Source organism: Vigna angularis, chromosome 5, assembly GCF_016808095.1.
Source record: "Vigna angularis cultivar LongXiaoDou No.4 chromosome 5, ASM1680809v1, whole genome shotgun sequence".
In the NCBI taxonomy this organism is placed as follows: domain Eukaryota; kingdom Viridiplantae; phylum Streptophyta; class Magnoliopsida; order Fabales; family Fabaceae; genus Vigna; species Vigna angularis.
Window position 1 is genome coordinate 3,489,987 of NC_068974.1, and position 72,089 is coordinate 3,562,075.

The 72,089-nt window shown below is 35.1% G+C and overlaps 7 protein-coding genes across 7 annotated transcripts; 2 read left to right on the plus strand and 5 right to left on the minus strand.

Annotated features, from left to right (window-relative positions):
- The first annotated feature begins 12,090 nt into the window (after positions 1–12,090).
- Positions 12,091–12,492, plus strand: LOC108324837 (early nodulin-75). Its single transcript, XM_017557763.1, has one exon. It carries the CDS (start codon positions 12,091–12,093, stop codon positions 12,490–12,492), a length of 402 nt encoding a protein of 133 aa, XP_017413252.1.
- A 7,972-nt stretch (positions 12,493–20,464) lies between these two features.
- On the plus strand, positions 20,465–20,929 carry LOC108324838 (uncharacterized). The gene has a single exon (XM_017557764.1). It carries the CDS (start codon positions 20,465–20,467, stop codon positions 20,927–20,929), a length of 465 nt encoding a protein of 154 aa, XP_017413253.1.
- A 1,070-nt stretch (positions 20,930–21,999) lies between these two features.
- Positions 22,000–23,177, minus strand: LOC108325348 (protein RNA-directed DNA methylation 3-like). Its single transcript, XM_052877921.1, has 4 exons — positions 23,078–23,177; positions 22,707–22,865; positions 22,528–22,611; positions 22,000–22,137 (listed from the first exon to the last, which is right to left on the minus strand). Exons 1-4 carry the CDS (start codon positions 23,126–23,128, stop codon positions 22,090–22,092), a joined length of 342 nt encoding a protein of 113 aa, XP_052733881.1. The 5' UTR covers positions 23,129–23,177; the 3' UTR covers positions 22,000–22,089.
- A 352-nt stretch (positions 23,178–23,529) lies between these two features.
- On the minus strand, positions 23,530–24,308 carry LOC128196560 (C-terminal binding protein AN-like). Its single transcript, XM_052877922.1, has 2 exons — positions 23,758–24,308; positions 23,530–23,642 (listed from the first exon to the last, which is right to left on the minus strand). The coding sequence occupies exons 1-2, from the start codon at positions 24,180–24,182 to the stop codon at positions 23,576–23,578; spliced, it is 492 nt and encodes a 163-aa protein (XP_052733882.1). The 5' UTR covers positions 24,183–24,308; the 3' UTR covers positions 23,530–23,575.
- A 16,776-nt stretch (positions 24,309–41,084) lies between these two features.
- LOC108324840 (early nodulin-75) lies at positions 41,085–41,486 on the minus strand. The gene has a single exon (XM_017557765.1). It carries the CDS (start codon positions 41,484–41,486, stop codon positions 41,085–41,087), a length of 402 nt encoding a protein of 133 aa, XP_017413254.1.
- A 10,338-nt stretch (positions 41,487–51,824) lies between these two features.
- On the minus strand, positions 51,825–57,289 carry LOC108326665 (putative disease resistance RPP13-like protein 1). The gene is made up of 2 exons (XM_017560274.2): positions 53,525–57,289; positions 51,825–52,071 (listed from the first exon to the last, which is right to left on the minus strand). The coding sequence occupies exon 1, from the start codon at positions 57,038–57,040 to the stop codon at positions 53,537–53,539; it is 3,504 nt and encodes a 1,167-aa protein (XP_017415763.1). The 5' UTR covers positions 57,041–57,289; the 3' UTR covers positions 51,825–52,071; positions 53,525–53,536.
- A 6,643-nt stretch (positions 57,290–63,932) lies between these two features.
- Positions 63,933–64,597, minus strand: LOC128196597 (uncharacterized). The gene is made up of 2 exons (XM_052878073.1): positions 64,135–64,597; positions 63,933–64,000 (listed from the first exon to the last, which is right to left on the minus strand). Exons 1-2 carry the CDS (start codon positions 64,595–64,597, stop codon positions 63,933–63,935), a joined length of 531 nt encoding a protein of 176 aa, XP_052734033.1.
- Between the last annotated feature and the right edge of the window lie 7,492 nt (positions 64,598–72,089).

The following is a 72,089-nucleotide window of genomic DNA, read 5'->3' on the forward strand; positions in this document are numbered from 1 at the left end:
CTTTCTTCTCAAACCATCTGCTCTTACATGAAAAAATAGTTATTTTGTGACGTCAATAAGAAGTACAGTTTAAAATTGAGAAATATATAGTAGGAGTCCATACTAAGAGCTTAGAAATAGAACCAACCAAATATCTTGGTTAGACTATGAAAAACTGAAATGTTTGTGCCACAATGACAATCTCATTTGATGGCATATGAACAAACACATCTAGTACGACAATTTGACACTCTTTTATTTTTAGCAGCATTAATAAAATTTGATAGTCTTTCAAGTACTTGAGAGGTTTTCTAACCCTTTCATCACATCTAGGCACAAATTCAGTGAGATAATATATATCATGTTGATCTTTATTATCATCAAATTTTTTAGAATTAGTAAAATCAACAACAGTGGCATTATCATCATCAGAAACAACATCAATGTTACTAGGAAAAGGAAAATATATTTTTTTTGAATTTTGCTCTTTTGATAGGGAAAATTGTTTTCATAAAAAATTATAATATTTGAAACTTCAACACTATGACTAACAAGATTAAAGACCAGACAATCTTTAGTGTTGGCTTTCTTAAAAATATTCTAGGGTTAGTTCTCAGGTGAAATTTCTTTCTTTGAGCAATAATTATGCTTACGTTACAAAGACATCCAAACACTTTAATATTAGTGAAATCAATTAATTATTGTAAAGTTTCTCAAAAGGATATATATTATTTAGATATGGTTTAGGAATGCAATTTACAAAATAAGTGGTATGAACAACAACATAACACCAAAATAGATTAGTTAGATTGGCTTGATAAAGTAAGACTCTAAGGACATTAAGAATGTGTTGGTGTTTTCTTTCAACAATAACGTTTTGCTAAGGTGTTTCAATACATGTGGTTGGTACGTTGAACAATGCTCCTAGAAGTATAATAATTATCCATGTTAAACTTTATGACATCGTCCATTCTTCTGCACTTAACAATTTTTTGAATTGATTTTTATCAATAAAATTAATAAAGTGATTTCCTTCTTTAAATTTCAATTTCATAAGGAATAAGCATGTATAACGTGTATAATCATCAACAATAATAAAAAGCATCTAAAACTATTCATAGAAACATCAATGGACCCCAAATGTAAACATGTATGATATAAAAATTTTGTTCAATATGAGAATATGAGAATTATTATTTTGAAATGGAAGTCTCCCGAGTTTTGCTAAAAGACATAATTCACATATCAAGTTATTATTACTACAAATAAAAGAATATTGATGTTTCCTTATATCAAGTCTTTCAACTAAAGGATGGTCCAATCTAGTATGCCAAAGATCAAAATTTGATTTATCAATAATAGTGTTCATGCAATAAGTGTAATCATTTTTGCAAACAGATAATGTACAATCTACACTAGTAAAAAAACGGTTTTTTAACTCGTCATATATACCGCGGTTTCGTAAAAACCGAAGCATTTAAGACGCGGTGGCAGTTTTGAAATTAAGATAAAATTATATGCTTCGGGTGTACAAAAAACCGAGACATAAAAAATAAAAATTTGATACTGTTTCGGTTGATACATAACCGAGGCATAAGGACATGCACCTTTTCCAGTGCACGAGGCACCTTTTCCAGTGCACGAGGCACCTTTTAAGCTAGGGACTCGGTTAATAGCAGAACCGAGGCATAAGGGGCTGCCTCTGCTGCTACCACTAAACCGTTCCATTATTACTACTATTCTCCTGCTACCACCAAACCAAAACTCTTTCTCTTCTTCCTCCCTTCATTCTTTAAACAACCCTTCACCGTCCATGCTGCTGCTCCGCGTGCTACCGCTCCCCGTGCTGTCGCTCCCCGTGCTGCCGCTCCCCATGCTGTCGCTCCCCGTGCTGCCGCTCCCCGTGTTGTCGCTCCCCGTGCTACCGCTCCCCGTGCTGCCGCTCCTGCTGCTTTTCCCGTGTTGCCGCTCCCCGTCCTGGACCCTAGCAACGCGGCGCCAGCGGCGGCCGTGGTGCCTCTGCCAGTCGTGGATTCTCTCGCCCCCGTGGATCCCTTTCCCAACCACCGTCGCCTTCCGTGATCAAACCCAAATGGCCAGCTTTTCCAGAAATCGATGTCGCGCTTCGCAGCTTCGCACGACGGCGCCTGAAGTGGTTGTGGTGTTGGAGCTAGCGGCTTGAGGGAGCAGGTGGGGAGTGCGAATTGGTTGCGGGCAGAGGCGAGATCAGAGGGGTGTTTTGATTTTAGGGTTTCTTTTGTTCTCTGGTTTTCCTTGATTGGGATTAGGGTTCTGTTTGAGAAAGTTAGGGTTTTTAATTGGGAAAATTCTTTTAGGGAAATTGTTGTTCGTGTTCTGCTTCTGTTTTACTCTGGTGTATCTGATACTTGCTATGAAGAGGAATTGAGGTTGAGTGAGAATGAGCAAGAACGTGCTGTTGGGCTGCGGCCAAGCTGCTGTTGGACTTCACCGGAGGCTGAATAGAATAGAGGATGATGATAACTAAAAAACTGAGAATAGAACAGAGGACGATGATAGCTAAAAAAAATACCGAGAACAAAGAACGATGCTAAAAAAAACAAAAAAAAAACATGTTATTGCCTCGGTTATCTAAGAACCGAGGCATACTCTTGTTTCATTTTACCCCAGTTCTGAACCGAAGTATAAAGCCTACGGCTTTTTACCTCGTCCGTATATGCCTCGGTTGCAAAACCGATGCCTATAAATAAAAATAACCGATGCCATATCCCCTTATTGTACTAGTGCTAGCTTTAGCCTCAACTATACCAATTCTCTATTTGGTCTTTATATCCTGAATAATACAAAATTTTGTAGAAAAATAAATTCAAGATTGTTTCTAGAAACAAGTTTTGATATAGATATTAGATTGAAACTGAAATCTTTTAATAAAAAGCACATAATTTAAAAATAGATTATATTTTATTTTGACCCTTCCTATATGTGTGGTAGTGACATGTTTTCCATTAGATTGAATTTTGCCCATAAGATGTGGTAGCCGATCCAATTCGATAAATCTTTGCTAAGTCCCTTCCATTCTCCACTCTAGGGCGTTGAATCAGATTTGTCAATGATTGATAGTACTATTGTTGTGTGAATCTAAACTCATGAGTTTGATCTTTGTTTCGCTACACAAGATCAATAGCATTAGAAATATCAAAGATTTTATTGTCATAAGAAGGTTCAATGCTCATTTTAAAAAGTCACAATAGATTAGAAGGGTTTGTTGGAAACCTCTCATTGTAGGTATGGTGAAATGGTGAAATGCAATGTTGATGGTTCTGCAAAGGGCATGTAGGTATATTCAGGACAAGTGATGATGAATACTTGGGAAGAAATCTACAAACAAGTTAACTAATATTAGATTACATGTAAAATTTGATTTCTGGTGATATTTCTCTTTACTCTTTACAGGATTCTTCAAAAAACCATTTGGGATTACCTGAATTTATATTTAACTAATATCTTGTCTCTTTTATCAAATTATCTTTAGCTCTGGTTCTCTCATGATATTTTTTCTCTCCTCTTTATTTTATTTGTTTTTCTTAAGAAAACAAAATTGTTCTTTTGTCTTGTTAATTTGAATTCAAAGGAAAAACATTTTTGATAATACCTTAACAACTGTAATTATTCTTGGAACCCCTCTTAAATATTCTCTTGAATGTGTATACATATAAATATTATTAATTAAATAATAATTTTCTAGATTAAAATTGTAAATGAAGAAAAAACTCACGTTAAAAAACAATATAATCATGTATATACATAAAAAAAATCAAACAAATAAAAGTTTTTGTACCAGTTGGGACCGGACATCGAACGGACCGGACGTCCGCATAACCACAATGGTTCAACCACAATACCCTTCCGCTCGCCATCGGGAGGGCCGGACGTCCGTATGACGATTGTGCAACCTTGCCGCTTGCCATCCAGATAAACATAAACTCAGGTGAGGACGGCCGGTCATACCGCCAGGTAATTAGATTGCCTACCTGGACGACCTGTCATACCGCTAGGCGACCAGACTGCTTATATGGGTCGGTCGGTCAAAGTGCCAAACTTTGAGAGACCGACCGGCTACATCGCTAATTAACCAGGTTTAAGGTAAGTAGTGGTTAAAAGCTATTGGGCTGAATTTGGGTCGTGATTAACTTTTCACTAATCCCAAGTCCATAGCAAAAACTATAAATACAGATCCAGGGTGAGTGGTAGATAGGTTGTATTGACTGCACATTTATTACTGTTCTATCGAAAAAAGTCATTGCTCTCAAACTGACTTTGGCATCGGAGAATCTTTCGTAGGTCTCCCACCCGCACGCTGAGGAGGAAATCGAGAAGTAAGGAGCGAGAGTCGGACGTTCGAGAGACGAGAGAAGGAGAACGTGGAGGCATTGGACGACTCAGGCCCTACAACCGAAGCATTCGACGCCCACTGTAGGGTCGGGCTGACGACGAGCTGGCCCCCGAAACAGTTTCTTAAAATAAATATAAGCTTTATATATTTATTTTTCTTAAAATGAAAATAAGTGAACAAAAAATGATTTTTTTTGTCTTAAAAGGTATTTTATTTTTAAATAATGATTCGGCAACCCAAATAGTAGTTTTTCCCTTTCCCATCTTACATTTTTTAAATTTATCAAAACCCAGAAGAATCAACTCCGAAAAGATTAAACTGAATTCCTTAAACCATTTGCTCAATGATGATCCGAGTAGGTATGGATTGTTGGATGATATTATCAAGTTCAAAACTAATTGCAAAATTTGTAACTCATTATACAATAATTACACAATAAGTCAAATTGAATCCCTATGACAAGACAAGTATGTTGAGTAAACTCATTTTCTAACTCTATTTATAAGAAATCATTGCTCTCAAGCCATTTCAATTGCTGTATATGGCTATGAAGAATAAATGCAAGTTTCAATATTTATCTTGTTGAAATTAGTAATTACACAATTTGATAGTGTCACTAATGGGCCAAAAAAGTGAGTGAGTAAAAGACTTTGATTTCAGAAAAAAGAAAGACTGAATAGAGAGGTCAAGTTAAGGTGTAAGGAGTCCATTGTGTGAAAAAAAGAAAGAAAAAGATTGATGAACATCTTTTGGACGGACTTGAAGAAAGTTGCATAAGGAAAAGAGATAATGTGAGTGAAACAATAGATATGAAATGTCAATAAGAGATAAATTTAAAAAATGTTAGATGTGGAAAGGAGAAACTACTATTTGGGTAGTTACGAAATGAATACTTAAAATATGAAATGCATTTTAAAACAAAAGAAAGGAATTTTTTCTTCGTTCGGTTTCCGCCACCTCCCCAAAACAATAATTTAAAAAAAGAAAACATAAAAAAAAATATCTAAAAGATTTTTTTTAATTTCCTGTAATATCCGGTAAAATAGGGTTTTAAAAATAAAATAGTTTTGAGACTTTGAATTTTTGTTTGAAAATTAGTGTTCTTGAATGTATATTTTTGTTAGAACATAATTGTTATGTTATTTTTTTATTTTTATATTTTTGACTAGGGACAAAAGGGTCTTTTATCTTTATTTAACTAGTGTAGAAATTAATTAATGCGTTGTAGAAAGGAAAAACCTACAAATTAAATAATCTGGATATTTAAATAAATGATATTATGTAAATCTTTTAAAAGATTTAGTTGTTATTTTAAAAATTAGTTAAATGAATAAGAGATATAATCTTGGTGGGTTTAAAGATTAAAAAGATATTATTATTAGATAAAATCATTATTAGATATTGTTAGATATTTTAAAAGATTATGTGGATTTTAAAAAGATTTAGTGGTTGATGATATTTTAGAAAGTAGTTAAGAGAGAATAAGTGAAAAAATCTTAGTGGTTTCAGGGATAAACCGAGATATTTTATTAAAACTAAAAGGATAGAGAAAGAATAGAAGAAGATAAAAGGGAGAAGAGTAGACAGGGGTCTGCATTTTGTTACTCTAAAATATAAAAAAAAATGAAAATTAGAGAGACAAGGGAGATAAAAGACGTTTTCTAGAAGAAAAAAGGAAGAACTACAGAAATCCTTAGTGTGAGGGGGGGTTTGTGGTGTTTTTGAAGTTAATTAGATAAAACTTTAGTATTGACCAAGGTACGGGCAAGCTTACCATTGTTTGTTGTATGATATGCATTCTCGATTTACTTGCATGAAAATACTTGTTTGATATGTATTATATGATTATGATTGTGATTATTTTTATTGTTGGGCAAGGGTTTGTGTGTGCATGAGAATAGATTTTTGGTAATATTTGTAATGGGTTTTACCAATGAATGTATTATGCATGTTTTGTTGAGTTATCCTAGTAGAGGGTTTTATCCTAACAGAGAACAAATGTTTGATTCTTGAGGGTTTCCATGCAAATATATGTTGTAAGTGTTGGGTTATTGGACTCCCTTCCTATGTGAAGAATAGGCCAAATAATGTGGACCATTATGTCTCACTTTATTTTAGTGGACATGAGTCATATTAGTAGGGCACATTAAAGTCATTTGAAAAGAGGGAAAAGCCAAGTGAGAGAGAAGGAAGAGAAGAAGTCATTCCCGCATAACAGAAAACCTGCATTGGTGTTTTCGTCGTTTTGATGTCATTTATTGTTGGATCAGGCTGATATTTGGATAGTGGGCTCCAAACGTATGATGGTTCATTTTGACTGTTCGGATCGTCAATCGGATGTCTGGTTTGGGCGAAACCAGTCTCGCATGAGCAGTTCTATTTTGGAGAATTTTGGTCTTCTTTGTTCTTATTTGTAAACATTTATGCTTAGTTAGTTTAGCTGATTCAAAACCCCATTTGTTTTTTTATCGGAGACTCTTTTGCACCCTATTGTTGATCAAAGTGAATTTCTCTTTGGTCTAGATGACTCGTGGATTTTTACCCTTGCATTGAGGGGTTTTTCACGTTAAAAATTGTTGGTGTCTCTTTGTGTTTTGGATTATATTTTTGGTCTATTTGTTTGGTGCTCCTCATAGATTCTCACAAGAAGGGGGATTGAATTTCCGTTATGTTATTACTCTTTATTAAGTTGTTGTTACTTTTAGCCTTTTTTCCTAATCAGTAAGGGTTTGGTAATAATCATATGCAGTATAATTGGGGGTATAACATGTTAATGCTTGGATCTAGATGATTCAAGTGATGTATTATATATGTTTGAGTATGTTTACATGGGTATGTGATGCTTGAATGCATGGATGATGTGCCAAGTATGTTTCCACATGATCTAGGGTTGATGTATGTATTTTTGAATTCTTGAATCATGTCCAGGATGTTTTTCGGTTCGACAATAATCGATCATCATTAGTTATAATCGATTATCTACGCGTTGGTTCTGAGTGTGGTTTCGGGAATAATCGATTATCTAGGATGTTAATCGATTATCCCTTTCAACATGATGTTTCTAGGTAAATTTCGCTGAGATAATCGATTATCTTAAGTGATAATCGATTATCATAGTGCATTTTGGTGAAAAATGGTGAATTTGTTGAAGAATGGACATGGACCAAGCCTAAGGAGCTGTGGAATATGATGATAATTAGAGATTGAGGTTAGTGGTTATATTTAGGGTCAGTTTCACTTTTGGTTGAGAGTGGAGCATGAATGAGTGTTGGGTTGTATCTAAGTATGTGATTGATGAGCATGAGAGTAGAGGATAAGTCTACTTGTTGTACCTCATAATCCTGATTTTATCTGCGGATATGCACTTCCTTTTTTTCCTTATGTGCATTAGAAGGGTTTTTTGGGTGTTGAGCTTTCCTTGTGTGAGGGTAAAGTTGTGTTTCTTATCCTTGTGTGGCAGGACTACATGTTCCTTATGTAGGTAGTTAACATAGGTTCTAATGGGTAGATAGACTAAGGGTCTAAGTGTGAGATGTTGGAGATGACATCAATAGTTAAAAATCGAGGATCGAGTAATTCATTATGTTTGAAATGCTTATGTTAGAAGATTAGGATAATTATTATTATTACTTGCGTGTATGGATGTTTGATTATGGTTGATATAATCAAAAGGTATGTATCTTGTGTGTTTGATTATAGTTGATATAATTAGAACGTATGTATCTTGTTGTGTGTTTGATTATGGTTGATATAACAATATGTATGTATCTTGTTGTTATGATTGTTTTATCGGTAGCTTACCCTATACATGTTTGTGTTTGTGTGTTTGGGAATGAAATTATCGGTGATGATCGTATATTGTGTTATATGTAAGTAGATGATATTGTAGATGTCTTAGAGGCATGATAGATTTGTGAGATGACAGGGGAAAGATTTTTGTTTCTTTAAAAAGTTCTTTTGGTATAAACATTTAAAACAAAGTAATTGTAGTTGTTTTATTTCCTTAGTCATTTTAATTACTTTTGGAATAATGTAATTGGTCAAGACTTTTGAAACTATTATGGTTTGAATGAACTATGCATGTTGAAAGGTTAAGATTTTTGAAAAATACGTTTTCACGTTATGATAAAGTTTTGAAATTCACTGGCTTTTCTTAAACCGTGACATCCTATAAATCAGGGTGTATCATTTACCAAATAAGTTTATTCAAACAAACTAGCTTTTGAAATAACTTGTAATTTAAAGTTATTTTCTTATATTTAAATTTAAAATTAGTTTTAAAAATAAAATTCTCTTTTTAATTTCTATACTTAAGAGCATAATTTTTTTCAAAAATCCTTATAAGGCAGGCTCACTCAATTCAACAAGAATTTTGATTGGACAATTATGTCGTTATGTTTAACTCAATTCGAGTTGAACCTAAACTATTTGGACTTGATCTAATACTTATCAAGTTGAATTGATTTTGTCTCTTCCCAATTTACCTTAATATAAGTTTGTCTTGGTTTTGTTTAATATAGCTTATTAGGTTCGACCTAGATTCAAACTGACTTAGTTGTGAACTTGAGTCGACTTTATGTGACTTTAACCTAACCCAACTCACATTATGTGCATTGGGTTGACTCAATCTAAACTTGGACTTGAGTTGACTTCATCCACTTGACTTGGGATGTTTTCATTTCAAATTGACATGGACCTTTGTCTATTTTATCTTAAGTGGACTTAGGATGACTTAGCCCAACCTGAGTGTGAGCTTACTCCTGTTGACATGGACTTATGCTGACTAAAACCAATATGAATCTCTCTGAACACAACTTGAGCATACTTAAGCTGACTTAGGCTAATGTGAATTTGTTTAAACATAACCAAATTTGTCTACTTTGCTCAATTTAAGAGATACCTTACTCAAACTAGTATAGATTAGTCCAAATTCTAACTTGACTCACTTGGAACTGAGCTAAGTGTAGAAATTGATATCGCGCAACGGAACATTTAAAGAGCGTAAAAACGGACACAAACCAAGAGGGGAAGGGTGAATTGGTTCTTTTAAAATTTTGGTTTTCTTTTAGAACATTCTTCAAACAATCTCTAACAAGGTAATGTAGAGACAAAGAAAATCACACATATGACTTTTATACTAGTTCAAATCAAAAGATTATACATCTAGTTGTTAATCACTTTAGAAAGAGTGATTAAATTTTCACTATAAGTTAAATGATTACAAGAAGATTAACCATTACACAATAAAGAATACATTTTCCTTCGACATACGAGGGAATGAACAACAACTTAGTCAACTTCCAGAAAACCGCTTGCACCTTTAGACACACTAAAACCAAACTTCTCCTTCCTAAGACTTGATTAAGCTAAGACTTAAACTCAAGAACTTCCTTAGAACCAATAATGTGCTCTCAGTAGTTTAGGTAACCTTAGAAAGGTTTAGGAGACTTCTATTTATAGGCCAAGGGTCAGAAAATGAAAAGACAGCTCCCAACTGTCAAAGATAATCGATTATGAAAAGTGATAATCGTTTATTTTAGGCATTTATGGGTTTTGGAACACATTATAATCAATTATCCTTTACGATAATCGATTATTGTCAAACCTTGTATAATTTAAAACTTGTGGAGATAATCGATTATTCCCTATGATAATTGATTAATGTCGAGACGAAGCCTTTTTCTACTTTTGCTTATGATAATTGATTATCCCCTAAAATAATCGATTATTGTCGTAAGAAATCAATAAAAAAGAGTAAGTTATAAGACTTCTAAGTGCTTACAAATGAAAGATAACTTTAATACAAATAATTTCCACAAAGAATGCTTTTAACAATTAATGTATTTGTTTCTTCAAGTCTTCAAGTGCATCATCATCAAAATTATTTCAAAGTATCAATATTTCTCATTGATAACACTCAGTTGGTTTGAAATAACTTTGACTTTATAACCCGATTTAATTTGACTATGAACCAAACATAAGTCTAATCTAACTTTACTTGACTTTGGCATCATCGACCTACTTGACTAGTCTTAAGATTGGCCTGAACTTCCATAAATTGGACCCAATTTGATATAGTCCTAAGTTACTAAGTTTGAAACTTAAGACTTGATATTTTACTGATTTCCATTCAAAATTAAATGGGCTTAACTTAAAATTTGAAAAATATAAATATGAATTTGAGATAGTAAAATAAATTTAAAGTAGTATGAATTAAAATAATTATAAATTGAATTTGATGATTTGTTATTTTTGTCCACCCTTAATTACCATATAAAATATTAAAGAGCTAACGGTAGCAATGCTTCGCGGGAGTTCACGGGGAAACAGAAGTAAAATTGTGGTTTCTCCGTGGATAATTTAAAATATTATAGTAAATAAAGGCATAAGAATTCTAACGTGAAAGAAATAAAGTAAAGATATTATTAAAAATTAAAAAGTTGTTGAAGCCAATCGTACACGTAAAGAGGTAATCTAGGATTCAATTCCAAATGCTTTGTTAAAGAAGAAGACAAATTTTCTTTTATCTAGATTGATGTAATAATTTATAACTTTTTTCTCACTTTTTATATAAATTTCATTACACTCAATTTTTTCCTTTACATTCATAAAAATATTCTCATATTCATACTTTTCATTCATAGTCACCCTTATTTTTTTCATCTACATATAAACATTTTTTTCTCATGTTGTTCATCAATATTCTTCTCCTCATCTCTTTCCTTCATACTTATCTCCTTCACATTTATTTTCTTTATTTACACTTGTTTTCTTAGTTTATTATTATCATTTATTTAATTTAATTTTTTTATTTATATTATTTCAACATGGAAGAACAATATAATTTTCTTTTAAGTTACTATCATTAGGGTTGGTGAGGACGATGTAAATTAAACTAGTATTAAAATTATAAAAATAATTCAGTGTTAGGTAGTCATGCTAAATTGTTTTAATTAAAAAAATAATTTAAAAAATAGTGATGTGAATTACTATCCATCTAGTATCGACTTTCAAAAGTCTACACTAACAAACTATGCTATGAGATTATAGAGCTCCATGCAAGTGCGACACAAAATTAATGTTAATAACTATTTTGGATAGACTTTTGTATTGATGCTAAATATCCATTTTCTCATTCTAACTCTCTTTTCGAATTTTAATATTCCGAATTTAAATCTATTAGTATTGTTAAGCATGTAAACTATTCTGAAATTCAATAACTTTATCGTAATTTTATGTTAAAAATATGTCTTACGGTTAGTGTAGAAATTAAATATTCTATGATCATACATTTTGACAATGATTTATATAATAAAAATTATTTCTAATTTATACAGTTTATAAAAATTCAAAAATCAAATACATACTGGCGAGATGAAACAAGCTCATGACAGTATTTTCTAACACATCTTCATGAATGGAAAAGATGTGTTATACTTTTGAGACTTTTTACTTACGCAAACAAACATCTTTATTTATTTCTCTGTCTTTCTTTATATTTTTGAATTTCTACTGATCTTTCATGGGCTCCATAAACATGAGAAAATGCATAAAGTTATAAGGCACTATGTAAAAGTGCTTGACACAAATATTTGTGCAATAATGTGGTGGGATTAAGCTTACGTAGGAGGCAACAGTGTTTGATGACACTGAATAATGGAATATAGCTATTATAAAAGCCCACTTGCTATGCCCTAGTTTCTTCACCACTATCCACATTCCTCAGAACTTCATTAAAAATGTCTCCCAAACACATGCTAGTCTTTCTGCTACCATTTCTTTTGGTTGCAAGCTCCCTATCCATACTCCCATCCTCTTCACCAGCAAACAATGATGCTAAACCACAACCACATACTCCCAAACCACCACATCATAATAAACCATCACCACATATTGAAAACGGCCATCCCAAACCACCACATCATGGTAAACCACCACCAGACATGGAAGATGCATCACATAAAGGTAAACCACCACATATACCACCACGTCATGGTAAGCCACCGCCTATTGGAACCACAAAGGAGTTGCCACCGAAGGAGCAACAAAGCACAAAAAATCCACATCCCAGGCCTGGACATGGTGGTCATAACGTGGAATCAACCAACTTTCGACCAATTGATCCACCAGGTTCCGATTAGCCAAAAGTTTCAAATTGCATCAAAGCTTTAAGGATGCTCTACAATAATAGCAATTTGAAACCTAAATTGGCTAGAGTTTGCTACTTTAATGTATAAGTATTAGTGTCGATGCTATAAGCATGTGTCATCAAATAAAAATTGGGAGTTTGTACTGATGTAATATAACCATGTGAGATATGACTCTCCCAAGCGTGCTTTTAAAATTTTCAGCTTGTGTATACAAGTAAAGCTTGATGGATGCACCGTGTTTGCGTCTGTTTTGTTTAAAATCAGTTTGGTGTTATATTTCCAAAACAAAACTAGTTATTCAACACACAACACTAGTAAAAAATCGCTCGTAAATTACGCTTCGATTTCAGAGAAACTGAAACGTATCAAAATGTGGTGGCAGTTTTGTTATTTTCACCAAACAATAAGTGTAAATTGGATAGTTTTATACTGAAGAGACTTAAAGAAATACTATATTCTCATTGTTTCTTCATTTTCCCATACGCGCAATTCAATAACCTCTCTAAATATGTATCAACTTTGAGTTTTAGTACCATTTTCCTGAAATTTTCCTTTGTAAACTTGAATAATCTTATCAAGTAGTTTGTGCAAAGTCCATTAAAATTATCCATTTTAATAAATAGTAGTATTTTTTAGTAGTAATAAATTTATTTATGAATGAAAAATATAACTAATAAGTTTAATACAAAATAAAATGTGATAAGTAAAAAAATGTTTACAGTAACTCAAATGGTAAACACTTCGTAACACTTGAGACATGGGTTCAAACATAGTAAAATACATTTCTCCAAAAAAATATACTTTTATAAAATAAATAAATAAGAAAATTGGAAATAAGAAGTGGACAAGAGACTTTCGGTGGTGATTGAACGAGGAAGAAGACAAAATAGCTTTAGGTGAATAAAATTCTTAATAAAAAAATCAAATAGGACCAAAATTTTGGCCTATAAATACCAAGCAAGGAAAAGGGGGATTTTGCACCAAGAAGTAGAGAGAAATCATAAGAAAGAAAGGATTTTAGTGTGCAGATTCTGGAAGTTTTCCAGGAACAACTTCTGATTAAGAATTCTGATTGAAAATATGTGTGAATACTGTTAATGAAAAACATATGTGCTTGTTGTATATCTATCTATATTGAATTTTTGTGTTAATATTATATGTTGTTGTTTGAATATGTAAATAAGAAATTTGTTAAGAACTAGTTGAGGAACACTTTGGCTAGGAAAGACTTGGTACTTAAGATGTCCATTGTGACACACCTCTTTTTCTTGGAAGTCTACTCGATGAGTTTTCAACTTAATTCTTATTGAATAGATTATATACTGTTAAGTTATTTCGTAATATATTTAATTAATATTAAATCTGTGATAAATGTATTTTATTATGTTGAATTTGAATTTATGCATTTGAACATGATATGAGTATTATGGAGAGATTTTATAGTAGCATGATATGAGTCTCGTGGAGAGATTCTGTAATGACATGGTATTAGTGTACATATTGATGTTGAGGGTCCTGTTGTTGGAGGTTATCTTGATACTCTAATAATCATCCGGTCTCAAGTAGAGAAGGATGAATTATGTGGTGAGAGGGGCAGGAAGTCCTAGTCTATGTGCCGGTTTTGGACATAGTGTTGATGACTAACCTTGTGGATGGTATGAAGTATTTTGGAAGTGTATTTGTAAGAAGTAGAGGTCAGCACAAGTGCATAATCTCCCGTGACCGCTCATCAACGTATCATCCAGATAAGTGTCTATTGGTGAATGTAGTATGATGGGATGAGTGTCTATTGGTGTGATTGTTGTATGATGGGATGAGGGTGTCTGACATGATTATTATATGAAGTTTGTTAAGTGTATCAATGTAATTATGCATGTTTTATAAATGATTTGTTGCATGTTAGTTCACCCCTACTTGTTTGTGTTTGTGTCAATGAAGAAAGAAATAGAAGTATAAATGATTTGTTGCATGTTAGTTCACCCTTACTTGTTTGTGTTTGTGCCAATGAAGAAAGAAATAGAAGAGTAAATTAGAAGAGTTCAAGTTATATTTAATAATGTGAAGTTGAAATATTATATTTATAATATCTATTAAATGTTGTGTGGGAGAATTTGGGATGTTGCAGTTTCTCTATGAATTACAATCCCTCTAATTGTTCATGTATCTAAAAATTGTTGTTGTGTATGGGTGTTCATATACACTCATATCCATATGTCATTCCATTAGTAAGATATGGTCCGCGTTGGGTTAAGCCCTCACAGATTTACTTTTGGTACCACTCCAAAATACCTCTTACTATGAGATGTATCTTATGTGTATATAAACTCATGTGTATTTCATATTTTATGCGATGTGAGATTTTGTTTGTACCTAACATTTATAATACATAAGTGATGTGTAAACTTCACCATAAAAACCAATTTGTAAGGTTGAGTTAGACTTAAAATCCACCTTCTTAATATAACTTCTTAATATAACTTCTTAATATAAGATATATAATTATTAAGAAAAGACATGGAAAAGAGAATAACTCAAGACAAAATTTCCTGTATATCCTTTTAAGAGGGACAGAGTTTAATCTATTATAAAATTATAATTTATATATAAATGAAAAAGCTGAGTTTTCCAGATTTCTTCTGAGTAAGTTTCCTTGACATTTGATTTTTCTTTTTATGCTAGGACTTTGATCATGCAGTGTCTGCTTTACCTTTCTGTCGCGAGAAATCGCAAGAATTTGGATAAATATTTTCTCACATTATTTTTAACTTCAAAACCTCAAAATCTTAAAGATCAGTACTGCATTCTTGTTTGTATAGTTTTTCTCTTTGGTATTTTTTCCCCTTTTCATGGGTGTATTAAACTAAACCATTCAAATGAGATGATTTTTCAGCATGATTTTTCATACAGTGAATTATCTACCACAACCTTTGTAAGACCTGTATAAATAAAATGATTTCTTACCTTAAGTATTTTATTTTGTAGTATTATATAATAAATTGTGATGAAAAATAATGTTGAGAAATATTTAAGGAAGGGAAGAAAATTAAATTATTATTGGTTTCATAGTAAATTTCGAAAAAAGATTGAAAGAGTGTTTAAGTATAATTGTTTGCGCTATTATAGTAGCACATGGAGCTTGGTCTAATGGTTGATGTGAGTGTGCATGGAGGATGTGTGTTTTTGGTCTCAAGTTCAAACCCTCCTATGACCAAAAAGGGTCCTAGCTTTTTTTAATTTTCATCTTGGCATTCCCAAAGCCTTATAGGAAGAGGGAACTTTTATTCCCACTAATCCCTCATTCAAGTGAAATGTTGCATGAGTGCTTGAATCATTGCTTTCTTTTTTTTTTCCACTTTGCTTGGGTGGGCACATATTGTTTTCCACTTGTTTGGGTGGGTACATGTTTTCTAGACTTAGGAGGCTTGAAAGTGACCTTGAGGGAGGTTAAAGCTTCGAGAGTGGAAAAGAGATTTTGGAGAGCAATCAAGTTGGGAGAGAAAGGAAGAGCCACCCTAGCCTTGGAGTTTTTGGACATCATTTGTAGGAGACCAAGAGGAGTGGAAGCTTGTTGTCTAGTGAGGAAAGGAAACCTAAGAGCCTTTGGAAGCTAGCTTGTAATTGAGGTAAGGGGTTTAACTTGGGATATAACATAGTGTATGATGGGAAGAAAGTAACAATATAATGTTGTTGCATGCTTTCTTCGTTGTGTGTTGGGATTAAAGTTAACATGTTGAGGTATGTACTTTTCTTTTTGGTTGTAAGTTTTATGAGTCTTTTGGTATAACACGAAGAAGCTAAAAATGAACTTTTGTGAATTTGTCCAGATTTATTTAAGACCCTTCCCGAAGCCCAAAATAGTCGTATGAGTAGTCAAATTAAAGATATTTGAGTCTAGTTTCCAAAACTTCAAGAATCAACTCAATTGGAGTTCGGTAGAGAGAGTAATGAGTAAAATAGTCATCAAAGGACAAAGCAAAGCAGACCAGAGCGTGGTTAAACTTCCAATTTTAATAATTTTACTGCAGCAAGCCCTATGGTCCAAAAATTACGAGTTTTGTGTCCAAAGAAAGATATTTGAGTCTAGTTTCAAAAAAAGTAATAATCAACTCAATTGGAGTTTGGTAGAGATAGTAATAAGTAAAATGGTCATCAAAGGTCAAAATTAAGCATATCAGAGTGTGATTAAATTTTCAATTTTATTAATTTTACTGAAACTAGTCATGCTATCCAAAAATTACGAGTTTGGTGTCCAAAGAAAGATGTGTGAGTCTAGTTTCCAGCAAAGCAATAATAAACTCAATTGGAGTTTGGTAGAGGGAGTAATGAACAAAACAATCAACAAAGGTCAAAGCTGGGAATACCAGAGCATGATTAAATTTCCGATTTTAATAATTTTACTGCAGCTAGCCCTGTAGTCCAAAAATTACGAGTTTTGTGTCCAAAGAAAGATATTTGAGTCTAGTTTCCAACAAAGCAATAATCAACTCAATTAGAGTTTGGTAGAGAGAGTAATGAGTAAAATGGTCATCAAAGGTCAAAGGTGAGCCTACCAGAGCGTGCTTAAATTTTCAATTTTATTAATTTTACTGCAGCTAGCCCTGCTACCCAAATATTACGAGTTTGGTGTCCAAAGAAAGATGTGTGAGTCTAGTTTCCAGCAAAGCAATAATAAACTCAATTGGAGTTTGGTAGAGAGAGTAATGAACAAAACAATCAAGAAAGATCAAAGTTGAGAATACCAAAGCATGATTAAATTTCTGATTTTAATAATTTTACTGCAGCTAGCCTTGTTGTCCAAAAATTTTGAGTTTAGTGTCCAAAGAAATATTTTTGAGTCTAGTTTCCAATAAAAAAGAAATCAACTCATTTGGAGTTATGTACAAAGATTTATGAGTAAAATAATAAGCAAAAGTCAGTGTTGACAGCATTCAATTTTACTCGTTGGGAGCACTTATCTACCCTCTTTAACCAAGAGTGTGGGTAAGAGGGTATTGAGAATTCTCTTCCATTGTTGGAAGAGGAAAGAAGGGAGTGTGTTTAGAGAAAAAGGGGTGTATCGGAATTAGGTATTTTTGGGAATTTAGTAAAAAGTGGGGGTGCACTAGAAATATTGTTGGGAATTAGTAATTTCAGATGGGTGCGGTGTCAGACCACGTAAATACGCACCCAAAACCCCTCCTGTCAGCTCATTTAAAACGCACCCAAAAACCATCTGCGCGGACGCCAGGTGTCAAGAAACGAGGATCAGAAATCAGATAGTGGGATGCAGGTATCAGCAGAAGAGCGGACGCTCGTTTTGATGTGGGAAGAAAATGATTTTTCTGAAAACTTCCGTCCTACTCTCTTCTGCATGCAACCTTCTTCCCAAAACTCTGAACTTCCCATTTCTCCTCCTTCTCACTGGAAAATCTATCTTCTCTCTAAGAAAACTCACCCTTTCTCTTCTCCGATCATCATTCAGGCACCGTAGGAGCATTTCTGGCGTCCCAAGCTTCTACTTAAGCCGAACAGTTCTGGATTCTGAAACTGGTAAGTTTCTCGTCCCTAGCTGTTCGTTCGTATGAACATGCAAACCAAGCTCTGGTTGCATGCGGTCACCTTGTCTGAACCAATCTTGGTTTTCTGTAACTTGTTTTAGTTTGAAGAGTTTGGTTGAGTGTTGAGGGTAGAAGAAATCTTATTTCCGCAAACTGAGTTTTAGTCTGAAGGACGTACGTTCACACTAGAGGTAAGGTAAGCTTATCTAATTTAATTGTATGTTGTGTGTATGTTCGTTGATAATGAATGCATGTTGCTGAATGGTTGAATGTATGTATCAAATATGAATATTGATATGGTGGTTGATGTGGAATCTGAATTTGTGGTATGATACAAATTGTATGAAGTAAGCAAACTGATTATGATTTGAATTGTATAAAGTTAGGGAACTTTGTATTGAGAAATGAATTGAAAATAAAAGAAATTTGAATATGTATTCCCCATGATAGTGTACGTTCGTCATTGAACGGTCCTTGACCGTTCGGTGGTTCTGTTAAATTGTTTGAAATGGAATTCTTTCAACTAGGAAGAATTCTAGTTGAGGACGAGCGTCTTTTTGTAATAGTGTTATGTTTGAGCGTTCGGCCAAACTTAGATGTACCTGAGTGTTATGTGAGGAATTGAAAATCTTGTAAATATATAGTGGTATAGTTAGTTATTCTTCAACCTGGTTTCCAACGTGTCTTATCATATTTATTACTCTTAATGTTTCTATTATAAGTTTAAATCAGTGATAGGTCTCAACCCAAGCTCTTGTAATGAGTGGCGCTCGGTCTTATACTGAACGCTCGTACTCGTTTCAATTTATCAAACTTGATGAAACGACGTTTGTCCAAATTCAGTAAAAATTCCTTTTACCGTGTTCGGTCATTGACTGGCATTAGGTCTCTATAATTGAATTATTCTAGGTATGGTTCTTTAACGTATTGATGTGTCTACATCCATTGGATCCGGCCTAGAGCCTCCGTACTTAGTTTATTCTTTGAGTATTGGTCTGAACTCACGAGAGTCAGTTCATTCAACTGATTTACGTGGTAAATAACGTTCGTCATATATGGTATATTATGGTACTCGATTTATTCTTAAATCTAAAAGTAACTCTCTCGGTCTTATTCTATTCTAGAACGGGAGATTTATCGGTTTCGTTCCTATCGTTCGTCCTCGTTATGAAGAGGGCTGAACGTTCGGTATTTTATGTTCTTAGAAATGATGATGAAAATGACACTAAAGTGAAAGATTATAAAGGATGAAGAGTATAGGAGATAAATTAAAGGTTGTGAATTTGGAACGAGCGTTTCGGGGAGGAACGACTCTTGGATGACTATTGGAATTGGTAAAGTAAGAATGTGGAAATGCTTAGCTGGCAGTTCATCTTGATGTTCCGTGAGTACTCGTCCTCACGTAGAGGAGGGTAGTTCATGTGTGGGAACGGCAGGAGGTCCTAGTCCTTAGGGATACTTTGGACGGAACGGACTAACCTCGGGTGGCAGCTGATGAGAGAATTCCAGTTACTACATCACCCGGGTGCACGAACGTCGTAGCTACACAGAATTCATACAGTCCGGACAGTCAATCTAGTAGTAGGCCTTGATTGAATCGTATATTGGAATGTATTTGATGTGTTTGAGTATGAGAAATGTATGTTATTACTTGAATTAAATTACGTAAGCTTACCCTGTGTTTATTGTGTTGTCTCGTCCTTGTATGTCCGTCTTGTTATTGCAATGATCATCCGTGTAGATGTGAGCAGATGGAGACGCGCTGTTGGAGGATGCGCTGGAAGAAGAGAATTTGATAGAAGTGGAAGTGAAGGCCGAGCCATAGGAGCGTTCGGCTAGTTTATAGTAGTTTAGTTGTGAGGTGATCGTTCGGTCACCTCCTCTCTTTTGTTTCTATGTGACCGTTCGGTATTTGACTTTTGTAAACCGTTCGGTCATGTTTCTTTTTATATGGTGCAGATTAGGTTGTAACTTATGTAAGGTCGTTCGACCGTAACCGTACGTTCTTTTAAATGTTAAGACTGAACTGATTTATTATTAATTGTAATCAATTCTATTATATGGTTTTATTACTGTATTTTTGGGATGTTACATTAGTGGTATCAGAGCAGTTTTGTTCTTTTAAGGACACTGTAGGTTATGAGTGCACTATGTTTTTGTTGTGTACTCGACGTTCGTTTAATGAGTATTTTGAACTCTTTGAACTTAACTAACGTTCGTTTTCTCTGCTTCTCAGAGAACTAATGGCACCAAGACCTCCTCCTCCTCCACCTGTCGATCGCGACGTATCGGATAACACGAGGTTATTGGAATCGGTGATAGAAGCGCTCCAACAGCAGAACGCTGCCTTGGTGCAGTAGAATACTACCGCATTACAGAGTTTGGAGGCCGCACGCGCCAACTCTGAAGCGACCCAGAGACAGCTGATGGAAATCATCGCGACTACAAGGAACACATCTAGAGCGTCTACCTCCAACGCTACTCACCAGGCCGATTGGAGTTTAGAGAATTTCCTCCAGCATCACCCTGCAAAATTCAGTGGGAAGTGCCTTCCTGACGAGGCCGATCAGTGGCTGCGAGACATGGAGCGGATCTACAATGCCAAGAGGTGCCTTGATGATAATAGACTCGCATTCACTGAGTATCTACTGACTGGTGAGGCCAGTCATTGGTGGGCGAGTATGAAGATGATATTGACGGACGCTCAAAGTCCCATCTCGTGGGATGTTTTCAGGACCAGGTTTTATGAAGAATATTTCCTGGATAGCGTTCGTTTCGCTAAGGAGGTAGAGTTTCTCCAATTGGTGCAACGGGGTATGTCGGTTTCTGAGTACACCAACAAGTTCAAGCATCTGGTTCGTTTCAATACCATGGCGACCAACGAAGAGTGACAGTGTCGAAAATTTGAGAATGGGCTGAGGAGTGATTTGAAGTTACTAATATCCAGCCTGTGCATTAGGTCGTTTCCTGCAATGGTTGAGAGGGCCAAAGTGATGGAAAAGAATGTGGCCGAAGTGGAGCAGCAGAAGAAGTAGCAACAAGCGGCTAGGGGACCGATTTTGTCAAAAACCAATCTGAATCGGAGTAGGTGCTCAGTGGGTGCGCCTAACCGAAGTTTTTACTCGTAATTCCTTGAGGAGTCGGGGAGATAGGTCTGAAGTTGCGATAGAAGACGGCTCGAATCGCCCTGTTTTGCGAAACAGGTTTGGTATGACAAAATTCAAGGAAACAACATAAGCTTGAGTAAACGATTGAGTCATGAGTTTAATACTGTGATGTATTATAATATTGTGACTTGATAGTCTGAGTAGTGATGATCTGAGTTATTAATATTGTGACTTTGATAGTCTGAGTGGTGATGATCTGAGTTATGAGTTGAATATTGCGTTGTAATGTAAGGTTGTAACTAGGAAAATCTAAGTTGTGATATTTTGATAATGAAATTATATGCTATGTTAGGTTCTTCGTTACTCATGCTGAAATGTTGTGGTTGTGGTTTCCACCTACGATGATCGTACTTGTACAGAGTAGCACAACGAGAGTTATAGGAAATACTATGGAGGACTTATCATATTTAAAAGTAATTTTATCACTACAAAAAAGAAGGGCATTACCGAAGGCCAAAAGCCCTCGGAAACAGCCCAAAACCGTCGGTAAAAGGTAATTACCGAAGGCTTATCGACGGCCAAAGAGCCCTCGGTAAATCCCTTGTCGCTAACATTTACCGAGGGCTTTTGCCCTTCGGTAATTACCGAGGGCCAAAAGCCTTCAGTAATTACCGAGGGCGAATTTTCTGCTATCTAGTAACCAATTATGGTGCAGATCCTAAAACAGCAAATCCTAATTTACATATGTTTTCACTAAAGAAAAAAACTCAACTATTCACGAAAGAAAAGATAGCTACAATATAAATCAAAAGGAATATAGATCAAGAACTACTCCTAAGCCTAATACTGGAAAGTACAATAAAGTGGAAATTAAAGGAACAAAAACAAACTTATCCAGATGCATAACAAAAACAAACTTATCCAGATGCATAACAAAAACAAACTTATCTAGGGGCTGGTACAACAACCTTTTGGCGACTATAACCTCCACCCTGTACATGAGAGAAGAGATGCATCAACAATCTGCTCACTCTGTGGCTCTGTTTGGGTTACAAGTAAATTAAAGAGGAAAAAAAATAGGAAAAATAGAAATAAATAAAATAGAAGAATATTTTGTTTGAACAGATAGAAATAAGGTAAAAGTAAAAATAATTCTTGTTTGAATGAATGTAAGTGTAAGGAAAAGATAAATAAATATGTTTAATTAAAAATTAAGTTTAAATAAAAAGTAATACTTTAACATTAGTTCTTGAGACAATAAATACATTACCAGCAGATATATCATATATACAGCAACTAAAACAAAACAAGCATAATCAAAGTTAATTAATTAATTGCCTAAAAAAATGGGTAGCAAATCAAGTGGACACAGGTCTCCTTACAAATTTGGCAGCCAAAGCTTGCAGATCAATTCTTGGAATGAGCTTAACTGTAACCTTTTTCCTGGTATTATTTACAGCCACCACCTACAAAAACCATAATTAATAGAAGGAACGATGCATTCCACAAGTTGAATAGCAAAAATAAAACAAAAAACATTATTTTTGCAATCATGCAGTACCTGTGCTAAATCCCCTTTGTAATTACCACCTTTTATTCGAGCCCACATACCCTCAGAAATTTCAGGGGTTCTATTTCTAACAGAAAAAAGATGATAGACCTCACTATTTGGTACTAGAGCTACTCGAGTAACATAGATTCCGGGAATCCCTTGACATGCCTGAAACCATAAATTAATAACAAATGTGAATAGAATCAGCCCATGGTAGAAATGTTTCACCTGAAAACTAGCAATATAGTGCTAGACAAAATTTCAGCCACATTAGTCAGCAAATTCCTACTCAAAGAATAAAAAACCTGCCGAGACCGCAATTTAAAACCATGCCAAGCAATAAAATTAAACCAAACAAAAATACCAAGTACTGAGATCACCTCATTTATATCACACTGCCTTTCAGCCTCAATGTATACAAAACCTTTCATATGATCTACGGCAAAAGCAGATTTTATCTTCAAGACAGTACCCAAAGACCCATATACATGTAAAATCAACACTTAAACAAAGCACTTCATCCAAAATTAAGAAAAAAAAACAAGACCCAGTGGCGATTTGCAATGCAACTTGTTTCATTTTCTTGGCCATAATACAATTTTATACCGTAGTTTTCCCACTTGAAGAACCACTCCAATTAAACCCAAAACAGAAATATACCTTTTACCTACTTCTCCTACCTAAAGTTTCCATATACACATACTAACATGCAGCACTATAGAACCATAAAAAATATCACCAGAAATAGTTGAGTAACGAACCTGGAGGAAGTGATTGCTTCAACTTATCAGCCTTCTCAGAGTCAAACACACAGAGGGTGTACAGGTACTTGGAGCACCGAACCTTAAACTTTACCACATCTTTGCTCCTCTTGATTTTCACAGAGCGTGCATCCTTCCTCCTTGCAGTGAGGAGGAAGTCTTTAATCTCATGAATCTGCTTCGGCTGCACAAAACAAAGAAATTTATCACTAAATAATAGAAGAAAACAGAAATAATTACCTGAGTAGAGGCATGTGGAGAATGAATTGCCCGATCTAAAGCTGCAAGTGGACAAAGACCTAGCCAAGCCAGAGATTCCGACGATGCTGAGAACAAGGCCGCGACAGCGGCGCATCCCACGGCAGAGAGGCTGGACGGAGCCGAGCCAGCTGGAGGCGGAGAGCACGTGGCGGGAGACGAGGTCCGTGCGGTGGGAGACGAGGTGCGTGCGGTGGAGGAGGCCGAGGAAGAGTGCCATGACGGTGTCTGCGATCTCCTCGGCACGCGAGGTGTCGACGTGGACGAGGCGAAGGCCGAGGTCAGCGGAAAGGGCGGAGTCGACGGCGTGGTCGCCAGAGCCGAGGCAGAGGATGAGGTGGTAGGAATGGAGGCGGCGCTGGGCGGCACGCGGGAGGTAGGCGAGGGAGTGCAGGAGGACCGCGGCAGCAGACTCGATCTTGCCTTCTGAGAGGATTAAAGGTCGACTGTTGCTTGCTCTTTGCATGGAGAACTTGTAACGAAGACAAAATTTGGGAGAATGAGATACCCAAATTCTAATTTCATAAAGTCGAGTCGAACCTTGTACCGACGGTTATATTCCTTCGGTAAAATCAATTTTACCGAAGGCCCAAAGGCCTTCGAAAATACACCTTCGGTAATTAATCACTTTCTTGTAGTGTATGTCTTTGAATAATGAATTTGATATTTATAAGATTTTAACCTTATGTTGTAAGATACTTAAACTTATGATGGTTTAGTTCCGCGATGTTAATTTAAAAAAAGAAAGAACTGGCATAAAATTTTGGATATGTTATTTTTTAGTGGCACTCCGTAAGGGGTGTTACAACCTTTGCGCTGTTTGGTTCTACATACAGGGTTCCATATAAAGGTCTATCCACTGTAATACAGTGGTATATAGCTATTTGAGCATCTATCGCGTTGGTTTTATGTTTTAGTGTTGGAGCCTAAGACCTATGAAGACTTGCGTGATTTCCAGAAGTTTGACATCAAATCTAATTACTTACAGAATAGATCAGTAAATAATTATTTACGGATTTAATTTATAGATAAAGATCGTGTAGATATGTATTTATGCGTGAATACTTTTTATTTAAATTACTAAATTACTGATAAAACTTTATATTCACGAAATAATTAAACAATTAAAAACATGATTATAAGATTTGTATGTTATGAAAAAACAAGAGATTGAAAATTCAAACATATTAAAAAAATAAAAAGTAATAACAAAGCATGCGTCTAAGTCAAATATATAAGTATATAGGCACATTATTCATTACACAATTTAGACGAATGAATCTGATTTTACATAACTTCTGAATTCATTATGAACTCAAAAGAATCAACTCCGAAAAGATTAAACTGAATTCCTTAAACCATCTGCCCACTGATGGTCCCTATGATGTTGAGTTAACTCGTTTTCTAACTCTATTTATAAGAAATCATTACTCTCAAGCCATTTCAATTGTTGTATATTGCTATGAAGAATAAAAAACGTGTATGTGCTGAAAACTATTTCCAAGTTTCAATATTTATTTTGTTGAAATTAGTAATTACACAATTTGACAGTGTCACTAATGGTCCAAAAAAGTGAGTGAATAAAATAATTTGATTTCAGAATAAAGAAAGACTGAATAGAGAGGTCAACTTGAGGTGTAAGGAGTCCATTGTGTAAAAAAATAGAAAGAGAAAAGATTGGTCAACATCTTTTGGACGGACTTGAAGAAATTTGGATCAATAAAAGAGATAATGTGAGTGAAACAATTGAGATGCAATGTCATAAGAAGAGATAAATTTAAAAAATGTAAGATGTGGAAAGGAGAAGCTACTATTTGGTAGTTACGAATTAATACTAAAAGATAAAATATATTTTTAAGAAAAAAGAGAAATGATTTTTTCTTCCCTAAGTTTTCCGTCTTTTCCCCAAAACAATAATTAAAAAAAGAAAACTTCTTTTAAGTAATATAAGAAAAAATTATCTATACACGTAGACTTCTATTAAAATATATAAACTTAATAGGTTATTCAGTAAAAGAAATTCAAGAAATTAGCTTTTGAAATAGCTTGTTACTTAAAGTTATTTTCTTATATTCAAATCTAAAATTAATTTTGAAATTAAATTTTAAAAGTAATGCTTCGTGGGAGTTCGCTGGTAAACAGAATTAAAATTGTGGTTCTCGGTAATTAAAAATATTATAGTAAATAAAGGCATAAGAATTCTAACGTGAAAAAATAAAGTAAAGATATTATTAAAAATAAAAAAGTTGTTGAAGCCAATCGTACGTAAAGAGGTAAATAAAAATTTAAAGCTCATCACAGTAATTTATAACACATCTTCATGAATGGAAAAGATGTATTTATACTTTTGAGACTTTTTACTTACGCAAACAAACATCTTTATTTATTTCTCTGTCTTTCTTTATATTTTAGAATTTCTACTGGTCTTTCATGGGCTCCATAAACATCAGAAAATGCATAAAGTTATAAGGCATTGTGTAAAAGTGCTTGACACAAATATTTCTGCAATAATGTAATGGGATTAAGCTTGTCGGTACGATTTTGGGACAAATGACAAGAACTTACTAATGATTTGGTTTTTCCTTGAATCTTCTTTTTTGTTGAGAGGATGAAGATTCACCTGCAAAATAAAGAATCAAGATTTATAAATGAAACTAAAAGTGATTATGAAGTGAGTATCCACATGCTAGAGAATAGTAATTGTATGTATAAAATAAACATGAGTCATGTACCTATATTCTTATTAGAATAGTATTTATTTTAGAATGATAATAATAATATAATAAATAGTAACAAAATTATAAATAATAATCAACACATACTTAACTACCTAGATTTAATCATATTATCTTTAAACATTATCCAAATAAGTATAAATTTGGTTGTTTTAGTACGAAGAGACTTAAATAGCCTTATTAGATTACACTCTTTAATATATCTTTTGGTCGAAGTAAAAACAAGTAAAGTTGATAAAGATATGAATTTAATGTTGTTGATAAAGATATACATATAATCTTGTTGATAAAGAAATACATAGCGTTCTATCTTCCCAGTATTATAATAATTATATAAAAAAGTTAGTTAACAAAATATATTTATCTAATTCATTAATGAATGAGAAATTGAAGTGAGTTGTAAAATTTCTAATTTACTATAATATAAATTAAATTACATTTATCTGTTTATAAAACAAAGATAACTCATATTCCGACTATATTATTTGTAAGAAAGCATAGCCATAAAGAGTAAAAAGCTTATATGTGTCGTGAAAATCATTTCCAAGTTTCAATATTTATTTTCATGAAATTAATAATTACAGCATTTGAAAGTGTTAATGAAGGGTCCGTGGTCCAATAAAGAAAGAAAAAAAAAATTAGAGAGATAAACTTGGCTGTAAGGAGTCAATACTAAATGCTTTGTGTAAAAAGAAAGAAAAAATTTGGCGAACACTGGACGCACTTGTAGAAAGAAAAGAGATAATGTGAGTAAAACAAATGAGATGCAATGTCATAAGAAGAGGGATTTACCGTAAGATATATTTCCGTCCGTAAATTTGGTTTACTCACAAATTTTAATTTTTTTTACCGTCGAATTTTACTGTCAGTAATGCATATTACATTTATCGATGGAAAAATTCGTTGATAAATTTATCGATAAATGTGCGGGAATTTTTTCTCCCATCCGACGGATTATTCTATCAATAAATCCATCGATCAAACGAGAGGGAATTTTCTCGACCATTTTTTCTCTTTGTCCGCGAGCCAAACTCGTTATATATCTCTCACTCTCACATTTCTTTCTTATTGTCGTGAGGGAGCTTGTTCTTCTCCTACTTCTCCATCTTTCACTCCATCTTTTTCTTCTCTTCCATTCCATTGCAGTTACAAATCAAGAGAGGCTCCATCTCCATTCAGTAAAGTTGACGCTCCAGTTAGTCAAGCCACCTCCATCGTGCTTCAGCCAGGCCGCCCCTGCCACCACCGTGCATTGTTGCCACTGCGCACTACCACCACTGCACACTACCACCACTGCACACTGCCACGACCACGCACAACCACCACCATCAACTATCATCACCACACGCTTTTCTCTAAGTTCGACCAACACCAAAGTTTATCCCTACATTTAATGTATTCAATCTTTTTTATTGGTAAAAAAATGAAGAAACAAAACAGAAGAAGGAAGAAGATGAACTTGACTGGTGATAATGTAAGAAAGAAGGAGAGGAAGAGGGAGAGCGGGGAAGAAGATTAACCACATCGGATATTTAACGATGAATTTTTTCCTTTGGTAATTACTAATGGATATCTTTCCTTTGGTAATTACTGATGGATATCTTTCCTTCGATAATTACTAACGAAATTTTTCCTTCAATAATTACTAAAAGATTTATCGACGAAGAAATCTTTCACTAATTATCGACATAATAAAAAATTCATTGATAAAATTTACAAACAATATTTTTATCGATAGTCAAACATTCGTCAATAATTTTAATTTATTGACGAATTTGACATATTATTGACAGATTTTGTTTATTGATAAAATTAGATTCATTTGTCTAATTTTTATAATGAATAGTGTGCCTGTATACTTATATATTTGATTTAGACGCATGTTATGTTATTATTTCTTTATACTTATATATTTGATTTAGAAGCAAGTTATGTTATTATTTCTTTATACTTTTTAATATACTTGAATTTCCAGTCTCTTGTTTTTTCATAATATATACATCTTAGAATCATGTTCTTTATTTTATTTAATTGTTTAATTTTTTCGTGAATATAAAGTTTTATCAATAATTTAGCAGTTACTAAATAAAAACCATTCACCCATAAATACATATCTACACGAACTTTATCTCTAGATTAAATCCGTAAATAATTATTTGTTGATATAATCTGTAAATAATTACTTTCTAATTTAGGTAATTAGATTTGATGGTAAACTTCTGGAAATCACTCAAAGTCTTCTAATCTTAGGTCTTTGAGAGATAGAAACATTGTACGCATATGCATGTGAGGCAATGATTCAAGTTTAGGGCAGTTTCTGATCATCAGAGACTAGAGATGATTGTTGTTAATAGTTTAAACAACAACTTTTTATTTTTTTTCCTTTTGTTCTTAGGTGACCTTTACTAAAATGTTTCTTATAGCCAGAAAATTACTTAGGCCGCAAAATTTTAAATCTTTTTTAAGTGTGAGAAATATGGTTTCGTTAATTTATTTATAGTCATTATAGTAAAAATGAAAAGTAATATTTTTTTCGTAAGTTTTCTTTCTGTCTTTTCTGAATTACTTTCTGTTGTATATTATGATTATTTGAACTAGCTATTGTGTTAAGAAATGTTCTTGGTACTTTGAGAACATCAAATTCCTGTAGAACACTGACACAAACTTTAGTATAAAATTTACCTTTTGAGTCATTAAATATATGTTAAGAGAGGTCTTACCATTCCACCCATGACCACAATAGAAAGTAAAGATAGGTTGTTATGAGTGTCCGATGCGAGCCAGTTAAAGACAAATTCTTTGTCATCATCTCTGCCATAGATAACACTTTCATTTGGTAAAGATGTATATATTAATTTTATCCTATGAGCCATGTGCAGGGGTGTGATAATCACATTGGCCATTTCCAGTGACATTCACGCTGCAGTTATTCTTGATCTTGGTCCAAGCTCAGATGAAGAAATTAAACGTAAACTTGTTGTTTCTGCTGAATGGGATCGGGAAAAACTCCTGCTACCTCCGTCCGGAAACACTCTTCTTCACCGATCGGTCCTTCCTCCTTCGCTCTCCTCGCACTTGTTCACAACGCAAATGGGTTGACCTGCAGCAAACATTCCGACGCTCAAGTCAGAATGGGCTCTTACAAGTCTATAATTATCAAAATGAACATAGAGTTTCCCTTCTCCTTTGACTTCTATTTATATGATTTTTAGGGAATATTACCCATTAATTTATCTCTTAATGGCTTTCAATGCACATTTTAAATACTCGACAATGACCGTTACCTCATTAACTACACATTCATGAGCATTCAACGGCTGTCTCCAGTACACCATTTTACACATCTGCCTGATCGGACATGTTGTGCTAAAGAGTTTCGATCGGACATATCAGGCTGGGACACCCGATCGGACATATCAGACTGGAACATCTAGTCCGACCCTTCCCGGTCGGTTGCCCGCCCTCGGTATTAACACTTGTGTTTTTCATTCTTATAGTTAAATAACTTCAAAGATTCTTGACAAACTTTATATAGTTTTACTTCAGGGTAAATATTCCTATTGCTATACTGGGAGCCGAAATTGATTACAGGATCCAGCGGAACTAGGTATGTGCAACATGAGAACTTCATAGAGGTAAATTGTTTAATATTGTTCAACGTGATATGGTGTCTCAGTTACCGTGTACAAGTATGTTTTGAAGAATTCCCTGCCAATTGCTATTAAACGACTATAAAACCAGTATCAACACAACTCAAGGGAGTTTGAGACAGAACTTGAAACTGTTGGCAGCTTCAGAAACATGAATCTTGTCACTTTGCACGTTATTGTCCTGACACCTACTTGAAATCTTCTTTTCTATGAGGGGATCTTGTACATGGTATATTTACTTACACTTGAATCTTATTTAAGGTAAATTAGTTTGAAGGTAGGTTAAGATTGTTCCTTATCTTTCATACTACTTTCTTCTTTTCTTTTTTATTTTTTTTTCAAAAAAAAATCATGATATATTAACAATTTTTTGACAACAAACACATGTTATTATTTTATTGGTCTGTTTGAATTTATTTTTAAAAAAATATTTAAAATAGACTAATTACAAGTCACCACATAAGCGTCGTAAAAAAGTTGTCCAAAGAAAATTGATAAAAAAACTTTTACAAAAAAGAGATTTTATTTTATGGAGGTTTTGTTTTTTGATTTGTGGGATTTTTATAAAGTTTTTTAAACCTTTATAAAGTTAGAGTATGCGGAGGTTTTCCACAACCCCTATATCACACTCATATTGCGGTTGTTTTATGAGAATGATTTTAATCTTTGGTTTAATTCGTATTTTGGTCCCTCTTTTCGTAGGGTCTGTTCAAATTGATCCTACGTTTTTTCAAAAGTTCACTAAGATCCCACTTTTCGCAAAAACGATGCAAGTTAGTCCTTTTTGGTTACGGCGTTAAAAAGACTAACGGCACAGCTGCCCAGCTGGCAGAAAACTGATGAGCTGTACATTTTTTGTTGACGTGGCACTGCGATATGGTGATTCATCCTGAAAACAGAGGATTCATGGTTGTTTTTCCCAAATTAAAAGTTAGGGTTTGTTGGTTACAGGCCTAGCACGAACAACAGGGTCTGGTGTGATTTCAACTCCAGTAAGATCTTACCCTGGCAGGTTTCAGATGAAGGGAAGCGCAGAAAAGCTTGGCTTACAGAAGTGAAGTTCCAAGAGAGTATGTTGTGGATTTGTGTATGGTTACCAGTGGAAGCTGAGAACCCCACAAACATGTACTCGTTCAGATAAGGAGAGAGATCCACAAATTCTGAGAAGATAGGAGTGGAAGGATAATCCTCTTCATTGGCTCTTCGAACAAAAGGCATGGCACTTCATTGTCACGGTTGGAACAAAATGCAACACACTTGCATGAAATTAGGGTCACGGTGCAGTACTTCCCCTGACCAGCAGCTCACGGTTCAGTTGGGGAAGCAAAGCCTTCAACATTCCAGCAGCTGCAAAATGGTGGAAGCATCCATCACACACGGACAGCAGCTCCAGCTTCAATCAACTCATCCACACCAATTCACGGTCCACCATCAAGCAGCTGTGAAGCTCACGGTCTGCAGCAGTAACTCCCATCCAGAAGCAGCAGCTTGGGACGCACATGGCAGCAAAGCACTAGGGAAAACAAGAGACAAGGGAACATGGAAAAAGAATAAAGAGGTGTGGCAGAAGATGGACTGAGTGGCACAGTTTGGAGTGGCACAGTTCGCCCTTCACATTGATCCCCCATATTAAAATTTTACACTTTATTTTTGGGGATTAAATTGTAGTCGGACCCAATTTGTTGATAACTTCTGTTTCTGTCTTCGATTCCATTGAAAATTTATGCAGCTGATGTGAACTATGTCGTGAAGGTGTCTGGAGTTGAAATCACACCAGACCCTGTTGTTCGTGCTAGGCCTGTAACCAACAAACCCTAACTTTTAATTTGGGAAAAACAACCATGAATCCTCTGTTTTCAGGATGAATCACCAATTCACAGTGCCACGTCAACGAAAAATGTACAGCTCATCAGTTTTGTGCCAGCTGGACAATTGTGCCGTTAGTCTTTTTAACGCCGTAACCAAAAAGGACTAACTTGCATCGTTTTTGCGAAAAGTGGGATCTTAGTGAACTTTTGAAAAAACGTAGGACCAATTTGAACAGACCCTACGAAAAGAGGGACCAAAATACGAATTAAACCTTAATCTTTTTATTATTGACTATTATTTCTTGGAGGTTTTAAACTTTCTTTATTTATAACCTACATTTATAATTTTTTAATTTAATAAAATTTGTATTTTATAATAAAAAATAAATAAAATATATAAAATTATAAAGTATATAAAAATTAATCAACATTAATTTTATTAATTATTTAAGATAAAATTTCAATGTAAAAATTATATAATATTTAAGAAACAATGTAAAATTGATTAAAAATTTCAATGTGAAAAATAATCAGACTAATTAGAAACATAATGTTGATAACCTAAACAAAATTTCTAACAAGAAATAAAAGTTTAACATAAGACTAGCAGTAACTCTTTATTTGCTTCCTACCCTGTCAAGTAAATCTGTTTCACTTCCTCAACTGCTTCCCTTAAACTCATTCCTTCACCATTACTTTTTTTTTCAGATTCGTTATTTGATTCCAAGAATGTCCAACAAGTAATAGTTTATAAGATGTCTTGCTTCCATTACTTTCAATTTTTTATAATTCCCATTACTGACGTTTTTTTTCGTTGTCAATTGCTTTCATCTTACTATTGGTACCCGATGGCAGAAACCTACCACATGCATAAAAAAACTTACACTCATTTAAACCTTTCCTTCCTTATTTTTTTTTTATAAATAATAAAAATTTATTCTTTTATGATTTTCAATAACTCGGTTACTTGAGTCATATATCAACTTAAACAGCTAGTCTTCCAACTTTGGCCTGAGCAATCTTCCAATTCAAATAAAAAAATTATGAGGAGAATTGCATGTCCAGTGCACATGCTTGTCACTGGTTTACTTTGATGTGGTCATACTAACCAAAAAAATCCCTAACTCACTACCAAAATAATCTAATATACCAGATGTTTATTTTCGAAAGTTTGGAAAACCTATCTAGATTTCGGCTGCTTTAATCAAAAACCGTAATTAAATTTTTATTTTTTTTTAAATAAATTATTTACGGACGCGCAGCTTTTCTTAGGAGGTTTTACAACTGCGAGAATTGCATTTTTCAGGAGTTAAAATCCCCAGTAACATTAAAAATTATTCCTAATAAAATTATAGATTTTTGTAGCGACTAAAATCTACCTAATTCACGTGCGTTTAATTACAAACATAGTATTCTTACTAAGGGGAACAAACTTTAATTTAAAACGGTTTCTCGGTTATGCATTTTGTCAGACCTCGAAAATTTAACCCAAAACCCCTGTTTAATCTCATTTAATGCACTCAAAACCCTGCTCAGATACATTAAAATTGCACTCAAACTCTGACGCACAAATTGCCAAGTGTCAAAATAGAATATTCGGAAGTCAGTAAGTGGAGTGCAGGTGTCAGCAGAAGAGCGCACGACCGTTTGACGTGGGGCAAACAAAAATGATTTCTGAAAAAAACCTGCCACACTCTTCTGCACGCACCGTCTTCCTCCCCAAACTCTGAATATCCATTTTCTCCTCCTTCTCTCTAGAAAACTCTTCCTTCTCTCTATTGAAACTCATCCTTTCTCTTCTTCGTTCATCATTCAGAAACCATAGAAGTACTCCCGGCGTCGTGAGCTTCTTGCTGGACCAAACAGTTTCAGAGTCTGAAGCTGGTAAGTTCTCGACCTTAGCCGTTCGTTTTTGGGTTACATACAAAACCAAGATTTGGTTGCATGCAGGGGTACAATCTAAATTCTTCTGTATTTTTTTATGGTTAGACTTAGTTGGAGGAATTAAGAAAAATCGTTGAGGGTAGAAAGCTGTAGTTGGACGAATCAAAATAATACTCTTAGGACGTTCACCACTGATCCAGGTAAGGGAAGCTTATTCAATTTAATTCGTATGTTTGTATTGTACTGTATGAATGTTCTGTGTGTTGCATGAAGTATGATCTGTATTATTTGATTGTTGGTATATGATGATGATTATGAGTTGAGGTATGAGAATCATGAAATGTACCATGATATGAGTATTTGAAAGTATGAAAGTTTATGCTGAGAAATGAGTTTAATGTAAATGAAACTTTGAATATGAATTTCCTATGATAATGAACGTTCGTCATTGAACGGTCCTTGACTGTTCGGTGTTGTTACCAAGCTTCTGTGAAATTGAATTCTTTCATTTGGAAAGAATTCTAGTTGAGGACGAACACCCTCTTGCATTAAGTGCTACGTTTGAGCGTTCGGCCAAAACGTAGATATCCTGAGTGTTGTGTGAGGAATTGAGAAACTTGTAAACATAACTGGATACTTAGTCATTATGAATTCTATCTTCACTATCCTATATTATTCTTATTACTTTTTCTATTATGAGTTCAAATCAGTGATGGGTCTCGACCCAAAGCGGACGTTATGAGTGGCGCTCGGTCTTATACCGAACGCTCGTCCTTGTCTTTAATTACCAAACGGGTGGAAATAGCGTTCGTCCAAAAATTTCAGTAAATACGTATTACCGCGTTCGGTCATTGACTGGCCGTCAGTTTCTATAATTGAATTGTTCTCGGTATAGTTATTTACTCGTCTTGTGGTGTCTCTATCCATTTGGATTCGGTCTAGAGCCTTTGTACTTAACTTATTCTGAGTATTGATCGGATCGTTCTAGAGTCAGTTCATTCAACTGATTCGAGTGGTAATGATGTTCGTCATCTGATATGTGTCGGTTTTATTCTGTTCTGAAACGAGGATTTCTCGGTCTCGTTTTTAACGTTCGTCCTCGTTATGAAGAGGGCTGGACGCTCGTCATTTTACGTAATTGGAACGGAAGATGGAAATGATATTAAAGTGAAAAATTATAAAGAATGAACAATATATGAGATGAAATGATGGTTGTGGATTTTGAACGAGCGTTCTAGGGAGGAACGACTCTTGGATGAAAGTTGAGATTTGTAAAGTATGAATGTGGACAAAGCTTAGTTGGCGATTCATCCTGATGTTCCGTGAGTGCTCGTCCTCAAGTAGAGGGGAATATGTCATGTGTGGGAACGGCAGGAGATCCTAGTCCATAAATGTAACTTGGACGGAACGGACTAACCTCGGGTGGTAGCTAATGAAAATTCCAGTTACTATATCACCGGGTGCACGAACGTCGTAGCTACATAGAATTCATACGGTCCGGACAGTCAGTCTAGTATCAGGAATTGATTGAATTATATGTTGTGAATTATTAGATATGTTTGATGTGCTATGAAATGCATGTTATTACTTGAATTAAATTCAATAAGCTTACCCTTCGTTTTTCCTTGTGTTGTCTCGTCCTTGTACGTTCGTCCTTGTCTTACAATGATCATCCGTGTGGATGTGAGCAGATGGAGAGGCGTTGCTTGAGGAGACGCTTGAAGAAGGAATCTTAGAGGAAGAAAATCTCGTCGATGTTGAAGTGAAGGCCGAACAGTAGTACTTTCGGTTATCTGTTTAGTTTAGTTGGATTAGAGTGTTGTGTTAGAACGACCCCCTTCCCTTTTTGATTAATTTGACCGTTCGGTATTTCTATTTTGTAAACCGTTCAGTCAGGTATGCTTAGATTGAACATATTTATTTGTATTAGCTTACGTAAGGCCGTTCGGCCAAGAGCGTACTTTATTTCTCTTTAAGTGTAAGACTGAATTGATATATTAATATATGTGAATATTCTATTTGTATGGTTTATGACTATATTTATGGGATGTTACACATTTGGTTCCAAAAATGAATTCATTTTTCCTTAAATGAGAATAATATAAACGCATGTTACTGATCACATTAAACCTATAGAAGCAAAAATGAGACAAAATTATATCTTAGTTAGCCTTCGTGTTTCAGGTGTGGGGTCGAAAAATACCATTAACACTCTTTCACGCTTTTTTGTCAATTTTTTAAGGTCTTTTGTCGACTTTCCGTTATTAAGTTAATCTCAATTCATTCATCTTCAATCTTTTAACCGAGCAGGTGGGTACTTGTCAAAGACATTTTGACGCTTAAGTCAGTTACGTATGTCCAAACGGTTAACATAGTAAAATCTCAAATTTGCAATAAGTGTAGTACCTACCTCCGTACCTTATCTCTGTATTTATAGGTTTCGAAGCGGACTTTTAATTAGGGTTGACCTAATCACAACCCAAGGGTCAATAGTGTGTTTTACTTGTAAATATGATAGATTTTTTATGATGATACTTAACAATAGAATCAACGATCGACTTATTAAGAAGTCGTCTCATTTACAAAATATTTAGGACTAGAGATAACCTTTCATATAGTTCTTTTAGGGATATTGATCGAACGGTCAACAAAAAGACCGACCAGTCATACGGTACATGGGCCCCCCAAGCCCGAGTCGAGAGTAACTAACGAAGGGGTTTGTAGAGCTAGTGGATCCCAAACACTCTCTCGGCAGTTTCTAGTGGCTTCTCGATCCTCCTTTCCTTTTTTGATAAAGTGAATGTTGGCTGGATGGCATGAAACACTTCATTTGCCGCACTTGACAACAGTTAAAGGGTTGCCTGATTTGGTTCATCAGATCTCACTAGATCCAATGAAAAAGGACACACGAGGGCCCACAACCTAATGCCTATAAATAGGGTGGACCTCTCCTGTCATTTTCACCATAAATATCTTATTCTCTTTTTCTACCGAACGATTTTTTCTGCTTCAGGTAATAATGTCAATTGTCAACTAGTCTTCGTTTAAGGAGTCTTCTAGGAGGGGCGGACGAGGTTATGATGACTGTGCCTTGTCTTTGTTAGTGTAACACCTTAAATTTTTTAGATGTTACGGGTTATTACAAAAATCGGTAAATCCAAACTTTATCATAGCATGAAAACCTATTTTTTCAAACACCTTAACATTTAAACGTGTATAATGTTCAAAACATAATAGTTTCGAAAGCTTTATCCATTTACATTATTAAAAGAAATAATGGAAGTAATGAAAGAAATAAAATAACTTCGATTAGATTGTCTTAAAGTCCAAAATATAATAACTTTAAATGAAATTTCAAGTTTGTTTGCATCCTCTCTCGAGTCTATCATGCCTGTAGATCATTTGTAATATTATCTACTCAAGTATAACGTATTTTACAATCATCGTCAATAATTTCATTCACAAACACACAAAAGATTTTCAATAATTTTAATAACGTACACTAGTGCAGTCAAGGGAAAGGACAACGGTTGTTTTCGCTTATAGGAAGCGGTTCTACAACAGAGGTATATACAAGCGAGGTAAAAAGGGTAGGCTTTTTGCCTCGGTTCTGAACCGAGTCAAAAGGGTTCAAATTCTGCCTCGGTTCACAAGTAACCAAGGTAGTAGAGTGTTTGTAATTTTTTTAATCTCACTTGCGTGTCTGACACCTTTCTACACAGACCAACCAATTTTAATCTCAGATACCCAAAAAGGTCCAGACTACGAGCCTCTCGGCAACAACCCATTCATAATGCTTGTTCTCGCTCAACCACAATTTCTTTCCAGGAAAACTCCAACCCAGATTTTCAACCCTCATCATCACCATCTAGGAAAACTCACAATGCTTGGTTCAGTGAAGCCAAGGTTCGCGCACGAGAGAAGGCGTTGTCATTAGGGCCTCCAGTGTTGGCCTGTGTCGTTACCGACGATTGCATGGCGAGTGGGGGCGACATGAAAGTTGGTCCAGAGGTAGCTCGTGCAAGGAAATAGTTTGAGAGGTGAAACTCTTTTTTTGTCGTGGATGAAGATGAAGATGCTCTCTTTGATTTTAGGGGGAGGAGGCAGAAACCTTGTTTCTGATTTTTGGAAAAGAAAAAAAAAACCCTAAGAGAGTTGGCCATTTGAGCTTGGCCCGTTTCTATTTCCATTTTATTTTTTTATATGCCTCGGTTCATCATGCCAACCAAGACAATATCTTTGCCACCAAATACGTACCAGTTGAAAGGTCTGATTAGGTGTAATATCTGTGGGGTTTATGCCTCGATTCACCCTACCAACCGAGTCAGTGTGCTCTTTAGGCATCGGTTGCTTTAAAACCGAGGCATATAATGTTCTGAAAATTATGAAATTCGATTTTTCTGAAACCGAAGCGTAATGTGCAAGTTAAAAAAGGAATTTTTTACTAGTGGTATTATATCATCATGATCACCACCATGAGCCTCTTCAATACCATAAACACCATACATGAAAGAGTGAGTATCACTCTTGTATTCTACCTCACCGACTGTAGCCGCTCCTACAACCCAATCTATAGCCTCCCCTGCAAATATGTTTGAGTGGTCCTGCAATCCAGCTAAAGAATATGCCTTCTTGCCACACAAGGACAAAAAACCACAATCACTCCACATAAGGAATGTTCAATATTCGAACAACCCTCCCTATTTGCACAAAAGGCAAAAGGGAACACCTATCCGCAGATAAAACAGGACTTACTAAGTACAACAAGTAGATCTATCCTCCACTCTTATGTTCATCAATCACACACTCAGGTACACTTCAACACTCACTCATGCTCCAATTTCCACCACAAGTCAAATCTGACCCTAAACATAACCACAAGTAAATAACCCATTTGGAAAATTTAAAGAAAAACATAAGTTTATACATTACTTAAGTTTATATGTTTTTAAAAGAAGCCTACGTCTATAGATATTTTTTTCTTACATTATTTAAAAAAAGTTTTATTTTCCATATTGTGGTTTTTGTGGAAAAGACGAAAAAAGAAGAGAAGAAAAAAAAATGATTTTTTTTCTTTAAAAGGTATTTTATTTTTTAACAGTGGTAACTACGGAAATAGTAGTTTCTCCCTCCTCCATCTTACATTTTTTAAATTTATCTCTTATGACATTGCATCTCATTTGTTTCATTCACATTATCTTTCTTTCTACAACTTTCTGCAAGCCCGTTCAATGTTTTCGCCCATCTTTGTTCTTTCTTTTTACACAAAGCATTTGGCATTGACTCCTTACATCCTCAAGTTGACCTCTCTAATCAGTTTTCTTTTTTTTCTTTCTTTGACCATTGGTCCCTTCATTGACACTTTCAAATGGTGCAATTAATAATTTTGTGAAAACAAAAATTGAAACTAGGAAATAACTTTCAGGACACATATAAGCTTTTTACTCTTCGTGGCGATGCTATCTTACAAATAATATAGTCGGAATATGAGTTATATCGATTTTATAATAGTTATCTTATTATATCTTAAAAACGGATAAAGTCAATTTAATTTGTTTTATAATAAATTAAACATTTTACAATTCAGTTCAATTTCTCACGAACTAATGAATTAGATCAATATATTTGTTTATTAATTTTTTATATAATTATTATAATCCAGTCAAGATAGAACATTTATGTATATCTCTATCAATAATATTATATCTATATTTTTATCAATTACTTCTTCTTATCCAGTTGAAAAAGCATATTAAATATTAAATAGTGTAGTCTAACAAGTATTTTTAAACGTTTTTACAATGAAAGAGTCTAATTTACACATATATGGGTCATATTCATATAATGTGATTAAATTTTAATAATTTGGTATTTTAGTTATTATTTATAATTATATTATTATTTTTTAAAAGTAAATATTATTTTAATAAAAACATAGGTTTATGACTTATCTTAATTCTATAAATAAAACTAATATTTTAAAACATACTTATTTTATAATCACTTTTATTTATAGATTCTAACTTTCTTAACTTAAATGTCAGATATTTTTTATAGAAATTTTTTATTCCTCTTAAACAAGAAGTCCTTTCTCACAAAAAACAGCAACCAAATCATTTCTAGAAATCTTACTTAAAAATATTAGTGAATCAAACAAAAGAATAAAAAAATTATAAGTTAATCTACCTTCAACCTATAAAAAATAATGGAATTGAATTATTTTTATTTTGGGTTGAGGTTTGATAAGAGCTAGACCAAGCTCGTAAGCGAAATCAAGAAGGAGAAGGGTTGGGTGCAGAGACAAAGCTAGGTGGAGAAGGGGATGGATCAAATGGAAAGGGTGGAACAACCTTATAACAAGGGAATTTGAAGAGGGTTTGAAGGCAGCTGAGGATAATGACCTTGTTGAAGATCGGTGACTTTGGCTGGATAAGGAGAAAGTGTAGCGGTGACGACTATGACTGATCATGGTAGCTCGCTACTGGCAAAAAAATGAAAAAGAAAACAGAAAGAAAAAAGATAAAAAAAAAAGAAGATAAAAATTAAAAATAATTACATGTAACATCTACCAAATAACGTTTAAAACGTATCGATTTAACAGTGAAAAATCTAATATTATATGATTTTAAACAAACCTCAAAAAATAAATATTAAAAAACAATTAAATTCTTTAATATAGAAATAAAAATATTAATTAAATTTTTTTATGTAATAAACATACATGTAATTAAATAAATTAATGATAAATAACATTTATCATTAATGAGTTCAAACAAAATCAACGAAACAAAAATATTTGTATGTAATTTTTTTAATTATACTAAAGCGAAATATATTAATAACTAGTTGTATTGAACTGATTATTTATGGTTATATGTTTTCAAGTTATGTTGTATTTATTGTGTTTTGGGTAAGAAAGTTATGATATTTCCCTCAGTATTATTTTATATACTTATGAATTTAATCCTTTAACTTATGTGTTAAATAACTCGTTTTGTTTTGGAAATAAAATAACAGACTGATTTTAAACAAAACAGACGCAAACACGGTGCATCCATCATGTTATACGTGTATACACAAGCTGAAAATTTTAAAAGCACGCATGGGAGATTCATATCTCACATGGTTATATTACATCAGTACAAACTCCCAATTTTTATTTGATGACACATGCTTATAGCATCGACACTAATACTTATACATTAAAGTAGCAAACTCTAGCCAATTTAGGTTTCAAATTGCTATTATTGTAGAGCATCCTTAAAGCTTTGATGCAATTTGAAACTTTTGGCTAATCGGAACCTGGTGGATCAATTGGTCGAAAGTTGGTTGATTCCACGTTATGACCACCATGTCCAGGCCTGGGATGTGGATTTTTTGTGCTTTGTTGCTCCTTCGGTGGCAACTCCTTTGTGGTTCCAATAGGCGGTGGCTTACCATGACGTGGTGGTATATGTGGTGGTTTACCTTTATGTGATGCATCTTCCATGTCTGGTGGTGGTTTACCATGATGTGGTGGTTTGGGATGGCCGTTTTCAATATGTGGTGATGGTTTATTATGATGTGGTGGTTTGGGAGTATGTGGTTGTGGTTTAGCATCATTGTTTGCTGGTGAAGAGGATGGGAGTATGGATAGGGAGCTTGCAACCAAAAGAAATGGTAGCAGAAAGACTAGCATGTGTTTGGGAGACATTTTTAATGAAGTTCTGAGGAATGTGGATAGTGGTGAAGAAACTAGGGCATAGCAAGTGGGCTTTTATAATAGCTATATTCCATTATTCAGTGTCATCAAACACTGTTGCCTCCTACGTAAGCTTAATCCCACCACATTATTGCACAAATATTTGTGTCAAGCACTTTTACATAGTGCCTTATAACTTTATGCATTTTCTCATGTTTATGGAGCCCATGAAAGATCAGTAGAAATTCAAAAATATAAAGAAAGACAGAGAAATAAATAAAGATGTTTGTTTGCGTAAGTAAAAAGTCTCAAAAGTATAACACATCTTTTCCATTCATGAAGATGTGTTAGAAAATACTGTCATGAGCTTGTTTCATCTCGCCAGTATGTATTTGATTTTTGAATTTTTATAAACTGTATAAATTAGAAATAATTTTTATTATATAAATCATTGTCAAAATGTATGATCATAGAATATTTAATTTCTACACTAACCGTAAGACATATTTTTAACATAAAATTACGATAAAGTTATTGAATTTCAGAATAGTTTACATGCTTAACAATACTAATAGATTTAAATTCGGAATATTAAAATTCGAAAAGAGAGTTAGAATGAGAAAATGGATATTTAGCATCAATACAAAAGTTGATCCAAAATAGTTATTAACATTAATTTTGTGTCGCACTTGCATGGAGCTCTATAATCTCATAGCACAGTTTGTTAGTGTAGACTTTTAAAAGTCGATACTAGATGGATATTAATTCACATCACTATTTTTTAAATTAATTTTTTAATTAAAACAATTTAGCATGACTACCTAACACTAAAATATTTTTATAATTTTAATATTAGTTTAATTTATATCGTCCTCATCAACACTAATGATAGTAACTTGACCAAAAAATTATATTCTACTTCCATGTTCAAATATTATAAATAAAAAAATTAAAATAAATAAATGATAATATAATAAACTAAGAAAACAAGTGTAAATAAAGAAAATAAATATGGATAAAGAAGATAAGAATGAAGGAAAGAGATAAGGAGAAGAATATTGAAGAGAAAAAAAAATGAATGTGTAGATGAAAAAAATAAGTGTGATTATGAATGAAAAGTATAAATATGAGAATATTTATATGAATGTAAAGGAAAAAATTGAGTGTAATGAAATTTATATAAAAAGTGAGAAAAAAGTTATAAATTATTACATCAATCTATTTATCACATTTTTCTTTCTTTGTGTATCTCTCTCCAAGTCTATCATGAGATGTTAGATAATTTTTTTTTGTCTTTCTTCCTTTAACAAAGCATTTGGAATTGAATCCTAGATTACCTCTTTACGTGTACGATTGGCTTTAAGAACTTTTTAACTTTTAATAATATCTTTACTTTATTTCTTTCACGTTATCTTATGCCTTTATTTACTATAAAATTTTAAAGGTTAAACTCATTTAGTTATCTCTATTTTTGTGGGTTTTTCTCGGTTCGAATCATGTTTTATTAGAATTTCCAATTTAGTCCTAAAAAATGTTAATTTGAGTCAATTTGGCTACTGCCGTTAAATTGGCATAACGTGATTAAGTTTTTATGAGTTGGGACGTTGACGTGGCCAGTTTTTGCCACATCACTCTTGCCACGTTAGCATTATCTTCCCCAAAAGCAAAGCAGAAACCCTAATAGGGATTTCGAAATGGGATTTAGGGTGGCTGTGCGATTTGGTGATAGCGGCACTAGAGCGCTTCTGAGTCGCGGTAGAGGGGTGGTTGTTCGTTGTGGGGTGCGTTTCTGGATGACGGGAGAACTCGCGGTGGAGGTTGAACACCGTAGAGGGGATTGCTATTAGGATTCTTGGCATCTGGTTCGCGAGAGGATTGATTGTTTGCAAGTTCTTGGATCGTGGTGGTGCGAGAACACTCACGGTGGCTGCTTGAACGTTTGCTGGCTTGGTGGTGTTTGAATGACGACGAGGGAGGTTGTGCAATTTTGGATTTCTTGGCTGATTGATTTTCTGACTCGCGGTGGTAGATGGTTTCACGGTGGTGAAATTGTTTCAAAGAAGAAATAGTGGTGGAAGGAGATGGAGGCGTTGTGGCGATCCGGGGATGGCGCGAATCACAGCCATGAATCTGGGTTTTCTCTAGTTGTTGAAGGTGGTGGTGGATGATGGGTTTTTGAGTTGCGCAACAGAAACATTGAGGCGCGACGAGATGGTGGATGCGCGAAGAAGGTGACGTTGATGGTGGCGGTGCAACGATGGCGCTACTAGCGTTCTCACGGTGGCTTCACGGTTGCGACACAACAAGGTGGTGACCGCAACGTGGTAATTTGTACAATCGAAACGGTTGCGGCGCAACAAGGTTGGGTTCAGAGCTGAGATATGGGTACACTTCAAGCATGTACCGGGTAATCTGTACAATCGAAATTTTGGTGCAGATCTTGATCGGGCGACTAATGAACTTGTTATCAGAGTTCAGCTTGATGAGGCTATTTATTTGAAGATAAACAACAAAGTTCCAGTTCAAGGAATGAAGTTGGACCGTAGTAATCTAAATCTTCACTATGCATCAAGGTATTTTCCTTTTACTCCTAAAAAATCAACTTTATGGGACTCCTGAAATACATTCTTCATTAGATTATCATCTCACAAATTCACTTCATTCTTAGTTTCTTACTTAAACTGGTGGCAGTTTTCAACATTGATATAATGTCAATATAATCTTTGTGGGCCTGCGGAATGCTGCCACCATAATTGCAGGAGTTTTCTTGCTCCATAGACGAAATTGGACATTTTGAAAGTAGTGAAGTGTTATCTTTGGATGACATATTGTATGATCATTTTGAAAGTAGTTTTCATTTTTACTTGATTTCAGATATTCAAAGGAGATTCCAGATGCTTATGAGAGGCTACTGTTGGATGCCATTGAAGGAGAAAGAAGACTCTTCATACGCAGTGGCAAGAGTGATGCGGCAAAAACTAGCCACGTGAACGTCCCAGCTCATAAAAGATTTAACCTCGTTAAATCAATTTAACGACAGTAGTCCAATTGACTCAAATTAACATTTTTTAGGACCAAATTGGAGATTTTAATAAAACGAGACTTGAAGTGAGAAAAACCCACAAAAATAGGGACAAGAGGTTTAACCTATTTTAAATTATATAATGAGAAACCACAATTTTACTTCTGTTTACCCGTGAACTTCCTACAAACATTACTACCATTAACTCTTTAATATTTTATATGGTAATCATGGGTGGACAAAAATAACAAATCATCAAATTCAATTTATAATTATTTTAATTTATATTACTTATTTCAATGACTTTATCTATCTTTTTCAAAGTTTAAGTTAAGTCCATTTAATTTGAGATTTAAATTAGATATGATAATATTGTTTAATTTTGAATCTAAATCAATAAAGTTATCAAATCTTAAGTCTCAAACTAAGTAAATTAAGACTATATCAAATTGGGTTTAATTTATTCAAGGTTAGGACAGGCCAATCCTAAGACTAGTCGAGTAGGATGTCAAAGTCAGTAAAGTTATAATAGACCTATGTTAAGTGATTCATAGTCAAATTAGATCGGGTTAAAGTCAAAGTTAGGTTATGTCATAAGTATGTCAAGGTGGTCAACTCAAACTTAGGTCAAATCAACTTAGCTCAGTTCTAATTGAGTGAAGTTAGAATTTGGAATGATCTGTATTAGTTTGAGTAAGGTATCTCTCAATTAGATCAAAAGTAGAGAAATTTGGTTGTGTTTAAACAACTTCACATTAGCCTAAGTCAACTTAAGTATTCTTAGGTTGTGTTGAGAGAGATTCACATTGGTTTTAGTTAGCATAAGTCCATGTCAATAGGAGTAAGCTCACGCTCAAGTTGGACTGAGTCATCCTAAGTCCACTTAAGATAAAATAGACAAAGGTCCTCGTCAATTTGAAATGAAAACATGTCAAGTCAAGTGGATGAAGTCAACTCAAGTCTAACTTTAGATTGACTCAACCTAATGCACATAGTTTGAGTTGGGTTAGGTTAAGGTCACACAAAGTCGACTTAAGTTCACAACTAAGTCAGGTTGAATCTATCTCGAACCTAATGACCTATATTAAACAAAATCAGGACAAGCTTATAGGAAGGTAAACTGGGAAGAGACCAAATCAATTCAAGTTGATAAGTATTAGATCAAGTCCAAATAAGTTTAACGTCACCCCGTAGACGTCGGATCACTAAATAACCAACATAAATTATTCACCGGTGGCATTTTCGTAAATAAGTGGGCATATAGACGTTTGTTAGGAGGGGGCCCGACGTCTATATTATTATAGACGTCGGGGGACCTCCTAACAGACGTATTAATGCTTGACAAGTAGGTGAAAAGTCATTTTTTTTCTGCCTTGGAGACGTCCGATCCCGCCACCCCGACATCTATATTCGATTATAGACGTCGGTGACCCTCCTAATGGACGTGTATATGTCTGACAGGTAGATGAAAAGTTATTTTTTTCCATCGTACAGGCGTCGGATCACGCCATCCGACGTCTAAATGGCCTTATGAAAAGTTGTTGTGGACGTCATATTAATGAGGGCCCCGACGTCTAGTCCAAAATAGACGTCGGTTCACCTGGGGAGCCAACGTCTAGTTGTTGTTAAATCAGACATCAAACCCGTTGTTACGAGCACTGCATCGTCTTCCTTCTCGCCTTTTCTCTCCGCGACATTGCTTTTCCAGGTGTGTTTTTGTGTCTTGTGAACCGTTTAAACATACTTTTATTCCGATTATATTAGTCTTTGGCTGATTATCTTTCATTTGAATCGATTAAAATGAGTTTTTGTTGTGTTTTGGTGCAGTTTTTCTCGTGTCTTTGGGTAGCGTTGTACCGCATTCTCCCTTTGCTAGTTTCCTTGTAAGAAAAGCTTGCGTCTTTTGGATGTCTTATAGCGTTTCAACCCAAAACCGAACTTCGGTCCTTTCCTAGTTCTATTCTCACCGTTCGTTTTCATTGGCGGTTTTAATGGAACTAGACAAGGACCCATATTTGGTTTTCAGTTGAAATGCCATAAGAGATCCAAAAGATGCAACCTCTTCTATGACGAAACTAGCAAAGGAAGAAGGTGCTACTATGCTACCCAAAGACACGAGTTGCAGTAGATGTCGGTTAATGCAATGTCCGAAGTCTATGGAGCCCTTTAGCCATCGGACATTCCATTGTCCGACATCTATGGACCCCTTTAGACGTCGGGGTCATGCAGTAACCGACGTCTATAAAGACATCGGACTTGTTGAGTCCAACGTTTGATTAATGTCACCCACAAAGACGTCGGTTCTGGAGATGACGTTAAAAGGCCAAAATAACTGACGTTAAATGTCCTTTCTGCACTAGTGTACATAATTGTCAAATCAATACAACATAAAACCTTACTGGAATGAGTGAGCCTGCCTAATTTGAAAAAAAATATGCTCTTTATGTATAGAAATTAAAAAGAGAATTTTATTTTTAAAATTAATTTTAAATTTAAATATAGAAAATAACTTTAAATAACAAGCTATTTCAAAAGGTAATTTATTTTAATTGAATAAGTAAATAACCTATTTGTTAAATCATACACTCCGATTTTTGGGATATCACGTTTTTTCAAAAGTCAATAAATTTCGAAACTTTACAATAGTGTGGAAACATATTTTCAAAAATCTTAACATTTTAACATGTATAATTTATTCAAAACATAATAGTGTCAAAAGCCTTCACCAATTACATTATTTCAAAAGTAATTAAAATGACAAAGGAAATAAAACAACTACAATTACTTTGTTTCAAAATTCTATACCAAAAAAACTTTTTAAAGAAACCTAAATCTTTTCCTCTTCATCTCACGAATCTATCATGCCTCTGAAACATATGCAACATCATTTGCTCACGTCTAACACATTATATGATCATTGTTGATAATTTCATTTACAAATACAAAACACAAACATGTATGGGGTAAGCTACCGATAAAACAATCATAACAATAATATGCATATACATACTAATTATATAAACCATAATCAAACACGCAACAAGATACATACCTTCTAATTATATTAACCCTAATCAAACACACAACAAAATACATACATTCTAATTATATTAACCATAATCAAACTCAAAACAAGATACATACCTTCTGATTATATCAACCATAATCAAACACCCCATACATGGAAGTAATAACAATAGGATTCCTAATCTTCTAACTTAAGCATTTCAAACATAATGAATTACTTGATCCTCGATCTTTAACCATTAATTTCTTATCCAACATCTCACACTTAGACCATTGGTCTATCTACCCATTAGCACCTATGCTAACTACCTACATAAGGAACATCTAGTCCTGCCACACAAGGACATCCTGCCACACAAGGACATCCTGCCACACAAGGACAAGGAATACACCTTCACCCCCACACAAGGAAAGCTTAAGACCCTAACAACCCTTTCAATGCATACAAGGCAAAAGGAAGCACTTATCTGAGGATTTACGAGGTACAACAAGTAGCCTTACTCTCATGCTCATCAATCACATACTCAGGTACATCCTAACTCTTACCCATGTTCCACTCTCAACCACAAGTCAAACTGACCCTAAATATAACCACTAACCTCAATCTCTCATTATCATCATGTTCTACATCTCCTTAGGCTTGGTCCATATGCATTCTTCATCAAGTTCACCATTTTTTTTTATTAAAATGTACTATGATAATCGATTATTACTTAAGATAATCGATTATCTTAGTGAAATTTGCCCATAAACATCATGCATGAATGGATAATCGATTATCATCCTAGATAATTAATTATTCCCAAAACTACACTCAAAACCAACGCGTAGATAATCGATTATAACTAATGATAATCGATTATTATTGAATTGAAACACATCTTGGACATGATTCAAGCATTCAAACATACATACATCAACCATAGATAACGTGAAAACATACTTAACACATCATACATGCATAAGCATCACATACCCATGTAAACATACTCAAACACATATAATACATCACTTGAACAATCCAGATCCAATCATTGACATGTTATACCTCCAATAAACCTAATTATACCGCATATGATTATTACCACACCCTTACTGATGGGAAAAAGGACAAAAAATAATAGAAACTTAACAAAGAGTAATAACACAACGAAAATTTAATCCCCCTTCTTGTGAGAATCTACGAGGAACACCAAAAAAATAGAGCAAAAACATAATCCAAAGCACAAAGAGACACCAAATATTTTTAACATGGAAAACCCCTTAAAGGAAGGGTAAAATTTCATGAGTCGTCCAGACCAAAGAAAAATCAACTGTGTCAATGCAAAAGAGTCTCTGATAAAAAAACAAATGGGGTTTTCAATAAGCCAAACTAACTAAGCGTAAATGCTTACAAATGAGAACAAAAAAGACGAAAATTCTCCAAAACTGCGATGCAATATTATTTTCTCCCAAACTAGAAGTCTGATTGACGATCCGAATGGTTAGAATGTAGCACCATACGTCTGAAACCTACTGTTCAAAAATCAGCCGGATCCAACGGTGAACGACTTCAACACAACGAAAATACCAATACAGGTTTTATGTTATGGAGCCACGACTTCTTCTCTTCCTTTCTCTCTCACTTGGATTTTCCCTATCTTCTAATGACTCTAATGTGTCCTACTAATCTGACCAATCTCCACTAAAAAAAGTGAGACATAATGGTCTGCATTATTTGGCCTATTCTCCACATAGGAAGGGAACCCAATAACCCAACACTTACAAAATATATTTGCATGGAAACCTCCAAGAATCATAAATTTGTTCTCTATTAGCATCAAATCCTCTGTTGGGATTAGCCAACAAAACATACATAATACATTCATAGGGAAAACCCATAACATATATTACCAAAAACTTATTCTCATGCACACACAAACCCTTGTCCAACAATAAGAACATATAATCATAATCATAATCATATAACGCATATTAAAGTATTTTCATGCAAGTAAATCGAGAATGCATAGCATACAACAAACAATGGTAAACTTCCTCGTATCTTGACCAATACTAGAGTTTTATATTAACTTCAAAAACATCGCAATCCTCCCTTGCACTAAGGTTTTCTACAAATCTTCCTCTTTTCTCCTATAAAACGTCTTTTCTCTACCTTATCTTTCTAATTTTTGCTTTTTATTTTATTTTAGAGTAAACAAATGCAGACCCCTATTTACTCTTCTTTTTATCTTCTCCTATTCTATCTCTAATCTTTTAATCTTAATAAAATCTCTCAGTTTATCTCTAAAACCACTAAGATTTTCTCTTTTATTCACTCTTAACTACTTTTTAAAATATCACCAACCAACAAATCTTTTTAAAATCTATGTAATCTTTTAAAATATGTAACAATATCTAATAATGATTTTCTTTAATAATAATATCTCTTTTAATCTTTAAATCCTCCAAGATTTTATCTCCTATTTCCATTTAACTAATTTTTAAAATAACTACTAAATCTTCTAAAAGATTTACATAATATCATTTTATTAAATATCTGGATTATTTAATTTATATTTTTTTCCTTTCTACACTCCTTCATTAATGCACCAACTAAATAAAGATAAAAGTAAAAAATAACATAACAATTATATATATTATAAGAAAAATATATACACAAAAATACTAATTTTTAAACAAAAATTCAAAGTCTCAAAAACTACTTTGTTTTTAAAATTCATATTTTCCTGATCTTACAATAAATTTTAAAAAAAAATATTTTAGATATTTTTTTTCTGTTTTCTTTTTTTAAATTATTATTTTGGGAGGGGGCGGAAACTGAATGAAGAAAAAATATTTTTGTTTTGTTTTAAAAATGCATTTTATTTTTTAGTATTCATTTCGTAACTACCCAAATAGTAGTTTCTCCTTTCCACATCTTACATTTTTTAAATTTATCTCTTATGACATTCCTTATCTATTGTTTCATTCACATTATCTCTTTTCCTTATGCAACTTTCTTCAAGTCCGTCCAAAAGATGTTCATCAATCTTTTTCTTTCTTTTTTTTCACACAATGGACTCCTGACACCTTAACTTGACCTCTCTATTCTGTCTTTGTTTTTTCTGAAATCAAAGTCTTTTACTCACTCACGTTTTTGGCCCATTAGTGACACTGTCAAATTGTGTAATTTCTAATTTCAACAAGATAAATATTGAAACTTGGATTTATTCTTCATAGCAATATACAACAATTGAAATGGCTTGAGAGGAATGATTTCTTATAAATAGAGTTAGAAAATGAGTTTACTCAACATACTTGTTTTGTCATAGGGATCAATTCAATTTGACTTATGGTGTAATTATTGTATAATGGGTTACAAACTTTGCAATTAGTTGAACTCACTTTGAACTTGATAATATCATCCAATAATCCATACCTATTGGATCATCTTGAGCAAATGGTTTAAGGAATTCCGTTTAATCTTTTCGGAGTTGATTCTTTTCGAATGTTATGTTAGTATTTCTTTATATTTTTTTAATATGGTTGAATTTCCAATATCTTGTTTTTTAATAATATATAAATTTTATAATCATGTTTTAAATTTTATTTAATTGTTTAATTTTTTTAGTGAATATAAAGTTTTTATCAATAATTTAGTAGTTACTAAATAAAAAGCATTCACCCATAAATACAGATCTACACGAACTTTATCTATAGATTAAATCCGTAAATAATTATTTGTTGATATATTCTGTAAGTAACTACTTGCTAATATAGGTAATTAGATTTGATGGTAAACTTCTGGAAATCACTCAAGTCTTCTAAGCATAGGTATTTGAGAGATGGAAACATTATACGCATATTTTTAAACATCAACTTTTTGTTTTTTTGCCTTTTGTGTTTAGGTGACATTTACTAAAATGTTTCTTATAGCCAGAACATTACTTAGGACGCAAATTTTTAAAACTTTTTTAGGTGTGACAAATATTGTTTCGTTAATTTATTTATAGTCATTACGATAAAAATGAAAAGTAATTTTTTTTGCATAAGTTTTCTTTCCATTTTTTTTGAATTACTTATGATCAAATTCGTGAGGAACACTGACCCAATTCTACAGTCTCGGTTTTCCTAAACCGATGCCAAATTCTCTCCCTTTATGCCTCGGTTCACACTCGATTTTAATCTATGATTATTATTTTATGGATATTTTAAACTTCTTTTATTTGTAATCTACATTTATAATTTCTTAATTTAATGGAATATATTTTTTATAGTAAAAAATAAATAAAATATTTAAAATTTAAAGTACATAAAAATTAACTAAAATTAATTTTATTAATAATTTAAAATAAAATACATTTGTTAATAATTACAATTAAATATAAAAATAATTACATAATATTGTTTAAGAAATATTGTAAGATTGATTAAAAGTTCTAACATGATAAAAAACTTCAGACTGTAATTGAAAACAACAAGATCTCTAACCACTTCATCATCTTCTTGGTGAACAACGTTGTTGTACTGTTCAATAACCTCATTCTACTGCTTAATCACGTCCTCCTGAACATCAAGACCAACAAAACAACAATATTAAGTAGTGATTAAAGAGATTAAAGAGATTAAATACATAAACTCTAAAGTAGATTAAAGAGATTTAACAACAACAACTATTTAATCTCTTTATGGACTCATTCTACTTAATCTCTTTAACAAATACATAAAACAACAACACATAAACCCTAAAACATAACAAATAACTAAACTCTAAACCATAAATCATAAACTCTAACCAAGAATACACAAAAATCAATAAAATTAAAAAAATAACAACACCATAAGTCATTAACAAAGATTAAAACCAATTGACATGACAAATAACTAAATTTAAAGAGGTTAAAGAGAATAAATGCACAAAACAACAACTCATAAATTTTAAACTCTAAATCATAAATAAGTATAAACTAAAATCAATAAAATTAACAAAACCATAAACCATTAAAAATAAATTTAAACTAATTTTTAAAAAATTAAAATTATATATATATATATATATATATATATATATATATATATATATATATATATATATATATATATATCTTACACTTTAAATTCTAAATAACAATATATAAAATAAATAAAATTAAAAAAATAACAAATCATAATCTATTAAAAATAAATAAAAAATAAAATACAAAAGTAAATAAAATAAGAATTAAAAAATTCTAAAAAAATATTAAAAAGTCTAAACTCTAAAGAAGAACAGACACCATAAATAAAAGTCCTTAAAAATAAATCAAAATAAAATTAAAAAAAATTAATATAACAATTAAAATAAAAAAATATAAATATATATATATATATATATATATATATATATATATATATATATAAGATTTCGGAATTCAGTATTTAATTAGATTTTAAAAATTAATGTATTTAACTGAATTTTAAATTTGATAAAAATTTTAATCAGATTTTGAAATTCTATAATTTCTTTGTGGATTTCGAAATCTGTTGTGTGATGAAAAGAGAGATGTGTTTCGAAATCTGGTGTGACAAAAAGAGGGATATGTGTTGATATTGCAGTGTAGGTAGGGGGTGAGAGGAAAGAATCCTGATATTTTAACAACAAATTTTAACAATTTTTTGATAATGGGCCACATGTCATTGTTTTATTGGTCTGTTTGAATTTGTTTTTAGAAAAATATTTGAAACCAACCCATCATAAGCCACCACGTCAGTGTTGTCAAAAAATTATTAAAAAAGAGTTGTTAAAAAAGACATTTTGAAAAGAAAATAAGACTTGTTTGTACGGTGTTAGGATTCAGAGAGAGTGAGTCAGAAAAAGTGAATAAATGGGATAAATATAAGAAAAGAGAATAGAATTTACCATAGAAAGAAAAAATTTAAAGTGATTACGGGTGCCTGTATTCACATGATAAATTAAAAAAATTTATTTTTAAATTTATTTTTATTTATTTTCAAATTCACTTAACGAAAAAATATTTACCTTCAAATTCTCCTATCTCGGGAACATTTCCATGATACGGGCTTCCGACAATGAACATAAAACTTTAGAATGATCTGAAATTGATATAGGAAGACCCTCCTCTGGTAAGGGTTGAAGCTTGGGGCAGTTCCAAAGGGTTAGACTTTTAAGAGATGAGAGTTGATTGAGAACCCTGTAGTCCAGTTTTTGTAGATTTGGAAAATTACGGATGACTAGTTTAGTAAGAGAGAGTGGAAGCAAACCTTCATCAGGAAAACATTCGGCATCCAGATAATCAATATGTAACGTTTTCAAAGACGGATTGTCTCCGAAAGCTCCTTTCAGTGAGCCAACAAGTCTAGAGCATTTCCTGAGTGTCATCTCTTCTAGATTTGATGCTAAACCTCCCTTATTGAAAGGCTTAAGTATTGGACAATCCTCAATGTATAAACTCTTGAGCATATCCCTGTTTTCAGGCAATGATTCAATTTTAGGGCACCGACTGATATCCAGACACTCCAGTGCGTGATTTTGAGAAATCATCTGTAAACTATTTAACCGCCAGAGAACAAGCGTCTTTAGTGTCGGGAAGAAATGTAGTGGAAAGGTCCACAGACCAATATTTGGAGGAGGACTAAAACTGGATCCATAAATCTCCAAGCGTTGAATAGAATTGTCAGGTATGTTTTTCTGAACCATATCCAAGAATGATGCTTCCATGATGTACCCAGTCAATTCGAGGCTTTTCACTGTAGCCCAATCAAACAACACCTTTGCACTTTCTTTCAGTTTTATATCTAGAGCCCTGGGAGCGACAGCCTCAAGTTTTTCGCAGTCTCTAATGATTAGTTTTTCCAAACGAACAAGTAGCTCTGGCAGCTGTCCTTGCAGCTTGGGACAACCCTTTATGCATAGCTTTTGTAGACGTGGAAAAGCACCTGTCACAACTTTACATTCCCATTTTTCCCATTCTTTCATATCGAAGAAATATAATTTCTCAAGGGATTTAAAGGAAGAAGAATTGTTCCCATAAAAATCAGCATCAATACTCACTATCCCATGAAGTTTTTCAATTCTCAAGTCCTTAAGAGATGGCAAAAGTCCAAGGGGAGGTAAACGTTCGCAGTATTCACAGTCCTTCAACACTAAGGACACCAGATTTGGTAATGAATTATCAAATAACCAATTTGGAAATTGTTTACCCATATAGCTACTTATTGACAACTTCTTCAAGTGTTTTGAGGGTTGTAGATTCTCAATTACATCCTTATCTTTTGTTGAATCATCAGAGGAACTGTCACTTGAATCAACAGAGGAGCTGAAACTCCAATTCCAATTGAACTCTAACTCCACAAGGTGTGGTTTGTTCTTCAGGTATGCTTCTGATGCATGAGAGGGATCCTCAATATTTTGCAGCCCACTAATGGATAAACTTCCGTGAAGATTGATTTGTCCCAATTGTTGAATACTGAGTTCCTTATGTATGTCAACACAAAACGAATTCATCAATACTTGGAGATTCTTCAGCTCTCCCAAAATATGCACATTTTTCACTTCAGTATTTAATAGTTCTAGGAAACACAATTTGTCGAGTTGAAGAAAACATGAAGGAAGCTCCTTTAATCTTTCACAACGGTTTAGCTTCAGTGTTTGCAACTTGTAGAGTAAACCTATAGAGTCGGGTAGTTCTTCTATTGCAGTATTAGAGAGATCTAATGAACGAAGATGCTTAAGATTTCCAATAGATTTAGGCACCTCTGTAAACATAAGGTCCTTCAGTGATAAGACGCGTATGTACTTGAATTTTGAAAACAAGTCATCTATCGACGTATTGCACCGCCAAAAGGACCTAGGAGGAGGATACCTTCTCCACCTTTTTTGTACAAATGTATGCAACTTTCGATAGTCAATCAAATTTCCAAACCCATCAAAAATTCGAATAAGATCGGTTGCAAATGAAAAATGACGAGTTCTTTTGTGTATTCCTTGGGGTTCATCGACTCCTAACCTGATGCAAATGTCTTGACAAAGGTATTTTGCTAAATCAATAAAAAGGTCATGCATGATAAAAGCATTTTCCTCTTCCTTGTTTGATTGTTGAAAGAAAGACCATGATAATAGATCGTTGAAATACTGTTCACCAACTTCTTTAGGACTCTTCGTCGTAGGGCTTTCCAGAAAATTTTCAGCCATCCACAGTTGAATTATACACTGCTTGTCAAACACACAACCCTTGGGAAATAAGGCACAAGAAGCAAAACATTTCTTTAGATGAGAAGGAAGGTGGAGATAACTCAGTTTTAAAGCAGGGAGTATGTCACTTTCATTTTCTGAAAAATCCCACATCTCACTTTTCATAATGCTTTCCCATTCGCCAAGGGATGCCTTATTGTATAATAGACTTCCCATTGTTTTCAAGGCTAAAGGAAGCCCATTACATTTCTCAACTATCTTCTTACCAATCTCCACGAAATCTGGATCTAGTTGAGAATTGAATGCATGTTTTGCGAATAAGTCCCAACAATAATCTTTTCTTAGTACTTGTAGGAGGTGCTTTTCTGATCGCATGGTAACAACAACCTTCTCACTTCGTGTAGTGACAAGAAGCCTACTTCCTGGGGCCCCAAACTCAAGAGCTTTCTGCACTTGTTCCCATTTGGATTTGTTTTCGTTCCAATTGTCATCCAAAACAAGAAGAAATTTCTTCCCCGTCAATTTTTCTTTCAATTTTTTGTGAACTCCCTCAAGATTTGTACTATCAACAGGTGATGTTGAAACACCCTCAAGAATTGCTTTTGATACATTGAGAACATCAAATTCTTGTGGGACACTTACCCAAGCTTTGATATGAAATTTACCTTCAATCCTTGGGTCATTGAATACATGTTGGGCAAGTGAGGTTTTACCCAATCCACCCATACCCACAATAGAAAGTATAGATAGGTTGATGTCAGTGTCGGATGTAAGTTCAGAAGTGAGCCAGTTAAAGATAGATTCTTTGTCATCATCTCTGCCATAGATAACACTTTCATTTGGCAAAGATGTATATGTTAATTTACTACCCGATCTTGATCCAACCCCAACACCAGCACTCTTTTCCAAACCTAGAATATAGCTTTCGTTTGCAAGATCTTCTAGGTCCTCAATGACTTGTTCCATCTTGGATTCAATTTCTATTTCAAAGAAACTGACAAAAGAAGAATTCAGGGAATTCCACACCTTGTTAGTAGCACTCTGAGACTCAGCTTCCGCCTGGCTTTTGGAGAGTTCATAATCTATCTCATCCAAGAGATCCTCTGCATCAAACACAGCATCTTTGGCTCTGAGAAGCCAGTCTCTGACGCGTGGATCTTTGAACTGCTTTTGTTCTGCATCAAGAGCCACAACATCAATGGCAAGGAGCTTCATCTTCAAGTTGTTGAGTTGCTTCTTGTGTTTTCTTTGACGAAATATGTGGACAAGACGGGCAGCCAAAGTGTCGATAGTTCTCTGAACGAAAGTAGAAACAAGAACACCGATAACCATTTCTGATGCCATGGTAAGAACAGAAAAGGAAGTGGATGAATGAAAGTGAGTATTTTCAAGTGAAGCTTATGCCTTTGATTGGGTACAGTGCAATGGAAATAAAAGTGATAAGCTATTTTTTGAATGATGGCCTTGAGGTGAACATATTTTCCTTGATGGTTCGTCGTCAACTTGAGTCTTCCGACAGCCCTCTGTTATTGATAAACTGTACTCAACTAGCTTGAAGGAACGAGTGGTTATGATATAGTCAATGTTCAAATTTTCTTATATTTGCCTACACTTGTCAATTATTACGTACCATCCTCCACGTCTTCGCGGGTGAATTGGGTAGAAAGAAGAGAATATTGATAATACAGAGAATATTGATATAATAATAAAAAGAATGCTAAGAAGTGAGTTATAAAAGATATAATAGAGATAATAGTTGTAAATTAAATGAAAAATAACAAGCCAATGATATATGTAAAGACAAGGGATGATCAGATTGAAAAAATAAAAGAAAGAAAGAAGAAAAAGTTATATATGAAACAGTAAGAATAATAATAATAAATTAAAAATGAGACGAATGCATTGTGTGACTTTTTTCATCAAGCAAACATAAACTACTTAAATACATTCTATAATTCAGCAAATGTTAACTTCATTTATTGTTAATTTCTAGAAAAAAAAGTACTTTTCCAAGCCTGCCGAATTTTGACAATTGTTTCCTGAGTAGTTTATGTTATCGAATAATTGAAGCTATGGAATTTATTTAGACATAACTATCTGTAAGCACTTTAGAAGAAAATAATAAAAATAAATCATCACTACAGCCATGATTTTACAGTTCATTTTATTTTCCGTGAGTGGATGAATGAAACTGAGTATTTTGAAGTGAAGCTAACGTCTTTGATTCGTTACAGTGCAATGGAAATAATAGTTATAAGCTAACTTTTTGAATTATGACCTTTAGTTTTTCTTTGGTGATCGTTTTTTCCTTGATGGTTCGTCGTCAACAACCAACAATAAGTGTTGTGTTCCACAGCTGTCATTCACAAACTGAACTACAAAACTCTTGTATTACTAATTTCTAAGTACTTTCCCAATGCATGATTTTAACAATTGTTTCTTCAATGGTTGTTCATCCTTCAATAACTGCAACTATAAGCACTCTTAAAAAAAGAGAAAAAAAATTTCAAGTTAAATTTAGTTTATGAATTAATTAAATTGTATTTTTTTTATATTACATCTTTAAGTTCTTATTTTTAACTTATACTGTAACATCCCAAAATTATACAGTCATCAACCATATACTTAGAATAATTACACGTATTAATAACCCAAAACAGTTTTAAAAGAAAAAATGGAAAACAGATTAAACAAATGGCCGAACGGCCTTTCATATAATAGAATTAACGAGCGTTTACAAAAAAAAAAAAAAAAACAAGGACGAACGGTGTACAAAATAATGACCGCACGTCCAACAATTTACAATCAAAAGAGCGCTCGCTCACAACCGCTCGCTACTCTAAATACACTAACTAGAACCGAACGTTCACTGTTCGGCCTTCACTTCAGCTTCGACGAGGTTGGCGTCCTCCAAATTTTCTTCTTCCAGCGTTTCTTCAAGTAACGCCTCACCATCTGCTCACATCCACACGGATGATCATTGCATTCGACAAGACGGGTATACATAGACGGGACAACACAATGGAAAACGCAAGGGTAAGCTCATTGAATTTAATTCAAGTCAAACATACAGTTCACACATATCAAACATATCAATTTATTCATAACGCATACATTCAAATCATACATTAATTCAACAAAATTCCTGATACTAGACTGACTGTCCGGACTGTATGAAACCTGTGTAGCTAAGGCGTCCATGCACTCAGGTGGGGTAACTGGAATGCTCATCAGTATCCACCTGAGGTTAGTCTTTTTGCCAAGTTACAGTTATGGTCTAGACCTCCTGCCATTCCCACGCATGACCTACTCCTCTCTACTTGAGAACGAGCACTCACGGAATATCAGGATGGATCACCATCTAAGCTTACCACGTTCATACAACAAATATCAATATCCAGTCAAGAGTCGTTCCACCCTGGAACGCTCGTTCAAATTCCAAAATCATAATATCAATTCATATATGGTTCGCACATTTTATACTTCCCTCAACATCACATTTTCATTCTTAATTACACTTCCATAAAAAGACGAACGTTAATTCACTGTTTTGGACGAACGCTATTTGAGATCAGAACGAACGCTATTTAAAGATCAACGCTCGACAAGGCCGAACGCTATTAAAGACTAACGCTCGACAGAGGCCGAACGCTATTAAGGATGTACGCTCGACAAGGGTCGAACACTATCAAATACGAACGCTCGACAAAAGAACGAGCGCTATCACGAACGAACGCTCGACATAAGGTCGAACGCTACCAAAGACGAACGCTCGACATAAGGACGAGCGATACTAATCGTTTGCCTTTTTGAACGAGCGTTCGGTCTAAGACCGAACGCCACTTAGGACGTACGTTTTTAGGTCAAGGCTCTTAGCTGAATTCAAAATCATAGAAATTGGAATTTATATAAGATGAGATATTTAAAGTTTATGTTTTAATAATTTGACTAAAAGTTCAAAGGGATATTATCAGACTTCTCAATTCTCACACAACACTCGTGATGTTTACGTCTGGCCGAAAGCACAACGTAAAACTATATAAGAGGGCGTTCGTTCTCAAAGGAAGTCCTTTCCAAATGAAAGGGTCCGACTAATACAAGAATTTACTGATAATACCGAACGGTCAATGACCGTATCGATACGAACGTTCAATTTCATGCACTTTTCATATAAATCTTCTTTTACAGTAACTCATTTTCCAGTATAACTTTCATGCATTTAATCAATCTTAACATAGTATTTTTCCATGCTTCTCATGCTTTTAATCAACATCATATACTAACATTCAAACAACAAAATCATCCACATACAACGTAACAGAACATTCATACACTCAGCATATAATTTCCAGTACATACATGCATCGTTTTCTCATATCATCTCAGAATCATATTCATAAACTCCAAAGTCCAATATCATAAATCATATTTCAAGCATTACATAACGCACATGCAGTACAGAAATTTCATGAATTAAACCAATAAGCTTCCCTTACCCGGATTAAGCAACGTGCGTTCGTTCTTCAGAGAGAGAGAAAACAGATTCCAGTATACTCTTCTACCCTTAACGTTCAAAACCCCAAAACTCTTCCAACTAAAATTACAGAAAACCAATACTGGTTCAGAGGAGGTGCATGCAGATTAAAACGAAGCTTGCATGTTGAAAAATGAAGAGTGGTTGAGGACGTGAAACTTACCCGTTTCAGAATCCAAAACCAATCGGTTTGATGGAAAGCTCACGGTGCAGGGACGCTTCTCACGGTGCTGAAACGTGAACGGAGCAAAGGAGGGTGAGTTGCAGAAGAGAGAAGAAGAAAGGTCTCTAGAGAGAAGGTAGAGAGTTTGAGAGATCAGAGAGTTGGAGGAAGAAGATGAAGTGCACAGAGAAAGGGAAAGAGTTTTCCAGAAATCATTTCTTTCCTCACGCAGGACGATCGTCCAACCGCCTGCTGCCACTTGGATTCCATTAACGCTTTGGAACGTTCCAAAGTGACACTTGTCAGCATGCATGCATTGTGAACGTGAGTGCGTTTTAAATGAAGGGCGTGCGTGTCAAATGGAGGTGTACGCGTGGCAAGGTGCATTTATGGAAGTAGAGAGGTGAATAAGCAGGTTAATTAATGGGGCGTGACAATCCCCCTATCTACAAAAATTTTCGTCCTCGAAAATTGAAGACTTACCAGGGAATAGATGAGGGTATAGGTCCTTCATGGCATCTTCAACTTCCCACGTAGAGTCACCAGTTTTGTCGTCCCACACCACTTTCACCAAACGAACGTCCTTCCCTTTATACAACTTAGAGCGTTCGTCTTCAATGCGAATTGGTTTCATCTCCAGCGTTCGGTCTTGTCGAAGACGAACGTCCTCCAGTTCCAATATGTGCGAGGGATCAGCTACGTACTTCCGGAGTTGAGACACGTGAAACACTGGATGAAGGTTGGACAATTGTGGAGGTAGGGCTAGTTCGTATGCAACAGGTCCAATCTTCCTTGTGATCTGATACGGTCCCACGAATTTAGGAGACAACTTCTTTGATCTCAACGCTCTTCCTACTCCAGTAGTTGGATTCATCCTGAGAAAAACATGGTCGCCAGCTTTGAACTCTAGTGGTCGTCTCCTCTTATCTGCGTATGACTTCTGCCTGCTTCTGGACGTTCTCAATCTCTCTTGTATCAATTTCACCTTATCCGTTGTTTGTTGAACGAGCTCTGGTCCAGTCAATATGTGTTCTCCCTCTTGAAACCAACAAAGTGGCGTGCGACATTTGCGTCCGTATAGTGCTTCAAAAGGAGCCATCCCAATGCTGGACTGGAAGCTGTTGTTGTAGGTGAACTCTATTAACGGCAGTACATCATCCCAAACGCCCATGTGATCGAGTACGCACGTCCTCAACAAGTCCTCGAGCGTCTGGATTGTTCTCTCGGATTGACCGTCCGTCTGAGGATGGTACGCTGAACTCATTTGGAGTTTGCTGCCCAGCTCGCTTTGCAACGATTGCCAAAACCGAGAGGTGAATCTTGTGTCTCGGTCAGAGATGATGCTGGACGGCACTCCATGTAGACGAACGATCTCTTTGATGTAGAGCTTGGCCAAGTTAGTCATGGACATCTTCAAGTTGACAGCTAGGAAGTGAGCACTCTTGGTTAGACGATCCACTATTACCCAAATAGAATCGTGATTCTTGACCGTGCGAGGCAAGTGAGTCACGAAGTCCATTGAAATGCTGTCCCACTTCCATTCGGGAATCTCCAAAGGTTGTAGTAAACCACCCGGTCTTTGGAATTCAGCCTTAGCGCGTTGACAGGTTAGGCATGATGCCACAAAACGTGCAACGTCATGCTTCATCCCTGGCCACCAGAACGACTTCCTGAGATCTTGATACATCTTAGTCATGCCTGGATGCATGCTAAGACGGCTGTGATGACCTTCTTCTAAAATAATTCTCTTCAGCTCGCCATCATTCGGAACGCACGTACGACCCATGTAACGTAACATGTCGTCCGTTCCAGCGTTAAAATGCTTGGCTTGATCCGTACCGAGCGCACTAAAAATCTTCACCAATTCCTCGTCCTCTCGCTGTTTCCTCCAGATTCGGTCGAACACATCACTTGATATCCTCAAGGTGCAGCATTTAATACTGTTCGGCTCCAACTCGAACTGCAACCTCAGGTCTCGGAAACTCTCCACCAAACTTAGCTCTTTAACCATCATTGCCGAGATATGAACCGCCTTCCTACTTAGAGCATCCGCTACAACGTTCGCTTTACCAGGGTGATAAAGCAACTCGAACTCATAATCTTTTAAGAACTCAAGCCACCTCCGCTGTCTCATATTCAACTCCTTTTGGTCAAAGAGGTACTTGAGACTCTTATGATCACTAAAGACTTGGAAGACGGATCCATACAAGTAGTGTCTCCAAATCTTTAGAGCAAAGACGACCGCTGCTAGCTCTAGGTTGTGCGTTGGATAATTCTTCTCATGTATCTTCAACTGCCGTGATGCGTACGCCACTGCTCGTTTCTCTTGCATAAGAACGCACCCCAAACCTTGGTGAGATGCGTCACAGTACACTTCGAAAGGTTTGGCAGTGTCCGGAATTACTAGCACTGGAGCGCTCGTCAACTTCTGCTTCAGCTCTTGAAAACTAGATTCACACCGATCGGTCCAAGCGAACGGGTGATCCTTCCTGGTCAGCTGGGTCAACGGTGCTACTATCTTAGAAAATCCTTCTATAAAGCGCCTGTAGTAGCCCGCCAGTCCAACAAAACTCCTAACTTCAGTAACCGAGCGCGGACTCTCCCATTCCAAAACCGCTCGTACCTTAGCTGGATCAACTGAAATTCCACCCGCGGACACAACGTGACCCAAGAACTGCACTTCCTTCATCCAAAATTCACATTTAGATAACTTAGCGTACAGTTCCTTTTCTCTCAACACTCCAAGTACCACCCTTAAGTGTTCCTCATGCTCTTCACAACTCTTGGAGTAGATGAGAATATCATCAATAAACACCACCACGAACTTGTCCAAATACGGCCTGAAGATGCGGTTCATATAGTCCATGAAGACTGCTGGAGCGTTCGTCACACCGAACGGCATGACCACGTACTCGTAATGTCCATAACGCGAACGGAAGGCTGTCTTCTGGATGTCTCCTTCCTTGACCCGAATCTGGTGATAGCCTGACCTCAAGTCTATCTTAGAGAAAACGCTCGCTCCATGCAACTGGTCCAGTAGATCGTCAATGCGAGGCAGTGGATATTTATTCTTGATGGTCAGCTTATTCAATTGACGGTAATCAATACAAAGCCGAGAGCTGCCATCCTTCTTCTTCACCAATAACACGGGCGCTCCCCAAGGTGACACGCTTGGACGGATGAACCTCTTGTCCATCAACTCTTCTATTTGCTTTTTAAGCTCCACCAATTCAGCAGGTGCCATTCTATACGGTTGAAAGGATATAGGAGCTGCCGTAGTTACCAAGTCTATGGTAAATTCAACTTCACGAACGGGAGGCAATCCAGGCACCTCATCCGGAAAAACGTCCGAGAATTCGTCCACAACCGTTCGTCCTTCAGCGTACTTATTGAACGAACGTTCACAACTCTTGTCCGCCAATTCTCGGCCTTCATGCGTCATGATCAAGAAGCAACTGGCGCCTTCCATTATATCTTCTTTAATTTGAATGAGCGTCACTCCTAACTCTTCTTCACATTCCTCAGGAAAAATCAACTCCTTAGCCCCACAATCTATGAGGATGCGATTGGTATTCAGCCAATCCATTCCCAGAATCACTTCTAAGTCCTTGAGAGGCAAACATATTAAGTTTACCTTGTATCTACGCCCCTCTACTTCAACAGAACATCTAACGCACATGGTAGACGTCCTAACCTCTCCAGCCGCTGGGGTTGACACCACCAAGTCGAACTGCATCTCACTCTCGGTTAATCCCAACTTATCAACGCACGCCTTCGAGATGAAGGAGTGTGTTGCCCCAGAATCATACAACACACAGCAAGGAATTCCATGAACTAAGCAGGTACCAGTGACGAGCGTACCTGAGCTCGCTGCTTCTGCACCAGTGATCGCATACACTCGCCCTACAGCTTGGGCTCGTCCACCTCTTCCTTGCTGAGTCCTTCCAGCATTCGGCGGCCTCATCACTGCACGTCCGCCCATATTACACTCGTTCTCCAGGTGACCATTTCTTTTACAACGAGTGCAATATTTCCCTCCAACCAACTGAGAGCATGAAGATCTGAAATGGGGTCCTCCGCACTGAAAACATCTGACCGGCCCTTGTTGATTGGCTTGTCCAGTAACTACCATAGATTGTGAACCACTCGACTGGACTGGACGAGCGTATGGGGTCCTGTTCCTATACACATTGGGTCTCGACATAACTGGTCCTCTCGACGTCTGTTGTTTCTTCTGTTGTTCCGCCTCAGCCATATTTTTCTCTAACACTTTAGCCCTCTCAACCATGGCTGGAAACGACCGAATGCACAAACTGGAGATCAACACCTTAAGATCACTTCTCAGTCCATTTTCAAACTTTCTACACTGCCACTGCTCACTCGTCGCCATAGTGTTGAACCTCACCAAGTGCTTGAACTTATTGGTGTACTCGGAAATGGACATACTCCCCTGAACCAATTGTAGAAACTCAACTTCCTTGGCAAACCGGACGCTATCTGGAAAGTACTCCTCATAGAACTTGCCTCTAAATACTCCCCAGGTGATCGGTTGTTGCGCGTCCGTAAGAATAGCTCTAGCGCTCGACCACCAATGGCTCGCTTCTCCAGTCAGTAAATACTCAGCGTACGCCAACCTGTTCTCATCCGGGCATCGTTTGGCGTTGAAGATCTTCTCTATATCCCTCAACCACTGGTCCGCTTCGTCTGGGATACCCTTTCCACTGAACTTAGCAGGATGGTGTTGGAGGAAACTCTCCAAGCTCCATTCGGCAGTAGGTGGGGCAGCGTTGGAAGAGGACGCCCCTGAATGATGCCTAGTCGCTGCTAGGATTTCCATTAGTTGTCTTTGCGTGGTTTCAGAGTTGGCACGTGAAGCTTCCAAACTCTGCATGGCACTCTGATTCTGCTGCATTAGGGTGGCATTTTGTTCCATCAGTGTATTGTTCTACTGCTGCAAGCGGTCTATTACTGTCTCCAACAACCTAGCGTTGTTGGACGCATCAGGCTCGTTAGGTTGGGGTGGAGGAGGGAGTCTAGGTGCCATCATTTTCTGTACCAGAGAAAACGAACGTTAGAAATGTTTAATAGTTAAAACAGTAACTTATTAAACATACGATAAGTACACAGCAAAAACGCAATGCACTCATAACCTACAGCGTTCTTAAGAGAACAAAACTGCTCTGATACCAATAATGTAACATCCCAAAATTATACAGTCATCAACCATATACTTAGAATAATTACACGTATTAATAACCCAAAACAGTTTTAAAAGAAAAAATGGAAAACAGATTAAACAAATGGCCGAACGGCCTTTCATATAATAGAATTAACGAGCGTTTACAAAAAAAAAAAAAAAAACAAGGACGAACGGTGTACAAAATAATGACCGCACGTCCAACAATTTACAATCAAAAGAGCGCTCGCTCACAACCGCTCGCTACTCTAAATACACTAACTAGAACCGAACGTTCACTGTTCGGCCTTCACTTCAGCTTCGACGAGGTTGGCGTCCTCCAAATTTTCTTCTTCCAGCGTTTCTTCAAGTAACGCCTCTCCATCTACTCACATCCACACGGATGATCATTGCATTCGACAAGACGGGTATACATAGACGGGACAACACAATGGAAAACGCAAGGGTAAGCTCATTGAATTTAATTCAAGTCAAACATACAGTTCACACATATCAAACATATCAATTTATTCATAACGCATACATTCAAATCATACATTAATTCAACAAAATTCCTGATACTAGACTGACTGTCCGGACTGTATGAAACCTGTGTAGCTAAGGCGTCCATGCACTCAGGTGGGGTAACTGGAATGCTCATCAGTATCCACCTGAGGTTAGTCTTTTTGCCAAGTTACAGTTATGGTCTAGACCTCCTGCCATTCCCACGCATGACCTACTCCTCTCTACTTGAGAACGAGCACTCACGGAATATCAGGATGGATCACCATCTAAGCTTACCACGTTCATACAACAAATATCAATATCCAGTCAAGAGTCGTTCCACCCTGGAACGCTCGTTCAAATTCCAAAATCATAATATCAATTCATATATGGTTCGCACATTTTATACTTCCCTCAACATCACATTTTCATTCTTAATTACACTTCCATAAAAAGACGAACGTTAATTCACTGTTTTGGACGAACGCTATTTGAGATCAGAACGAACGCTATTTAAAGATCAACGCTCGACAAGGCCGAACGCTATTAAAGACTAACGCTCGACAGAGGCCGAACGCTATTAAGGATGTACGCTCGACAAGGGTCGAACACTATCAAATACGAACGCTCGACAAAAGAACGAGCGCTATCACGAACGAACGCTCGACATAAGGTCGAACGCTACCAAAGACGAACGCTCGACATAAGGACGAGCGCTACTAATCGTTTGCCTTTTTGAACGAGCGTTCGGTCTAAGACCGAACGCCACTTAGGACGTACGTTTTTAGGTCAAGGCTCTTAGCTGAATTCAAAATCATAGAAATTGGAATTTATATAAGATGAGATATTTAAAGTTTATGTTTTAATAATTTGACTAAAAGTTCAAAGGGATATTATCAGACTTCTCAATTCTCACACAACACTCGTGATGTTTACGTCTGGCCGAAAGCACAACGTAAAACTATATAAGAGGGCGTTCGTTCTCAAAGGAAGTCCTTTCCAAATGAAAGGGTCCGACTAATACAAGAATTTACTGATAATACCGAACGGTCAATGACCGTATCGATACGAACGTTCAATTTCATGCACTTTTCATATAAATCTTCTTTTACAGTAACTCATTTTCCAGTATAACTTTCATGCATTTAATCAATCTTAACATAGTATTTTTCCATGCTTCTCATGCTTTTAATCAACATCATATACTAACATTCAAACAACAAAATCATCCACATACAACGTAACAGAACATTCATACACTCAGCATATAATTTCCAGTACATACATGCATCGTTTTCTCATATCATCTCAGAATCATATTCATAAACTCCAAAGTCCAATATCATAAATCATATTTCAAGCATTACATAACGCACATGCAGTACAGAAATTTCATGAATTAAACCAATAAGCTTCCCTTACCCGGATTAAGCAACGTGCATTCGTTCTTCAGAGAGAGAGAAAACAGATTCCAGTATACTCTTCTACCCTTAACGTTCAAAACCCCAAAACTCTTCCAACTAAAATTACAGAAAACCAATACTGGTTCAGAGGAGGTGCATGCAGATTAAAACGAAGCTTGCATGTTGAAAAATGAAGAGTGGTTGAGGACGTGAAACTTACCCGTTTCAGAATCCAAAACCAATCGGTTTGATGGAAAGCTCACAGTGCAGGGACGCTTCTCACGGTGCTGAAACGTGAACGGAGCAAAGGAGGGTGAGTTGCAGAAGAGAGAAGAAGAAAGGTCTCTAGAGAGAAGGTAGAGAGTTTGAGAGATCAGAGAGTTGGAGGAAGAAGATGAAGTGCACAGAGAAAGGGAAAGAGTTTTCCAGAAATCATTTCTTTCCTCACGCAGGACGATCGTCCAACCGCCTGCTGCCACTTGGATTCCATTAACGCTTTGGAACGTTCCAAAGTGACACTTGTCAGCATGCATGCATTGTGAACGTGAGTGCGTTTTAAATGAAGGGCGTGCGTGTCAAATGGAGGTGTACGCGTGGCAAGGTGCATTTATGGAAGTAGAGAGGTGAATAAGCAGGTTAATTAATGGGGCGTGACATATACTAATACTATATTATATTTATAGTAAAAATTAATTTATTTTATTTTTTCTTCTTATATATCTCTTCTTAAAGTAGAAAAATCTGTTTACATGTCGGAATTTGTGTCAACTACTACAGTGATGCCCATGTGAAGTGCTCCAAAGTACCTATAATTTCACACTATTTTTCCAATAATATGAAGATGGTTGGTGCCATGGTCTCCAAATGAAAATATGTGGACATTAGGGATGAGAAAGAAAACCTCTTTATACCAAATCGATTTTCGTTTTTTGCTTTGATCCAATCTATTTAACATCCATTCTATCAAATATCTAATCCGCTTAAAATCTATTTTATTAAATTTATATTATAATTTAATCTATATGTTATAATTCTTTTAGATGAGATATCCATTCTTTTCATCTAAATTTTCAAATATGAAAAACTCAAATTTTCAATCTAAATTTTTAGTTGGATTGGACATAAGGTAAAGATAAGCTTATCTGGATCGAAGATCGAGTCCAACTAATCTAAGCTCAAGGTGAAGATCGAGATGAATCAGTCTAAGTCAAAGGTTGTGACAGACCAAACTATGTCAAAGTTAGAGATAGGTCAAACTAGACCCAATGTCAAAACAGGCTAACACGTCCAATGTCGAGACGGATCAATCCGGACCGGAGTCAAAGGTCTCGCCGGACCAGCCTAGGAAGAATGTTAAGACAAGTCAACCTAGGACTAAAGGTTCAGGCAAGACCGACCTAGGTTGACAATCGAGACGACTTGCTTTAGGCAGAATGTCAAAATAACCGCTAGGCCGAAAGTCCAGACAATTTGGCATGGGCTAAAAGGCGAGAAGGGTCAGGTTAGGCCAATGGTCAAGACAGACTGCCCAGGCCAAAGGTCAAGATAGGTTGGTCTGGGCCGAAGGTCGAGACAGCGTGACCCGGATTGAAGGTCAAGATGGATCAACCCAGGGCAAAGGTCATGACAAAACAACCAAGGCGAAAGGTCGAGAAAAGTCAGACTACGCTTAACATCAAAACGGGCTAGCACATGCCTAATGTTGAGATGGACAAACCTAGAATGGAGTGTGAGACAGGTTGGCCAGGACCAAAGGTCTAGAAGGGTCATCCTAAGCTGAAGTTTAGACGAGTTAGTTAGGGTAAAAGGTCTAAAGGGGCTGACTCGGCCGAAAGTTAAGAAGGGACAACATAGGCCAAAAGACGTGACGATTTAAGTCAAGACGTGTCAAATTGGGCTAAAAGGTGAGATGAATCGACTCAAACCGAATGTCGAGACAGGTCGTCCAGATTCAAAGGTCGAGACATGCCAGCCCTAGCTAAATTTTGAGACGAGTCAACTTGGGTTCAACATGATAAATTTGATAAGATTTCGGTAGCATTTCGCATTGGTCTTCGAAATACACAAATGAGAGTGGTCAGGGATGACCACAATCAAATATGCATCTGGAGAACAACACAAATAATTTGAACCGGAATTTTATCAAACTTATCCATAAACTCCAACGTACATGTTATAGCAAATTATGAAAAATAAGGTTTCCCAGACTGTTTGATCGAACAATTCAAAATTTAATACAAACAATTAAAAGATTAATCGTTTATATTGAATCTCAAACGGGAACTAAGTTTCACTAAATCATTTCATACTACAAATATATTCAAAATTTAATCAACAATATATTGCAAAACATTCAATATAAAAAGTTTACATAACATGACAATCATAATAACACAAGAAACTTAACCAATCATGCATAACAGACTAAAAATCACATCTCAAATAATCATATCTCCGATAACCAATAACATTTCAAAACTAAAATTCATATATGCATTAACTAATAACCAAAAATCAAAATTCAATCACATATACAAAATCTAATAACCAATAATCAACCAAAAAACTAACATTCTTCAAGGAGTTGAAAACGGAGTGGAGGAAAATGAAGGAGTGGGAAAATTTTGAAGGTTGCCCCTGAGGAGAAAAACTCGAACAATAACATTCAAAAATCGCCACTGCAGTCGTCTTAGAAAGCGCCCAAGAACTACACCAAAATCCAATGAAAACGCATTTTAATCGGTTCAAATGAAAGATAATTCATCAAAACTTAATGTAATCGGACAAAATTTATTTTAAACGGTGCAAATGGACGAAAACCTTACCTAAACTTCAATGGCGAAGAAAGAAATACGAACGAAGAAGATGAACAGTGCTCACATAATTGCTGCTTGCGCCCGCGTGTAGGTGAAAATGTAGTACATAAGAAGTCGGCCACCCTCCTAGCCACCGTCATACTGCTTTAAGACGGTGGGCCCCCTCCTAACCGATGTCTAAGTCATTAAAAAAATTAATTTTGGTGCTTAAATTTAGGCATTTTCGGACCTCTATCACATTTGTCACTAGGGTGGCCGACGTCTTATTCGAATTAGATGTCGGAACCCTGTAGTTGTTGTCTAATTCCAATGAAACAATGCCTTTCCAGTTTTTTGTGCAGACCATAAAACGTCTGACGCCCCTTGTAGCCGACGTCTAAGACTAATATGACGTATGGGGACCCCTAACTGACGTCTATAATGGAGTTTTATTTATAGTTTTGCCACCAGTCATTTTTTACGTCTGATATTCTTACGTTAGACGTTAAATAGGTAACATCGTACGCTATTTTTGCACTAGTGGTACTTCCCAAATTACTTCTCATAAAAAGTATAATAAAAGTCTTGGGAGGTGACAGATAACCAGATGATCATGAGAGGTGGAGAGCAAGAGATGCTTTGTAGTGTGACCATGGGTCTACAAACCGTGGCGCACTCGTGAATAAAAAGACTTTCGTTGTAGGGGAGATGGAGAACCATTGTTTGAGGGGAGGATTGTTAGAATACAAACAAAGTTTCACATAGAATAAAACAAGGAATGAACATGAGTTTATATACACATAAGATATCTTCCTTTGTAAGAATCAATTGGAATGGTACCAAAAACCAATCAGTAAACTAAAATACTCATCTTGCTTTATATTTTTTCTTGCAGGTTAGTGACCGACCTAGCAAAGTAGTAAGAGCTAGGTTGGACTTTCCAATTTGTCATATTTGACTTACTCTTTTATTCTTAAATTAAAATAGATAATAATTTAAAAGATTAATTTTTTTATATTATATTTCTTAAAATATACAATAAGTATCATAACTTAAATCTTTAACCAATTATAAACATAACAGTAAATACTCAATTTAAAAATAAATTTAATAAGATTTCTATTGAAAATATTCAAATTTATCATCAACTTAAAACTTCATTAAACTTCTTTTTAATTACATTATCTCATTTTTAACTAATATAGTTTCGGCATTCATGACATAAATTTTATATGAAGATATTATGAAAAACGTACCTACTTTAAACTTTATAAATATATCATTCTTTCAGTATACTTAAAATATTGAGTAAAAACATGAAATTAAATACTTTTTTAACTAATCCTATTACATCTCACTTCTAATTTAAAGATATCAATACTAAACAAAAATGAATTATCCACACCATAAAATTATTTTCATGCGTCACACGAGGTGAATTTTTACGAGGTATGGCAGGACCACCAGAGGGAAGTAGTTGATACACATTATAAGATGAAAAAAACAATTGGAGAGTAGTCAAACAAATGCATTAATATTCAAAACAAGCAACAACACTGTCACATATTCAGTCTCGGGGGCTTTCTTAATATTTTTCTAAGTTTTCTTTCCGGAACTTCAAATTTTAATATAGGACTATGATATTATAATAATTTTTTTAACAATTTTTTATAATAGACTATCACTATTTTATTAATTTGTACCATTAAAAAAACGGTTACATAAATAATAGTAAAAAAGGTGTTAAAGATATATTTTTCTTAAATATAATGTAAAATATGTCCTTCAAAATATATACACATATAAAATCAAGTACAC

Excerpts from the sequence above, each read along its gene's own strand:
- LOC108326665 (XM_017560274.2), bottom strand. The coding sequence starts at position 57,040 with ATGGCATCAGAAATGGTTATCGGTGTTCTTGTTTCTACTTTCGTTCAG.
- LOC108324838 (XM_017557764.1), top strand. The coding sequence starts at position 20,465 with ATGGAAATCATCGCGACTACAAGGAACACATCTAGAGCGTCTACCTCC.
- LOC108324837 (XM_017557763.1), top strand. The coding sequence starts at position 12,091 with ATGTCTCCCAAACACATGCTAGTCTTTCTGCTACCATTTCTTTTGGTT.
- LOC128196560 (XM_052877922.1), bottom strand. The coding sequence starts at position 24,182 with ATGCAAAGAGCAAGCAACAGTCGACCTTTAATCCTCTCAGAAGGCAAG. Across the intron at positions 23,643-23,757 it reads GGAATCTCTGGCTTGGCTAG|CCGAAGCAGATTCATGAGAT; the intron begins GTCTTTGTCCAC and ends TGTTTTGTGCAG.
- LOC128196597 (XM_052878073.1), bottom strand. The coding sequence starts at position 64,597 with ATGTCGAGACCCAATGTGTATAGGAACAGGACCCCATACGCTCGTCCA. Across the intron at positions 64,001-64,134 it reads TAAGTTGGGATTAACCGAGA|GACTTAGAAGTGATTCTGGG; the intron begins GTGAGATGCAGT and ends TTGCCTCTCAAG.
- LOC108324840 (XM_017557765.1), bottom strand. The coding sequence starts at position 41,486 with ATGTCTCCCAAACACATGCTAGTCTTTCTGCTACCATTTCTTTTGGTT.
- LOC108325348 (XM_052877921.1), bottom strand. The coding sequence starts at position 23,128 with ATGAAAGGTTTTGTATACATTGAGGCTGAAAGGCAGTGTGATATAAAT. Across the intron at positions 22,866-23,077 it reads GGCAGTGTGATATAAATGAG|GCATGTCAAGGGATTCCCGG; the intron begins GTGATCTCAGTA and ends TTATGGTTTCAG. Across the intron at positions 22,612-22,706 it reads ACAAAGGGGATTTAGCACAG|GTGGTGGCTGTAAATAATAC; the intron begins GTACTGCATGAT and ends TGGTTTTTGTAG.